Below are 70392 nucleotides of genomic sequence, written 5' to 3'. Positions count from 1 at the left end.
GTGGGGAGTAAAGAGCCAGGAGCTTGGTGGGCCATTGAGGATGTCCACTCTCCCGCTGAGTGACATGTTTTGAGCAGAGGAGCGGCCTAATCCAACTTGTATTTTTTTATTTTTTTTAAAGATTATTTATTTGCTTATTTGCTTATTTATTTATTTATTTATTTATACAAGCACTGGGGTACAGGCCAGAGGTGCGGGAGGGTGAGAGGCAGGAGAGGTCTGCTGCGCCATGTGGATATCTCCCTGGCTGGCCAGGAATCGAATCCACGCTGCAGAGGCTGCGGACAGCTTCACGGCGCTGTGCTCCGCGCGCTGCGCCACGGGAAGGCCCGCAGCTCGTGTTTTATAGCTCCACTGGCCACAGAGAGTCTTTGCGGCATGGGGAGCCCAACGAGGAGGAGCTGGGGCCATAGGGCCCGCCCGTGAGAAACGACGGGGTCTGGAGTTACTGTGGTGGTCACGGAACTGGGAGGACAGGATTCTGAAAACGTTTTCAAGGTGGAGATGATTCCCTGGGGGGCTAGACAGGAGGTGTAGGGGAGGCCTCAAGAATGATTCTAAGGCTTTGGCCTCAGCAGCTGGAAGGAGGAGCCATCACTTACTGACCTGGGGGAGACTGGCGGTAAACAGGGTGCAGAGGGGGGAGCCGGGGTTTGATTGGAGCATGTTAGGGTCCTAGATGTCCAAGAGGGGTGGGCGTCTGCCTTCGAAGAGACAGGTGTGACCGAAGGGCTGCGTGTGGGGACCCCATCTTGCGTGATGACTGCAGCGCCACGCTGGCTGCGGCTGTGGAGTGAAGATGCAGGAGAGGCCATCCCGGGGGGCCGGCGAAGAGGCGGGGCAGGAGCACCTCCTTTCCCCTCCCGGCCTCCTCCTCCACCCACCCCTCCTTTGCCTGCGTGTTCTGGTCTGTCTCTACGTCTCTGAACCCCCCTTGGGCTCCTTTTTGGGAGCGCTCTCCACCCCTGTCTGCTCAGCCCCTGGCAGGAGTGGAGGCCCCTGGGGCGTGGGGATCTCCTGGCAGCCACGGGCACATGCCAATCTCCGGCTTCTCTGGGAACCAGCTCTCGGCCCGGTGCCGCGCCTCCTGCCCGCGTAATGCGCTCTAATATTTATTTACATGCCTTTCAGGCTATTATTTATTAAGGTATCGCTGCCAACTGCGCGCGGGCTAATTGCTTTTAATGTGCCCCCTCCCGTTCCCACGCGATGCTTCGAGGCAGCGGAGAAAATACTGCTGGGAGTGGGGAGCGGGAGCCCAGCGCGAGGGGGTGCGCGGTGACCACGCGGGCGGGAGCCCTGGAGGGGCCGGTGCAGGCCCCGAGGCTGCTGGGAGCGCGGGAGAGCTGGGGAGGCCGGAGCCCAGGTGGAGGTGGCTGAGCTGGGGCCAGCCGGGCAGTGGCTGGAGCGCCATTTGGAGGCTTGGGCTGGATGGGGCCCCTGAGCGTAAGGGGAGGTGCAGGGAAGCCTGGCGAAGGTCTTGGAGCCTGTGAGGGACCTCAGGACGGAGGAGGTGGTGCAGGGGGGTACAGGAGCTGCGGGGCTTGGGGCAGGCAGGGCACCAGGCCGCGAGGCCATGTAGGAGTGAGGTTCAGACCCACAGGTCTTGACTCCTGTACCCCTTGCTTGCCTGCCTGTAGGGGGACAGATGCATGAACGGGAGGGGGCTAGGGCCCTCAAGGGGGCTGGTGCCTCCCCCAACGGCCACGCCACCCACGTAGGCTGAGGCCTGCCTCTCTCCTGGTTTTCCTGACGTCAGCAGCAGCTGCTGGAGCCTGAGGGAGCGGTTTAATTGGCAGGATTTTGAGTTAAGGACAGATGTGCCTTTGCTGGGTTTGGAGGCAGGGCTAGCAGGGGAGGGGGGAGGCCCCATGGGGCATTGGGGAGGGAGACTGATAGACCCTGGAGAGAGGAGACAAGACAAGGCAGGGGTGCAGGACCACTGGGGTGAGGGTAGTGGGGAACATATAGGTGGCGTGAATGAGTGAATGAATGAATGAATGAATGAGTGAATGATTGTCTTGCTCAGTAAAGAGACCTGACCCTAGAGATGGGTAGACCTGGGTTCAAATCCTGCCCCCACCAGTTTTTAGCTGAGCAACCTTGGGCAGATTACTTAATGTCTCTGAACTTTGGTTTCCTCACCTAAACTAACCTAAAACTAAAATGACACTGCACAGAGTGATATGGGACAAATACAGTGAATCAATGGAAAGATCTAGATGCATGTCTGAGATTTAGGACTCTCCAAATTATAGCTCTGATTATTTTCACCAGAAACAGACTGGTTGGGTCCCCTCTCTAACCTTGCTCATTACTGGGCTTCCAACGTTCTGGACACTGCAGAAGGCCTGGAGACAGCTGAGCCCCGGTGTCTGTTCTGACCTTGCTTATAGTCTGATGGGGACACGCGTGGCCACAGAGCCTGGGTAATACCATTGAGAAGTGCTTGTAAAGCTGTACCTGGAGGACAGACAAAGGGCTGTGGGAGAGGGCCACTGACCTGGGGATGCAGGTCAGGGAAGGCTTCCTGGAAGAGGAGGGTTTCCCACTGAACTTGGGAGGAATTTGCCTTTGGTAAACATCCAGCATGGGCAGAGAAAACATGACAGAGACATGAACAGCTTGCTTAGGGAGCACTGGGAACCCGGTCTCTGCTCCTATGTCCTTTTGGCGTTTCTTTTCCACTGTGACTTCTGTCCCCAGCACTGCTTCACTGCTCTGCCCTGTTGCCTTTTGCTCTAAAAGATATTTATTGACTTTGCATTTTTTGTCAGTCTCTTCTAGACCATCAGCCCCATGGGAATAGTATTGTGTTAAATTTTGTCCCCCAAAATCCTTAAGTTGAAGTTCTAACCTCTACCGCTTCAGAATGTGACCATGTTTGGAGAGATCTTTACCTCAAGTTCACATGAAGTCCTTATGGGGCCGGCGTCTTTACAAAAAAGGGGAGTTTGTAGACACGCAGGGAGTAGGCATGTGAAGACTACAGGCCACAGGACCACCTGAAGCTGGGAGACAGAGCCTTCCCTCATGAACCCGCAGAAGGAGCCAACCTTCGCAACACCACGGCCTTGGCCTTCGAATCGCTGGGGCTGTGAGATGATAGATTTCTGTCGCTTAAACTCTTGGTTGGTGCTACTTTGTTATTGTAGCTTAGCAAGTGGATATGGGCAGAGACATTGCTTTCTCCTTCATCTAGAATGGGGCCTGCCATTGAGTGGGTAAACCAGTTCATAGTTCTTGAGTGAATGGACCTGGCTTATAACAGGCAGCAAAAGAAATGAGACCAAAATGAGGGGCCTTGAAGGTCAGGTCAAGTGCGTGGACTCTGCTTCCAGAAGTAATGGGAGCCACCAAGGATATTTTGGGTGTTTCCCCTGATTTTATTGTAGAAGCTGGACTTCAAGGGGCCACACTGAGGCAGGAGAATAGGGCATGGTGGTGATAAACAGTACAAGTAAGCAGTGACGATGGCCGCTTCTTGGGTGACAGTGGAGACAGACAGGAGGATCCACAGAGTCAGGGCAAAGGCAAGCTGCATATGGTAGGGGGTGGGGTGGTTCTGCTGTCCCCAACCACTTTAAAGTCTCATTTGCCCTTTTCCTATGCTTTCTTCCCAAAGTGGTGATTATTAATTTATTTATTTTTACCTGACCAAATCCATCTCTCTCTTGCCCCATGAGCAAAACTCACGGACTTGGGTCTTGTCAGGTAGCCCCTTGGGGAGTGGAGGAGAGACTTGTTCTCAACTGATCACTGTCTGTAGACAGAGTCTTAAAACAGGGCTACTGGGGCTGCATGGGGCTGTCTGAAAAAGTGCAGAGAAAACCCCTTATCTGGTGGAGGAGTATAATCTGAGCCCTTAAAGAGCCTCTGGTTTGATGAGGGTATGAAGGCCCTCCCCTGGGGAACCCTCCAAATATGACCGTGAGCTGCGGATCTGAGGGAGGAGACAGAACACACATGCATTATACTTATGAAATATGCCATAGAGGGCCTCCCCGGTGGCGCAGCGGTTGAGCGCTGGGTTGCAAAGCTGCCCGCGGCCTCTGCGGCACCGGTTCGATCCCCGGCTGCTCCCCGGCCACCGGAGGAGGATCCCACATGGTGCGCAGACCTCTCCTGCCACCCGCTGCTCCCCTCAGCAGTGTGCTTCAGTCCTTCTGCCTGCTCTGCTCCCCACTCTGGCTCTGGTGAATTCTCTCACCCTCCCGCGCTTCTGACTGTACCCGGTGCATGTATAAACAAAACAAACAAACAAACAAACAAACATAATAAATAAATAAATAAATAAACAAAACAAAAAAAAAACAAAAAAAAAGAAATATGCCATAGAAAGCTGTAGCTGAGAGGACACCTGGGAGGGCTTCCTGGAAGAAGTGGTTCTTGCACAGCATTTGGAAGAGGAGGAGATATGAATATGGTGGAGAGGAGCAGGAGGAAGCAGAGCAGGGAGGGGCTGAGTTGTTACCTTTCTAGTTCCAGGTGAGCTAGCCTGGTGTCTGGACACATGGGTGAATCCGTGACCAGCACAGTCTTTCAGTGGGCTTCCTTGTCATCACGAATCTCCCATTTTTAGCAGAGAAAAAGGCTGTTGACAGGGGACAGGAATAGCTTCTAAAGCCTCCTTTCATCCCTACTGCTCCTCTCTTCCCAAATGTTGTATCAGCTGGCCCTGGGCCTGGTAGGCAGTGCATACCCACCGCGCCCTCTGCTGGGCAGTGCCAGGACAGCACTGCAAGTCAGTGCCAAGGCAATTCGTGCCATCAGTCCCTCATATCCTGCTTTGGGGAAGCCACAGATTTATAAGCCAGGAAAGGAAAGACAGAGCTGAGTCAGTGCCTGGGAGGGTCCATGTTTCAACCTGGAGGATCTTGGAACTTGGGAGTAGTGTAGGGAGTGGTTAGTTCTGCTTGGAGTGGCTGAGGCCACCATCATAGACAACCCCCAGCCCCCAATTCTTCTCAGTGGCTTAGGAGCTGGGGTGACCAACAGCCTGAGTATCCAGGGCTGCTTCCCCCCAGCCTAGTAGGACCCCCTCCGGCATATTACCTACGTTTCCTTATATCATAGAAAAACTGTTCCTTTCTTCCTCCAAGGACCTGCATCAGGGGTTGTTGCACTTTGGGTAAGTGATCTGGAAGGGTCCAGAAGGAATTCAAGATTGGAAGACTCTAGGTGATGCTCAAATGGGGCTGAGGCAGCTGCTGTTAGATGGGAGAATAAAATAACTTGACTGGGACTCAATATTCTTTCCCCGTTTCACACCAGGATAAAGATTAAGGGGGCCCAGGGGAGCTCAGGTTTCCCAGGAGCCAGCAGTGCCTCGTAGGGGACCCAACAATCATGGGTCAGAGCACCCATGAAATAGACATCGGGCTCACGTCATTTTCTCCTTCTATAGTCGCTGTTTTCCTGAACATGTTCTTCTCAGTTGGGGGCTGGGGGGCCTTACTGCCATCCGGAGGACACACGCACAGACTTTTACAGAGTGCCCAGCAGGCGAAGGGAACAGAGAAGCAACTTCCTTAGGAAGGTGGAGGGAGCTCCGAGCTCATGTAAGTCAGCGAGGTATTAGAGGGACTTCAGGGCCCCTGGCTGCCCAGAGCTGTATTTGGGGCAAAGGGCTGTCAGAGAAAGGGATTGTCTAGCCCAGGGGCAGCCCCTCATGCAGGGGAAATCACGCTTGTGAACAGTTTCCGTGGACCTTTACGTCTCAGCCTGCGGGCTCCTTGAATTGTCCCTATGAGGGGCTGTTAGCACCTCCTGACAATGTCTCTGGCCTCTTGGGAATTCCTACAGCTCTCCTTGAGAATTGTAAAGGGGCGATTGATTTTGAGGGTACAAGGCAAGCTTTCCACGGGAGCCCTGTTAGACTTTGGGGTCGGTGTGTGTGGGTTCCGAGACAGCATGGTGGCTGGTGACAATTTTCATGTAAGAGCATTTCACGATGACGGAGTGCTTCTGAGTAAAACCTGAAATGTGGAAAGCAATTCTGGAGAGATGTCAGAGCAGGTGCTAGGGTGGGAGGAGGTGCTGGGGTGCCTCACTGTCCCCCTCAGCCCATGTCAGGTCTGTGGACATGGACTGCACATCTGCAGGTGCCCACATGTCCCGGCCCAGAGCTTGGCTCTCAGCACTGGCTCAGCCGGGCCAGTGCACGGTGGCCTGGGCTGGTGCACAGTGGCAGGCCACAACCACCAAGGACTTCCTGGGAGTGGTGGCCCTCCCCCTGTGACCGAGTGGAGCCGTCGTACCTCATTGCTCCAGCAAGCCTGCAGGTGTGTGCTTGCTCTGACTCCAGGGTCCCCCCCGCCCCAGACCAAGGTCCTCACCCAATACGGTAAACTGCCAGCTGACCGTCCCTTCATAGGTATCCTGATTCACTTCCTCACTTACCTGAGGATGTTTCCTGGGCTCCCCTATATGCACTATTTGCACCGAATCCTTATCTCAGGCTCTGCTTCTAGGGAAATACCATGACCACCTCATCCTCATTGCCCAGGGGTAAAACTTTCACTTTTCAAACTGAAAGTCCCATAATCCCACCTCCTCAGTCCAAGGCAAACTGGGCCAGTGGGTGCCCCTTGAGGGGCCACATGCCAAGACAGACGTGCCCACACTAGGGAGGCAAGCAGATGACCCAGCCACCAGCTTGAAAGTCAGGTATTGGCTTTGAGAACAAAAGCGCAGACGCGAGAGTAATTTTGTCCCAGCGTCCAGGTTAGACAGCTTTTATGAGCTAAAGCCTAGAACAGTGTCCACATGGACAAAGAAGCCGTTCCTTTCGGAGCAGACACCCGACAGAGGCCAGCGTAGGATTTGCTCACTGTTGGTGGCGATCAGGTGGCCAAAATGGACTTTCACGACAGCCGCACAGCTGGCGATGTGTGTTCTGAGAACAGGACGCGTCGCCGGCGCTGTGGGGACATGACGGGGGAGCAGCCAGGGCGGCGGTGGGGGGCACACTGCAGGCACTTGCGGCTCGGGGGACAAGCACCAGCCATGCCACTTGAGTCAAAGCCACTTGGGCGAACAGTGGAAAGACACCACGTGCAGGTCGCCACATTGGGCCACATTGAGCTGAGGTGCTTTGCCTTGGAAGCGGCTGTAAGCTCAGGGCGGCTGGTCCCAGCCAGGAGATGTGCAGCATCGACAGGAGAATTCCCATGCTCTCAGGGACCCTGGGCAGCGGCGCCCTCGAGAGGAGGAAGTCCACACACGGCTGGGCTGGGGCCGCGCAAACACGTGGGTCAGGAGCTCCGCTGTGGGGGGCTGTGGCCTGGCCAGGAGATGCTGCTGAGCCCCCGACCTGAGGACAGATCTCTGTGGATCAGATCATCCAGCTGCAAAATGCCACACACGCCCCTGCCCTGGTTATTTTTACCCCACACTGCGGAGTGTGCTATGTCACAGCTGAGGAATGTGCTGGAGTTTTTGTTTGTTTCCTGTTGATTTCTCTGGTTCCTGTTAAATTGGTGGGGGAAGAAAGGTCCGCTATGGTCCATGCAGAGGTAGCAAGGCCCTCTCCCCCCCTTCCCAGGGCGCTGGGGAAGTGTCTGGGAACCACGTGGGGTGTTCCAATGCCCAGGCAGTGGGAGGCAGCATTTAGACCCCCCATCCCCCACAGCAGGTTCCCACCTGGATAGGCCTTAGGCTGTCACCCAGGCAGATGAATGGGGGGCAAACTGTACACAGGTGGGAGACCTGCTTTCTTACTTCCCTCTCACGGGCACTTCCTACCACGGGAAAGAGAAGGGGCACAGTGGCAAGAAAGGGAGAAACAGCTTATAATAAGGGTAGATAGGGAGCCCTGGGGGTAAGTCAGGATTTAGAGGAAACTTCTAGAAGCCTTCTCTGACAGCTGTTCCAGGTGGACCAGCTTCTGGGGGAGGCGGGGGAGGTAAGCTTGCTTTCTCAAATGCCACCTGCAGCTGATCTTGGAAGCAGCTAGTCCATCATCCAGTCAGGACATGGAGGACAGAGGGTGTCTGTCCCTTGTTCTAGGGGGCAGGGGACAGCTTGGGAAAACACAGGTGCAGCTGGAAACCCATGCTGCTGAGTCACAAGTCCAAGGTCGGTCTGTCTGAGATTGGGGCTAGTTTTCCTGGCATCTGGAGCTGGTGTCCACAGCTGAGGGGCCGAGAGGGGCTCTGCCTCTGTGCACAGTGGCTGTTTGACTCTCCTGGGCCCTGGGGGGCAGGGACGCCCCTGTGCCTTTACAGCAGGAGCACCTGCCAGGAGTGCCCCCTGCTGCCTCCACGCTGGCAGCACCTTACCATGGGGTTAGCTTTCCCCAGGCCATGCCACAAGTGATGTCAAAACACTCGGGACGAGGACCTGGACAGGCCTCAGGCTACACCCACAGATGGCAGGACAGCAGATGGGGATTGGCCAGTCAAGACACACCCACCTGGAAGGCCAGGGGGCCAGGGAAATGGTTCCTGGCGCATATATTCATTCTTCAAGTATGTCTCACCAAGCTCCAAGAAGGACAGGACCACCAATTGACGTGTTCACTCAGGTACCCCGGCATGCCTGGCACACACTAGGCTCTCAATAAAGGCTTTTTGAATGTCAATGCCCACAAGCCCATTGGCTAGATGTCTAGACTAGCATTTCCCCAACAACAACAAAAACCAGGGCCAGCGCTGCTGAATCACCTCATTGGAGAATGGCAATGCACATGGACCTATTAATGGGACTGAGTGGTCCTGACCTAAAGAAATGTGTTTTCCTGGTGTTTCCTCAGCACATTTGCCCACAGGAGAGTTTCTTATGAATTGCTTATTCATATCTCGTCTAAGGAAGCTGTGGAAAGGATGGTCTGGTGTAACCTTATTCTACAAAAGATAAACAGGAGCCCAGAGAGAGTAAGCCACTTGCCAGAGGTCACTCAGCACATTGGTGGTGGTGGTTAGACTAACACTTAAATCCCCCAGCTTTCAGCAAAGTGTTCTCCCCACTAAAAGCTGAGCTCTGTGGAGTCACTGGGCAGCCATACTCTGCCAATTCTTCAGACAGGCCGAGCAGAGACATCCCTTCGCGTGACCTAGCAAGCCAGGCTGCTCGGTAAATGCATTCAGGTTAATCCAAATTAAACCCGATTGCAGGGGCAACGATTCACCTACTTGAGAACATTTGGGTCCAAGTTATTTTCAAGGCATGTGCTAATTACAGAAGGTTCTTACGATTTCTTTAAAGCGATTCTCCTCGGTCCCATTCAGTGATCCTGAGAACACACTCCTGAAATCGCCTGTCCTCTCAATACCCCGCAGCTCTTTAAAAAATATCTTATCCAGTTTCCCCAAAGCCTTGAGTTATTTGAAATCCATGGGGATTTGTCCCTCTGTGCCTCTGGGGCCGGGTGAGGGGAGCCGGGAAGGGATGAGGTGGGCTATTTGTTTGAGCATCCACGTTGTCACAGGGCTTCGGCAGCTGCTGCTGGAGCAAGGCCTGGGGGGGGGGGTTTCCTGGAGAAGAGGGTGCTGGGTTTCTGGGCTACTCCTTCCGGGCATGCAGCGCTAGTTCTATATCCGCTAGGTACTGGGCTACCCTGGGTCCCGCACTGAGCTTGGAGGCCCAGAAGCACACCTTCAGGAGTCTGGATAGCCCAGTCGCATCTGCTTGGTGAAGGAGAGGGGCCAGGAGACAAGGCCACTTGTTCAAGGTCACACAGGCAATTTGAGCCGGTCCATGCTCGTTAAGAGGACCCGGGAATGATGTCAGAGGAGAGAGAGCCACCCAGCTCCAGGGCATTCTGAGCGGGGAAGCCAATTTCCCAAACTAGTGTGGGGTGTTCCAACTCTGATAGTGTTTCTATTAGTGGGGGGCCAAGATGGGGATGCCACACCTCCATTTTCATCCTGATGCTGGGCTGCTCGCTGCAAAGCTACAGAGGTGTTATCTGGGGGAGGCAGCCTGCAGGGAGATGGCAAGGTTGCTTGAGATCTCCAGCGAGAGAGCCTGAAGCCCTTCTCTCTCTCAGCAGCACTGCCTTAGAGTCAGCATGGCATGTGGCCCCAACTGGGGTTGGGGTGGCCATGGTGCCGATGACTATGCAGCCGAGTCCCCACCCAGGGGTAGTCTGGAGCCAGCAGTCAGCAGAACAGCAGAGGGGATGTTGTCTGAAGTCTCCAGCCCTTCTCCCCCCGCCCCCTGCCCCGGTGGCCATTTGGGGAGGGCCTCAGACAGCTTATGAGGGGCGCCCCCATCGTGAGACAGGTGGCAGCAGAGTGGAGGGCAGGGCTCTGTATGGAGGGCCAGGTGTGGGGATGGGGCACCATGCCTCATTGGGCTGCCTTTCTGGGTACCTGGTGGGTGTTCAGCTGGAGCACCCCCTCCCCCTTGGCACTGCTGGAGGCATTTCTTGAGTTTTCATGAAGCCGGGACTTGTGCCAGAGCCCACAAAGCCCTCCAGGACAGTTTGATCCATGGGGTCCTTCAAATGTCCCTGAAGAGGACACCCCCTGGGGGCCCTCATGCCAGAGTCACGGGCTTGGAAGGGACCGTTCGGTTGGGAGAGATGAAGTCCTATGAGACGTCCATAGAGGGGTGTTCGGGGTGTGTGAATTCGGCCTGGTGTTCCAGGCTGGTGGGGTTCCTCAGTGATGTCCAGGCCCACCTCCAGAGGGGTCCTCAGGGCAGAGGTGACTGGGCAGCAGCCACAAGGGACTCTGGGTGCAACATAGGGGCCACTACATGTCGCAGGGTGGGGTGGGCAGAGCTGGGGAGAAGCCTCCAGGTTCTCCCTGCTTTGAAGCTTCAAATTCTGCCTCCTGGCTGACTCGCCATCTCCAGATGCCCTCCTTCTCTGTTGCAAAGAAAGCCCCTCTCCCGTGATGGCTAGAGAGGACCCTCACTATCCCAGAATGCAGCTGACACGGAAGCCTCTCTAGCCCCTCAGCACGTGTGAATCCCTGCAAGTGTCCTCTGGTTTCTCTGACTCCTGCAGCCGTGTCTTCTTTTGGGACTATCTTTTTTGCACACACTGAACTGAACTTTGGCTCCTGGGGTGTCTCCCTTGCCATGACTGCCTCCTCTCCCCAGATTGGAGGTCACTAATAACCTCCCCACTGATGCTAAAATACACTCAGAGTGCTTCCAAGTCCAAAGAATAGACCTGAGCGACTGCTGTGGAGCGTGGGGAAGGGCGGTTCTCCAATCGGCTCATATGGGGGTTTAGGGGTTCTGACCTATCAGCATGGGGACAGGGCCTGTCCACAATGCCTCAGGCAGAAGTGGGCTCCTCACGCGTAGATGCCTGCCTGCAGGTCTGGGCTTTTGCATTTTGCATATGTGGGTTGGCCCATCCACCCTTGCGGGGAGCACTGCCCTTCTCCAGAGAGAGCTGAGGCTTGAGTTCTCGCTCTGCACCTCACAGTGGGAGTAAACCACAGATGCCTGGGCAGAAAGGAACCTCAGAACCGGCTAAAGATTCAGTACAACTTCCTCACCTCACCCACTTATTTCACAGATGGGGAAACTGAACCCCAGACAGGGGCAGGGCTGGCCTAAAGTTGCACAGCGAGGTGGCAGCCAAGTTGGAACTCAGCTCAGACTTCCTGATTGCCAGTCCAGGCCACTATATTGGCTGCAGCTTCAAAAGGTCCCCACCAGGTCCAAATGGCCCCCTCCGCCCCACCCTCCCCGGCCCTGCCTCCCTTCCCGCCCCACTACATATAATTTGGGTTATAACAGAGCATATTGAACTCCAGGGTCTCATCCCAGTGCCGCAGGAGCACAAAGAGCTGGCGGGCGGATGACTTGAGTGTGGCCTGCGAGCGGCCCTCGGGCACCTCCTGCTGCTCCAGCCACGAGTTGGCCTTGGCGGCTACCAGCTCCCACTCGACGAAGTAGGGTGCTGAGCTGTGCTCCAGCCAGGCTAGGGCCACCACGGTGGCCCACAGCTTCCCCGTGTGCTCTGCGGCGGCCCTGGCCTCCCAGTCTGGCCTGCCCTCAGCCAGAGGCTCTGAAGAGTAGCTGTCGTAGAAGGGGTGCCGAGGTGAGTGGCTGCTGTACAGCTGGGGACTCGCCGTCTTGGGCTCAGCCTGGCGGGTGGTGAGGGACACTCGGTGGCAGGTGAAGGGCGAGGTCCATTTGAGTTTCTCCATGGGGATCTGGATGGCCTCGCAGAAGGCTTGGTTGAGCTGGAAGGCTCCAGAGGCCAGCTGCAGACAGACCTGTGTGGGGGAGCCCCTCAGTGGCCCTCAACTTTAGCCTGTGGAGCCCCAGGCCATCCCGAAGTCAGGCCCCACTGAAGCCACCATTCGCCTCCCCCAGCTTGGCTTGCCTTGCTACGGGGGAGCACTTCCGGGACACCCAGGCTCACTGAGCGCCTCCGTGCTGCGGCCCACAGCTGCAAGCTCACCGCTGTCTAAGCCAGCTCCACGACTTCACTCCCTGCCTCCCTGGGGTCCTGGCCACGGGGCCCAGCTCAGCCACGGGGCCCAGCTCAGCCACGGGGACGGGCCACGGCTTTGCAGCAGACCCTGGGCCACTCACCTCGGCCTCCCTCCCTCCCACACCAGCTCCCCAGTCCCAACAGGTCTATTTTCCAAACAGCTCTGTCACCCACCATTTCCTGCCCCATTTCAGTGTCCACTTTCGTCCCCTCCCCCACCCTCTCCACATTCCCGCACCCCAGGGGCCTTTTAAAGCCCAGAACACAGTCACTCTTCAGAGGTCATCTGTGCTGTGGCTTCAATTTCCTCTCGCAATGGTCTAAACTATGCTTTTCAGGGCGCTGGTTTGTTCTGGACGCTCCCCCATCAAACCCCATTCTCCAGGCGCCCGGCTCCTGCCTGTTTCCCGCAGCCTTCTGGTCTGGACTTAACCAAGACCTGGTTCAAGAGGCCATGCGGACTCCTCACTGACCTCCACTGGGACTGATGTCTCGCCGCCCCACCTCCCATTGTCTGTAACAAGCCAGCTTCTCCCATCACAGCTCCCAAGGGCCAGAAGGCCTGTTTGTGTTCCAGGTGGACACTTTAGTGCCGTGAACTCAGGCACCACGTCTGTTCAGCTCAAGGCAGTCTCCCAGGGCTGGCACCGCCTGGCTCAGCACACGCCGAGTGAGCTCGCGGACAGTGCTCAGTGCCCAGGGCAGGTGGGAGTTCAAAGCACACTACTCACGTGGGTGTGCTGGGCCTGCAGCTGAGCAGGGGCGCTCAAACGTGCCCCCTCCCTGTGCCCTCTGAACCCCTGGTCCTGCTGGGCCCCAGACACACGCAGCAGGGCGAGGCCCCTGGGCGCCTGCATTCAGAGACATCCGTTGCAGACCCGGGCTTCTGCCCTGCCCTGCACGCTGGGGTGTCTGCAGAGCCTTTTACTAGACAAGGTGCACGTCCCTGGGGTGTCAGTTCTACTCATGTGAGTCACTTCAAGGCTTATTTTTGTCTTGAAACGACACACACATGAGTACAAGGCAAGTCCCGTGAATTTTTGAAGTGAAGACAGCAGATTGCAAAGAATTTTTGTGGTGCTGGCGCTGGCATCTAGCCACCCCCAGGCCCGGGTGGGTGGGGAAGGGGAGCAGGTGGGCCGCTGGCTGCTTGTGTGGGAAGGGCTAGTCCGTCCCCCTTTGTGGAGGAGGAGGGGCAGGTGGGGGCTGCCTGGAAGGCTCCCCTGCCCAGGGTAGCGGACTGAGCTCTGGGGTCTGGGGCACTCACCAATGGGATGTAGTCAAAGCTCTGACTCCCCTGGGTGGACTCGGGGGCCTTGGCGGGCGGCTTGCCCAGGAAGCCCTTGGTTGCTCGCGTCAGCAGCCTCGATGTTTTGACGTTCAGCCTGTGTGGTTGGAGGGGGACAGAGTGGTCACGTCTGCCCCAGTAGTCCCTGGTCATCCCACCCCCAGGGCCCACTCAGCAGCCTCTGAAAGTCAGGGCCAAGGGATCTGACACATGGCCTCCACCAACCTCTTCATTTGACAGCTGGGGAAACTGAGGCTGGGGGGGTCACTCAGTGAGTTAGCAGTGGCTTGGACACGGAACATGCTGTGTTCTTTGGATGGCATGTCCTGGTCCAGGCCAGAGGGCGATGGTCTGTCCCAGGAGGCCTGGCATTTGCAAGGACCATGGACATGAGGGATGTAGAACACTAAGAACAGGGTGGACATGAACATGCCAAGGGGAATTGCCACTTGTGATACTGGAAGACAGTGGAATTTCTGGGTGAAGGGGGCGGGGTTTCTGGGCACCTTTCATGTTGTTCATCTTGTCTAAATGGCAGACCAGATCTGGCTTTGGCCTTCAGGTCAGGCTTAGCCCCAGGGAAGCAGGCTTGGTAGACTGTCCTCCAAGGCAAATCCCACCTACCTGGATCCAAAAAGTGAGTCTGCGGCCTTCAGTGAAGAAAGGGTATTGGTGGCCAGACTGCGCAGGGGACCTGGGGAGCCACAGAATGACAGCTGGGGTCTGCGGGGTGACCCTGTCCAACTGCTCCCGGCACAACTGGGGAAACAGAGGCCCAGAGAGGGACAGGGACTCCCCTATGTCTCTGGGGATCCAAGCTAATCATTAGGCTTTGTGCCATTCCTGACCCAGTGGGTATGGGTGGGCTGCAATGTGGGGGGCCACGTGTAAGAGTCTGGCCTCCAAGTTTCCTTGGAGGGGTCCTGAGCAATTCGGGAAGGTTACCTTGGGGACAGTGACAGCTTCCCACCAACCCCTCTCACTGAGTTTCTGGCACATGCCGGAGAATTCTAGCAGAGCGAGGTGGCAGAATGGCTGGACCTCAGCAGGAAATGAGAGATCTGATCCCGGCTTAGCTCTGCAAGACCTCGGGTCAATCCCCTCACCCCTCTGAGTCTCAGCTCCCTTATCTTTAAATCGCGGGTACCCTGCTTATGTCCCCCAGGGATGTTTTTAGGAATGATGAACCGCTGAAGACTCGCGGGACTAGCACGCTCTCCTGCCCACCAGGCAACCACTCCCTTCATCTTACTTAGGGGAAAGCGCCGACTGCCCGCTCACCTTCGGCGGTGGAGTACTTCTCGCGGCCCAGGGCTGTGGGCTCGCTGGGGCTTTGCTCCACATCTACAACAGAGGAAGCCAGTGAGGTCTGAGCTCCTGGACCCCCTCTCTCTCCTCCCAGACCCCCATGAGAGAGAAGGTCTGAAATCACAGTTCCTGGGGGTGGGCCGGGGGAGCAAGCCAGGGTCTCCACGGCTGCTCAGATGGGTCTCGTCTTCCAACAGTGTCGCCGCTGCTCCGCCACGGGAGGTCACGTCACCTCCCTGAGCCTCGGATTCTGTACCTCTTGACGGGGAAAGTCAACTCTCTCAATGGGTTGAGGAGCTGGGCCCCAGCACCTAAGAGTCTCTCAGTGCGTGTCAGTCAGTGTCATCCTTGGGGGCAGGAAGGACCTGGGGTTCAGTAAGAGTTTAGAAGTCGTAGACGGGATGTGAACCAGGGGACAGTGGGAAGGAAGGGGTCTGTGACAAGGACGCTTGCTGAGCTATGGAACACGAAAGGGAAGATCAGAGATCTCCAGACTGGATGCCCAGCTTGGCCCAGGCTGGGGGAGAAGCTTTCCCCCAGTTTCAGAGGCTGAGGGACCAAGGTGTTGGCAGAACTTAATTTGAAGGGATCCTCTGGGCTTCCTCCTGCTTGAACCCCTTTTCCTTCTTGGTCCGTCATAATCTGTGAGCACTTCTCATCCCCCAGGTAAGAAGCAATTCCCATATCTGGTGGCTGGGCTAGTGGCCCATGCGTGGAAGAAAGCAGGAGATCCTCATTGTATGCCGAGGGCATGAGGGAAGGGGTTGGGACTAGTAGAGCAATTAGGCTGTCTTTAGGGCAGAAAGACAGGCTGACATTCAGGACTCAGAGGGTTAAAGGGGGTTGCAATTGTATGGGGAATATAAAAATAAAATTTATTTAAAAAAATAAAGAACATTTAAAAAATAAATAAATAAAGCCATCCTGTGAACTAGTGCAAGGTCACAACAATCTCACACGTGGCTCTTCAAGGACCTAAGCTGTAGGCACAAGGAAATCAGGCTGAAAGGAAGATGTTGGGAATTCTGAAAGAAGCAGATGGTGGGAACCAGACAGATGGAACTGCCTCTTAGCTTCTTTCCTCACTTATTAGGTTTCCTGGCATTCAGGCCTGGGAGGACTCAGAGGTCGGAGCAAGGAACAGCCACGGGGGCTGGCGGACCTTGAGAGGGGAGAGGTGGGGGGTGGTCAGGCACACGGGCACTCTGCTATCTGGCTCCTGCAAAGCTGGGTTAACAGTGGCATGCCCGGTCAGCTGAGCGCCTCTGTGCATCTCAGGCCTCAGAGAGCCCCGGAGTCCTGGCCATGCCCTGGCCCTGCCAGGCTCAGAGTGCAGATTCAGAGAGGCCTGGGGGGTGGGGAGGCTCAGTCAGGAGGTGCTGTCACTCAGGGGCCCAGACTTCAGAACACGCCGAGGAGGCTCTTACTTAGGTTCTGACATTTGTCATCTCCTGCTGCCAAGTCTTCCCCGAGCAAGGTCTGTGACCGTCCGAAGCCAGGGCAGGTGCTCCTCCACCCTCGGGTCAGGCCTTGACAGCCGAACGTCCGCAGCGCAGGGCCTGCACCAGGGCAAGAAGAAGGGGTCACAGGGCACCAATGTGAGGTCCTTCCCTTGGCTGGCAAGACCCATTCTGGCTTCAGTCTGTCCATCATCCAAAGGCAGGAGGGCATGCGCAGGTGAGGCCAGGAGCTCTGCAGTCAGGATGCCCTGGGTTTGAGCCCAGGCCCCTCTCTTCCTAGCTTGGTGGGGTGCCAAGCACTCTGAGCCTCAGTTACCTTACCTGGAAAATGGGCATAATAATACCTACTATGCTATTCTGAGATAATGTTCAGAAAGCAGTGACAGGAGAGCCCCCTGAAGTCCCAGGGCATCACCAATGGGGGATGCATGGGACAGAGCTGAGGCCACAGCACCCTGAAGTGTGTCCCGGGAGCCCCACACTACTACGGTCCTACTAGTCTGTTAATTATTCTTTAAAAATGGAGTGCGCTGGAGGACCTGCTGACTGTGGTTCATTCTCTGGGCCTTTTGATAGACAGTCACCTACCAACCATTCTTAGCAGTTCTGCAGTAAAGAAAGCTTTGAGTTTATTTAACCTAGTAGTTCTGAAATGTATTTCCTAATCTGATATTTTCTAGTTTTATACTGAATGGTCACTGACAAGACAGGGAACTGGCTTCCAGTTTCCTGGAGCACACGCTGGGAAGTGCTAGCCAGGACTTAGGGGTCTGGGGAATCGGGTTAAAACAGGGACCAGTTTCCAGAACCTCCAGACTGCACTGCAGGAGGTCAGCAGGATGGTTCAAGATAGGTGGGCAGGAGAGAGCCTGAATGAGGATGTCATTCAGGATGGCAGAGCCCCATGGGGCAGACACAGGGCAGGCGAGCATGCCCAGTGGAGCCACAGTCCGGGCTGCTGGCCAGAGTCTGAAATGAGAGCAATGGAGGGAGGCAGGCAGGGAGAGGGGAGAGGCATCCTTGATTATTTTGGTATGACAGATTAGGAAAAAAAGAGGAGGAGGGAGCTAGCAAGAGGGATGAGGAAAGGAAAAGAGGAAAACATTTTGTTTCCAAATACAATTCTTTAAGGAGGTCTGCTAAAAACAAACAACAGAATTGCAAAGGAAGGAACACGGAATTCTGGAAAGAGAAAGCACATAAGGTTTATAAACACATGATGAAAGAGGTTTCCTAAGGAAAGCTAAAGAAGTTCCTCCAAAGAGAGATTCTTCACCTATCAGATTGTCAGGTTCAGAAATCTATGGAACAGCACATGTTAGTGAGGGTCTACATGGCAGTGACCCTCGGGAGGGCAGGTTTGGTAACACACATCACAATTTTAAATAGGCGGCCCCGTATCCACGCAATCCTACTTTTGAGAGTTAAATAACACAGAGGAGACAACCAGATGTTGTCTGGTGCACAAAGAGGTTCTGTGCAGCAAGATGTTCTCTGCAGTGTCACTTGCAATGATCCAGAGGGGAACTAGTGGAGGACCCAGTTCTAGGGGGCTGGTTAACTAGGTTCTGAGAAACCTTCAGAGGTAGTGGAGAGGGTTGGGAAAGACACAGACTCTGGACCCACTGGGATTTCAAACCTGGCTCTGCCCGTTGCTGCTGTGACACCCTGGGCAAGTCACTTAACCCCTCTGCCTCTGTTTCTCCCTCTGTAAAATGGGACTGATGGCATCTACTTTGCAGAACTGTCTTGAGGATGAAATGATTACCCGTATGTGTATGTATATATAGAGCTTTGGAACACCGTCTCATTGGCTATGATGATGGTGACGATGACAGTTTTCTGCAGTGAAGTATACTGCAGCTATTAAAATGATGATATAGATTCATCTTCAAAGAAACATATTTTTTACTCCTATATTTTAAATATAGCACATATCGGTATGACCCAATTCATGCAAAATTATCTGTCTTTTGGCTTCTGTACATGTAGATATCCAAAGTCTGGAAGGATGATCACACCAGGAGGTAATTAGTGCTCATTTCCCGAAGACTGTCAGTTCCAGTTTCTTCTATCTTTCTATATTTTGGAATTTTTCTACAGTGAGCTCATATCGTTGTTCTAATTGGAGTACAACACAGCCATATTCATCTGGTGGGGAAAGGGCATAACTTTCTGCAGAGCAGTGGGTGGGGGCTCATAGGTACCCCACTCCTGCAGCAGCCAGAATATTTGGGGGGTGTCTTTCTGCTCCCCAACCCTTCCCTGTACTCCTCCCTGCAGGTCTGTGCTGCTTTGAATGCCAGCCCCCCCTTCTCCAGTTCACTGGGGCTGTTTGGTGCTGGGCTCCCCACTATCTTACCAGAGCTGGGGAACCCCACCACAGTGGGCAGGTATCTGCGCTTGCTCACGTCCACAGGCACAAAGGCCGTGTACTTGCTGATGATGTTGCAGGCCTTGCTGGTGTGCATGGCGCTCACCTGGTAGCGGCGGCTGGAGCCTGTGGAGGGAGAAGGTGGGGGTCACTGTGTGGCTCCTGAGGCTGCCCAGATGTAGAGGCTCTGGGAGCTAAAAGGAGGGTGTGGCACCTCTGGGATTAACAACGCCGATTTGCTAATTAAGGACATTAAAAAAACCCTACATTATTAACTTCTATCATCATTTCATCAGGACATTTTCATGTAAAAGAGGTAAGACACCTACGAATAAAACAGTTCCTTCCTTTAAATAACTTTAGTGTTATTTAAAATAAGCACAAACCCTCAGTATTTTCTACTTTCATGTGGTAGGTAGGTGTCTGATGAGAACCTTGCTGCAGAGTTAATTTCAGTCTCCTAGCTGGTGCTTGGGGACCATCCACCTGACTCATTGGAACAATCTTTTTTTTTTTTTTAATGAAAAATTATAACAAGCACTTTCTGCATTTACTTTAGCTATTTCATAAACATTGGAAGAGAACTGGACAGTTGGTGATGAAACTTAAAAAATGTATTTTTCCATAAAGGAAATTTGTAAATTTGCTCCTTCTAATCCACCTTCGGGGTGTTGGAGAGCTATCAGGTTCTTTCAGATTTTCGGGTAGGTGGGTGGTTTCCTCACTGGCTGGACTCCTCAGCTAGGTGGTACCTGCACAGGGCTTTCCAGCCGCTGGGTCTATGACTTGTCCAACTTTGAAAATGACCCCAGCCAGTTCATGTTTCATATGCTTCATGCGTGGAACAGGCAAAGCCTTGAGAAGCACAATATCCCCAATTGTGCACTGCTGAAGAGCGTCGTGAGCAAAGTAGGTTTTTTGCTTATTAAAATACTTTAATAGATGGGGATCCAGAACAAGGCTAGGAACTCTCTTTAGCTGTTTTTTTGCATAGTTGTCCATTGGGACAATCTTGCAGAGAAAATTGAAAACCAGAGGAGGGGAGTGATGAGCACAGGGTCACACAGTGAGTTAGTAAAGGCCTGAGATCAGGTCCCAGGGGTGCGAGAGCCCAGGCTCCCTCCACAGAGCAGGTGAACAGAACCTGAAACAGAACAGAACCTGTGGCCTTCACCTGATCAGCAAGGGAGTGACAGGTGGAGGTGAACTCAAATGAGGTCTGCTCATGGGAAGGAAAAAACCCACATATTGCACAAAAATACTACAAAATACAATATATAACCCTATACCTAATAATACAAATATTCTCTATTTTGATTGGTATCTGTCTCCCAATGTGCTCCATCAAGATCCCAGGAGTCACTTTATTATTTTTTTTTGCAAAGTTTGTCCCGATTCCTGAACTAAATTAGCTGTCTCGCCGTGGCTGTTAAACAATCTCTGAATCCCTACATTTCTTCTAACTAGCACTTAGGACAAATGCACTCAATTAATTACGTGTATAATTATTTGATTAATAGCTGCTTCCTGCTAGCCTGTGTCAAGCGCTCCCTGCGAGTAAGGTCTGGGGGGCTGTGGCATCTCTGCGGGGCGCTCAGCTGCTCCGCCACCGCCACCGATGGACTGAGCCATTGGGGTCGGGGTCCGGGCCTTGCGCGGGGTGGGGCGGCCCAGGGGAGTGGGGCAGGTGCAATGGGCGCGTCCACACCACCCGCTCCTAGCCCTACCCGAAGTCTGCCGGGAGAAGTGGGGGGCAGTGAGGAGAGGGGACTGGTAGCCAGGGGGGAAGCAAAGGGCGGGGAAAGCTCTCCAGGCAGGGGCGGAGTTTGGGGAGCAGGAGAGAAGGGCCCAGAGCCAAGGGGTGGGGTCGGGAGGCACGGTGGGGGAGGGGAGTTGGCCCTGGGGGCCGTGGCAGGGCCGTGGGAGACGGTGGGGGCTGGAGCCCGCCTGGGGAGGGGGCTGGAGAAGCGGGGGGGGGGGGCAAGCTGACCACCCATCCATCCTTCCTGCGGGATAAGGCGTGGGGCGCGGGGTGGGGGCGCTGCGAGGCGGGGCTGGGCGGGGTGGGGCAGGAGGGCGGATCGTGGGGCGCGGGGTGCGGGAGGACAGCGCCCGGGGCCCAGGAGGGCTGCCGGCCCCTGGCATTCACCTTGCTCGATCTCGCCCTGGCGCTCGGCCAGCTGCTCGAAGTCGCGGATGATGGCGCGGGCCGCCAGGTGGTGGAAGGTCTCGCTCCACAGGTCCAAGGGGCGCGCGCCCCCGGGCTCGGGGCCAGGGAGCCCCAGCTCAAAGCTCACCTCCCACTGCAGGCGTTGGCTGTCGCGCAGGCCCGTGACCACGGCCTTGCCCAGCACCGGGCTTGGGGTGGAGGGCCGGCTGGGGCTGCCCTGCGGGGCGCACTCTGCTGGGGGCTCCCAGTCTGCTATCACCTTCTCCAGCGAGGAGGGGTGATGGGGTGGCTCTGCGGGCGGAGGAACAGCAACGGAGCAGACACCTCAGCCAGTACAGTCTCGGTCACCCCCCAGGGACAGACAGCACCTTGCCTAGGTCAGGTGGGGGGTGGCGAGGGCTTGTCACCAGCGTGGGGCAGAGCCACCTCCCAGGAGGCAGTGCTGGTGGGGGGCACATAGGGTGGGATGGGGACTCTCAGAGCAAGAATGCAGCTGGGAGAGGACCTCTGGGAGCCAAAGGGGCAGCCAAGGCCAGGTTGCCTGGAAAGAGTGAGACTAGTGAAGTCTTCAGGGAGGGATGAGTCCCAGCAGCCCCCACCCAGGGGCACAGACACAGGCATCTGCCGCCTGGTAGCCCGGCATTCCCCCAAGTCCCCAGCAGGATCCTGCACCTCTCCCACATTTACCAGCATCCCCAGGGCTGTGGCTGTCTGAGGCAGGCTTCCCTTGGGACCCCAGAGTCTGTTCTTTCGTGGTGTTCAAGGCCTGTGGCTCCTGGCTTGAGGGTGGGATGGGCTGGCAGCCTTGGGGCAGCAGAGAGGGCCTGCGAGCCCCTGGACCTCGGAGCTTGGGGCCCTGGCTCAGGTCATGGCCGCTGTCCAGCAAAGGCTAGAAATGTAAGAGGAAGAGGGGCAGCTGAGCTCCTGGGGTGTTGGCCCCCCCAGCCTCCACCCCCCAGCATAGCTGTCCTTGGGGCCCACTGTTCCTGCAGAACCCCAGCAAACACCCCCACGGATAATCTGAAGCCACGGGGGAAGCCAAACCACGGGAAAGCACTATGATGAATACTTGTGAACTCATTTTTTTTTGTTATAGTTTAAAACTTTGCATGTGATGAAATGATCAATCCTTTATCCTTATGTCTTCTCATAAGCTTTGCTTAAAAAGCCTCTCTCGCTCAAAAAGAGTGAGAATTTTTGTGATTTTATTTTTGATTGTTTAAATCTTTGATTCATATGAAATTTATGTTGGTGTAAGGAAATAGGAACCAGTCTCTTCCTGGATTTTTCTGAATACCCCACAAATCTCATTTTTTAAATACAACTCATTCATTGAGCTTATCAATTCACTACCTCTCTTTCTACAAAGCTCTCGGGTACATCTGGCTTCATTTCTGAACTTTCTGTTCTATTTTATGGATCTCATCTGTCTATTCTTGGGCTTGTACAAAAAACATCAGAAAGCAAGGAATAAACTGGGAAATGTATTTATAATAGGCACAACAAAGATCATTTTCAAGAAAATGTTCTTATAAATCACTGCAGAGAGGTGGTGGATGAACTCAATAGACTCGTGGGTTGAAGGCAGTTCATGAAGAGTATCGAATAAACCCATGAAAAATTGCTCAGCCCAGTGAAAAATTAGAGCAATTTAAATTAAAATAAGTTATGATTTTTTTTTAATCTTCCAGACTGGCAAATATTTAAATGTTTGGTGGTACCTAGTGTAGTCATGTGGGAGGGGGGCAAAGCTGCTCATGGAGTGTTGGGGGGCCTGTGCACTGATACATGCTTGCAGGAGAACAACTTAGCAATGCACTGTCAACACTGAAAGCATGCAAGCGCCTTTGACCCAGCAGTTGCTCTTTTAGGAACTCAATGCTGTGGAAAGACAGAGGAAGCAACTGTGTGTGAGTACTGGGTATTTGTTGCAGTACTGATTATAAAAGTGAAAGTCTGGAAACTACCTAGATGCCCATCCTCAGGGGTTGCCAAGTCAGTGTGGGTACGTCCATGCAATGGTGCACAGCAGAGCATTGAAATGAAAAGCAGATTTCTTCATACGAATATGGAAGATGGCCAAGATAAAACATTTTAAGAAAGTAAATTGCAACTGTTCTGTTCTCTGCGTGTGCATTGCTTTTTGTAATTAAAGAATACTGAGTTAATTTAAAATGAGTGTATGCCTCTGGGAACATGTAGCTCTGCCTGAAAAGGGGAGGAGATAGGGGAGCAAAGGTACTTAATAGGGGTAACAGTCTTTTAGGCCAACAGTTAACTATGGGGGCTTTATCATCTCTGTCGAGTATTTTTTGGGAAGGGGACTGTGCCTCCCCATTAGATGGGGGCTCTTTGGGCCAGGGGCTGGGGACTTCTTTCCTATTTCCTTGGGGCCTAAGGTCCTGGGGATGGAACAAGGGTGTGGGAAATAAAAGGGACTAGCCACTTTCAGGATGACCAGTGCGAACTGTTGTCCAGCCAGGGCTGTGGGCTCCCAGGGAATCCCTGAGACCCCTGGCTCCTCAGATGGGAATTCCCACTGCCCCTGCCTCACCATCACCACCACACTGAGATACAGACGCTACTGAGTTTCCATGGCAACAGATAAGTCTAAGATGGAGTCCTTCACCCAGCCAGAGTCTGCAGTGAGTGTGTGCACGGTGTGTGTGCACACGAGCTCAGGAGTGCCTGTGCATCTGCACAAGTGTGTTGGTGAAAGATTTGCTTGGGAAAGAAGCCAAGCAGGGGGAGGGGGAGAGATGAGCAGTCTGTGGTTAAAGGAGATACAGCTCTTCCTTGCCTATGGCCTGTCCCCACTCCAACCTGCCCTGAGGGTACCTGCAAGTCAATCTGCCACCGAGGGGAATCCGGGCTGGGCTGGTTGGTGAGGTCCTGCAGCTTGGCTTTTCTTAGCGGGTATCTCCTGGCAGCCATTGTGGGGTCACTGGTCGTGGGGGCCCTTGGGAAGGGCTTGTGGTTGGTGATCTGGTTGGTGCTATATGCCCGCCGTCGCTGGGAAAGTTCCAGACCTGGGCAGGGATGGGGACATGGGAGCTGTCAGGGGAGGCGCCAGCAGGGAACGTGGGCCTTGCATGTATCCCTCCTGCTTGGAGACTTCTTGAGTTTTCCCCTGCTTGCCTACCAGAACAGGTGCAGATGCCTCAAAGCCTTGTCAAGCCTGGCCCTCAGTAGTCTTCCCAGCTACTCCTTTCTGCACCTTTTCCAAGTGACCACACGGTTTAAGCACACTTTAGATGAGTAAACAATTGTGTATGTGTTTCTAGGCCTCACATCTCTGAATCTTTGCTCAGGCAATTTGGCAATTTCTCTTGCCTGAGATCTTCCCTAACTTTGCAGCTGGAAGAACAATGCCCTTTGTTATGTCTTTGTGGAGATCTTTTACCAGATGCTACTTTGCCCAGGATACCTGCAGTTTATTAACGCCCCTCCCCCCCATCTTCTCTTATGCTGGTTCTTGGTACTTAGTCTTAGTAGATGATTGGTAACTACTCTCCAAATGGCAACTAACACTGTAAAGAGGCTTGGGAGGCAGCTAGGTCTGGACCCTTTATCCGCACACCACCTCTTTCATGGACTTCGTCAAATTGCTTAAATTCTTCAAGTCTGTTTTCTCATCTGTCAAATAGGCTTAACAGTTCTCATTTCTGCAGTTGCTATTTAATGAGATTTTGAAATAGAAAGAGCTCACCACATATTAAGTCTATCAATAAAATGTAGCAATTATGTCTCCCTGGAGGAGCGCGTGGGGCACAGAGGGCAGCAGACTAACCACAATTCGAGGTAGAGTCTCCACTGGATGGCCTGGCACCTTTGGCGTGCTTCAGGCTTAAGGGAGCCCCCAAGCGCCCTTCTCCAGCACAGTCTCCACTGTCTGGGCTGGGCCCCTCGTCTTGTGAATGGTAGAACACAGAGCTGCTGGACTCCTGGGAGTGCAGCATGCGGTATCGGTGCTTCTTGTCCTGGAGGGAGGGAGAGAGAGGAAAGAAAAGAGGCCAGGAGTCAGGCATGTCAGGAAGGAGGCCCCAGGGCAGAAAGGGTGTGGAATGAAGTGGTAGAAGGTCCATCTTTGAAGAACCGCAATAATAGGAAAAATAAATTTAGACTTCTGTGTAAGAGACGGTGATAGAATTGACTTTTCATATCACTTATGTTGTTTATATTTTTACTTATATTTAAACATTTAAAAATGTAATTCTATAGGTCACTCCTGCCTCTAAATAAATAAACAAAGTTAATCATCTGTTCCTTTTGTACCATTATTCAGGATATGAAAACACACACACACACACACACAGCATAAGGACATTTTGCTGTTATAACATTAGCTAATCTAGAAATTTCACGTAAAATTCTCACTTCTCTTGAAAGATTGGAAACACATAGACACCAGGCCTGGGTGGGGCTGAGTAGGAGGCTATGTTCCATCCAGTTTGCCATGTTCTTCACCACTTCTACTGCCTCTTTAACACTGAACCCAGTGATGATGACATACCTCACTTCTAGTTCCCCCTTCTACTTTTGCAAGTCCATTTCACTCATTTTATACACACCCAAGCCCTCTAGACATTGGCTCTTGCTTAAAAACAAAACAAGCCTATAAGGGGGAGTGAAGAGGGAAAATAGGTGCATAAGCAATTTTGTAGGCAATCTCTCACATTTTAGCAAGAATTCCATTTCCCTTTGAATAAGTTCTCACTTTTATCCCACTTCTGCTATCACATACAAGAGAATTATCCCCATAAACAAAAAAAAAAAAAAACTCATCTAACTAGAGTTTATGAGAAAAGAAACCTGAGTGCAGTTGTTCTGAATGGAATCACTCATCAAATTCATTGTGGGGGCAGATCATGTAAAATGCAGGCTCCTGAACTTCACCCTCAGAGATTTTTATTCAGTAGACCTGAGTTGGAGCTAGGAGTCTGCATTTTAAGCGTGTTCCCCAAACTCTTCTGTGCTCCAGAGGATCTTGAGAACCACGTATTGAGATAGTAGCACCACCCAAGTAGTGTCACAAACACCCATGACCTGCAGCTGTACCCCACAACTGTGAATCCAGATCCAACTCATTCTCAGCTGCCATGAAGAGTCTTTCCAGCTTAAGAAAGCTGCACATGGGTTATGAGCTCCGTTGACCTGGAATTTCCAAAGTACTTACAGATTTGGAGTTGGAGATGTATAAGGAGGCATCACACACAATGCCGTACCCCACCAGTCGCTCTCCAGGAAAGAGGGAACTGGTGCTCACGGGTGAGATCAGGACCTCGGTGGTCTCTGGGAAGATCCAATCCACAGTCACATCACTCAGGACTGGCGCCATGGCTTTCTTTAGGGACTTCACCATCTGTTGGAGGGGAGGCCAGAACACAGGCTGGGGGGATGTGTGAGCAGGGGGTATATACAGATGAGGTGCACATTTGTGGGTATGAGCATGAGAAGGTGTGAGCAGAGAAGGGAAAACAGGCCCTGGGGTGACTTGCCGAGCAGTGAACTGTGAGCTGCTTAGATTCCTAGAATGTCAGATTTGGACCAGATCTTCTCTAAGTTTAGTCTTTCATAATGGAAAATTCAAGACTCAAGGCGGGGCTGTGACTACCTGGGGCACGCAGAAAGTTTTTGTCGAAGCATGGACTGGATAGTGATCTTGTGCAAGTAACTTTGTTTCCTGGGTCAGCTTCCCCTTCTATTAAAGTGAATTTGTCATCCTTGGCTTTTGATGTAGTTGGGAGGATTATCTGAAATACTGGATTTGAAGTATCTACTGTGTAATGGGTGTTCGGTAGAAACCAGCGCTGGTTTAGTGTCTAAACTAGTGTCACCGAGGCTGATGCCCTTTGATGGACTCTGAAGCTGGAGAAAAATGATTTGGGAATTGTGGCAGTCATGGAGGTGTCCTCTCAAATCGCTTTCAAGGAAGACACAAAAGCTGGTCCCTGTGTCTAGAAGTCTCTAGACTTGTCACCGTTTGCAGCAAGGAATACATTTGGGTGACAAGACTCCAGACGCAATGCCTCAGCTTTTGAGCCAAAGCCACACCTCTCCCTGGATGCCCGCAGGCTGTGACTGGGCCTGGTGGAGACAGCACTACCCCAGCTCCAAATGGCCTGCCGAGAGGTGGCCTTTGCTCCAGAAACCCCAGGGGATGGGCCAAGACCTTGCAGACTTGCACTGCAGTCTGAGGCCTGTGTGACCAACCTCGCTTTCCTCCTCTGCTCACAAGGTGATGGCATCTATATCGCAAACTGAAGAGTTTTTACTCCTGCTTCCTCTTTACTTTTTTATAAATCAGTACCCCCCAATAAACCTCCTGTCCTCTTTACCCCAGCTCTGCCTCTGGTCGTTGGAGGACCTGGATGGACATATAAGTTTTCTAAGAGCTGCAGTAATTGTGCAGGAAATAGAGGACTGTAGCCTCTTTGATTGGGGGGGTCCTTTACATTCTCCTGAGCCATCACCATTTGACCTCATTAGTAATGTGGCCAGAAATGGCCCAAAACACAAACCCACATCCACAGAGGCCTTTAGGGTCTCCGGTGTTGCCTGCCAGTGGGTGAACCCCAGATCTAGGAGCCGCCTGCTTTGTGACTTTCAGCTCTCTGGTCCTCTCTGGGATGCAGTGTGGCCAGTGGACAGCTGGCCACACTGATTTGGGGTGAATTGCCAGATTTGGGGTGAATTGCCAGATCCACCACTGAGTTGCTGTACAAGTGGTCTGGGCTTCAGAGGTCCCAGCACCAGCAGGGAAGCGGGCCCTTGGCCTACCTTGGGTTGCAGCCGCTCCCCCTCCACAAGGAACTCAGCGCTGCCCTTGGACACAGTGGCCAGCCCTTTCACCAGTCTGCGGCAGACGCTGGGTCCGATTCCAAAGCTATAGCACCTGTGGGAGGGGAGGAGAGAGGCTGCCATCTTTGCCCTGACAGGAAAAGGGACGGAGCGTGATCCAGCTGGGCTATCTCAGAGCCAGCCCTAGCTTGAGGCAGGGGCGAGGGAGAAGGAAGGGGGCCCAGGGGCGCTCACACTCACACATCGACAGCCCCTAAACTCCCACCCAGCGTGGAGTCAAAGGGGCAGAAGGATTTCCTCTCTCTGGGCTACTCTCTAGAATCTCTGAATTTGGGGAGGAAAAGGCCAACTTTGAAGTCGGCCACGCAGTCCAGGAGCAAAGCACTAGAGGGTCCTTTTTTCCCAGGCTTCCACGGCTCTGGCAGCGCCAGCGGAGGGCAGCCTGGAGAGCTGAGTCCGAGACCTCCAGCCTGTGCCCACCTGGTGGAGAAGGCGTGGTTCCGCACCAGCTCCAGCACCTTCCCCGTGTTGTTGACGGCGCCGTCGGTGATCAGGAACAGAAGCCGCGGGTGGCCCGGGTGCACTGGCTGCCGGATGATCCACTTGAGTGGGGAGAGGATGTTGGTGCCACCCATGTCAGCTCGCATCCTCTGGATGTTATCACAGGCCAGCGCCAAGCTCTCCTGCAGAGAAGGTCCACGGGGAGGGAACACAGTCCCCCTGGTCACCAGAGGGCGCAGGCTCAAGTCCCCTGGAAGATGAGTCCTCCCTTTCCCCAGGTCTTAGTCTGGCCTCGCTGGAATCTACTCATGTTCCCCACCTCATCTCTTCCCCAGACACAGGAAGAACAGGTGGCCATTTTGTCGCGTGCCCAGGAACTCCCCCTACCAATGCCTGAAACGCCACTATCCTTGGTGCATTAAATCACCGTTGTCCTTCCTGGTTCCTACATAAAAGGCCTGGAAAAAGTAACCCACTCCGCTCCTAATTACCTGCACAAATGCGGTTTCTCTTTCTGATGAGGGAGGCAGGTGGTGTGGTGGAAAACACTAGACCACTAGTCTGGAAATCTCGGCCTGACTGGGGCACTGATTCCCTAGGATGCTTGGAGGAAATCACCCCCTGTCTGGGCATCAGGTCTCTCCCTCCTGGACCAGTGTGGTGGAGCCCACCGGCCAGGATTTCTAGCCCTGGATGGATGTCTCGAGGCCAGGACAGATTCTCACTGGACGTCAGCTGTCTGCTTGGGCCTGTCTCAGGAAGGTGCTCTTGCAACCCCACGCTTGGGGTAACAGCATAGATCAAAAGTCTTAAAATGTAATGCCCCCTTAGAGCCACAAGACGAGGAATTTATCCCCAGGGAATCATTAAGGCTAGAAGCAAAGTCTTTGCTACAAAGATGACTAGAGAAAAAATGGAAACAACAGAAATAGCCGGCTGTGGGGGTTGAGTTGAATAAGTTGCAGCCCATCTGTATATAAAGCACTGGGCTGCTATTAACATCGTGTCATAGATAAATACTCACTAGCACGCACATACATTCACGACAGACTGTTGTGCAAGAAAAATAGGTCACAGCAGAGCCCGGGAGATCTAATCCTACCTTTATTGAAAATGTGTGTAAATGCTTAGAATAAGGTCTAGATGGATTTATGCTAAGCTCCTAACAGTGGTTTTTCTTCTCTCGCTTTTCAAATAATGTGATCAAGGGAGAATTTTTTTAAAATTCTTTTCGATTACTGGATTTAAAAATTGTGGGACAATCAGTATATTTGGTTTTTGCGTTTTAAAAAGCCCCATAGAGTTATTTTTAATGCAGTGTCCCTAGGTCCTCTCCTCACTGCCCCTCATCTTTGCTGTCCTCCCTCGCCCCCTCCTCCCCATTCCTAGGCTGGGGCAGGAGACCTGCTTTTGAACACGCTGCTCAGGTGACAGTCTCCTTGTTCCAAATTGTAGCTTGAGCCTTGAGAGTTTCCCTCTTGCCCCCTCCCCATGCCCACTCTGCCACCCCTTTAGCTCAGCCTTGCACCTATTTATCATCCTTACAGCACAGGGACCAAATGGCGGGTCTGGGTCTACCCTCCCTCTATCCCTTCGTTGTACCCCCTTTCTCTGTGCACAACCATATTTTGCCCAACATAATTTAAAAGGGAGGGAAGTCAATAGGCTGAGATGTCACACGGCTGCCTGGGAAGACACAGGCTCGCTTCGTTCTCCGCTCCCGGCATCCTCTAGGTCTCCACGGGTGGACAGCTTCTGACGCAGGCCTTTGGGTGGCCTCCTTTTTATTTCCCCTGCTTTCCTCTGCTGTCGCCCCACCCCCTCCTTGCCCCAGAGCTGGTCCCTTCTTACCTCACTGTAGGTCTGACTGGAAGGGAAGAGGGCCTTGAACGTGGATCCAAACCCGATGATGTTGAAGAGACAGACTGGCATGAGGCTCTTGAGAGCTACCAACATGGCATCCTAAAGGCAGGAAAGGGGCGTCCAGGACTTGGGAGGAGCTGGGACTCCCCTGTGCCCATGTGCTTGCTCGAGCAGCCTCCAGGCAGGGCTTTCACCCCTCTGTCTGCACCCAACATCGCCTTGCCCCCCAGGACCAAGTAACTGCCCCCCAGGACCAAGTAACTCGCTGATGCTGATCAGAAGCTGGACCAAAGCCATGGGCATAAATCTCATCTGTGTGGCAAGGCTGCCGGTTCCGCCTCACCTCCCACCGACCCCGGGGGGTAGGGAGAGCAGGGAGCACCCACTCCCTTCTGCCGAGACAGGATTGACGTCTAAGGGAGACAGGCGGCCTGGCCCCAGTCACGCGGGGTTGAACGGGCTCCTGGCTCTCATCCAGGGGCTTCTGCGTCAGACTCGACATAACTGTTACGAACTAGGGGCAGATCTCTCAGGACCAGAGAGCTCGTGTCTGTTGAATGCCCAGGATGAGCTCTGCTCCCTTGACCTCACGTGATCGTCACAATAGCCCTCTGAGGTGGGCATCATAAGATCCCGTTTTATACCAGAGAAAATGGAGGCCCAGGGGGTGAGCACAGGCCTGTGATGGGCATCCAGGTAGTGAATGGAGGAGCCGGGTCTCAGACACATTTTGCTTTGCCTCCAGAGTCTGTGAACATCAAAGAGCCTTAACCGCTTTACTGTCAACAAGAGGAGACCTTGGAAAAGGTCTACTGAAAAAAATCAGAGGGAGAGAAGGTAGAGGAGATGACAGGAGGGATGATATTGATGAGGAGGAGAGGGACATAATGCAATGATAAATATCAAGCAATTACTATGTGCCAGATGTTGTGCTAAGCATGTTATATTAATTATCTCATTTTGGCTCTGTAACATATTATTGCATAGTGGTTAAGAAGATACACTTGGAATTTGAACATACCTGGGTTGAAATCTCACCTTGGTATGACTAACTTAACCTTGGGCTACTTAGATCACCCCTCTGAGGCTCAGCTTGGCACGTAGTAAACATCCAGTGAGAGGTTATCATTACCAATCCAGTGAGATCAGTAATATTAACACCTCTGCTTTACAGACAAGGAGACTGAGGTCAGCCTGTTAAGCAGTTACACTGGATCACAAAACCCAAGAATAGGAGGCTTTCAAAATATTGCTCTGAGACCTGTCCACATTGATTCTACCTTGGAAATGAAGATCTGAGCTCGGAAATGAAGATCTCTCCCTGCACCCCATTTACTGATGGCACCCCGGGGATCTCAGCATGCCTTCAGGGAAACAAACTGCTAAACTCCAGAATCTAGAAGAACACAGCTGCAAACGGATCCTGATAACTTTCACACCATATGGACTACCAGTCTCCCACCTGCAGCCCCCTCCCAACCCCCTCGGTCAACACTAAGCATGAATGTTCTCAGTCTCTTTGTTGCTTGTGTCAATACATGTTGTTTCTCTACAAAACAAGTCAATATCTGGTATTTTTCATTAGCCGCTAATGTATATTCTGCTGGCAGACGCTGCTTATCCGTACAGATTGCCTCTGCTTACACCTATTAGAATTTTTAGAACCATGGCTTTGGCCGCTGGTGGCAGCTCAAGAATGAGACCGGCTGCAGGAAATTAAATTGGCTGAACTTTCCTGTTTGGTATGACTGTTTGGGTTTCTATTCTCTCCTACCTCCCCATGCCTAGTTTTTCCTAAAATATCAACCTAATGGGCCACAATTAATGACCCAAGCAATCCCCTAATGGCCTCATCGTCAGTAGGGAAAGGAGTGTGTGGCCTGAGTAATTTCGGTGTCTTTCTCTAAAAGGGGTGTGTGTGTTTAGCAGGATGGCTTATGCCAATGAAAAGCCATTTGTGAAGAGATGACCTTGAGCTCAGTTCAGGGGGCTGAACTGGAAAAGCCAGTGAGAGTCTCCAAGAGGAAAGGGATGGAGAGCAGAGAAATTTATTGTCAGAGAATCTGGAACCTAAAGGTAGGAAAGACTTTTAGTTCAGGAAATGTATTTCCACTGGTAGCAACTGCTCAGCATCCCAAGATTAGGAAGATACAGACTCTGAGTCCAGATTCAGCATGAAAAGAAACCGTGACGGTGAATTATTGATGGCTGCCTGGCCTTGGGAGGGGGGAACAGAGGAGTGTGTGACATAGGCGTTCCCGCCCTCAATTAATCCTCCTTCTCACTTTACAAAAAGGGCAAATGAAGCCCAGAGTTGAGAATCAATTCATCCAAAGTCAGATAGCAAATCGGTGGCAGAACTGATCCTGGAACAAGGCAGTGCTCATTCCATGAAGCCACACGTCAGAAATGACATACTCGGACAAGAGAATTTTTATTGGTGGGAGAGTGTTATGGTTCCCTCGCGGAAGCATAGTGGAAAGGAGCACTACACACTGAGCCAAGATAAGGAAAACTCAAGCCTCTTTACGAGCCCTGTGATGCTGGAAAAACATTGAGCCTCTAAGGGATGCAGTTTTCTTAGCTAGCGAGTGGCAGGAAAAAGAGAGTAAATGTCCTCTAATAGATATCTTAGGTTTGCGGTCCCATGATACCTTAGAATAACTGAACAGACGTTGTACAAATTGGTGCAGCTGGAGAAGGGAGTCCACACGGCCACAGAGGCCTGGACCTCTGCTTCAGCACGCCAGCATTGTGGACAGCTCCCCACGCCAGGGCTTGCTTTGGATGGTGGGCAGGGCTGGGAGAAGGTATCAGCCAGTCCGTGTCACTCAAACAGGAACTCGGGTTTCATGGACCACTGCTCTGTCAAACTTCACGACAAAGCTCAGTCTTTAACAAGCATGAGGGTTTAGCTGGTATCACAGATCCCACCTTGCCCCTCCCTCTCCTTGCTGCTCCTGTTGTCCTGGAAACAAGAGTTTGCTCCAGGGACAAACTGGGGGGAGAGAGGAAATTTCAGGTGACAGCAGAACCTTCTGTTCCCTCGTCCCTTGTGCTTCTGAACTCTGGTCCTTTACCCAGCACAATAAACAGCGACTGAAGGCCTTTTATGCACAAATACAGAGCTAGGCCCCACGGGGAGACATAGATGAGAAAGATCGGGTCCTGTCCTTAATGAGTTCAGAACTTCAGAGGGGGAACAGACAGCTGCACAACTAAAAATACGAGGGAGGGTTGGAAAATGCTATAATCGGGGTGAATAATCTCCTGAGGGAGATGAGACGCTTCTGGATATGGGGGGGAGGGCATCGTCACACTTTCTCTGCCCTCCTTCAGAAGTCTCAGTGACACTAGGTCCCAGGCGTGATTGGTCAGCGGGGCTGTCTGCTGAACTTGAACTTGAATTCCCTGAGGGCAGGAACTGCGTTTACAATCTGTTGTCTTCCTAGCTGGCCGAGACAGGGTGTGTTTTTTTTAAAGATTTATTTTTATTTATTTATGATACAAGAAGTGGGGTGTAGGCCAGAGGTGCAGGGGGTGAGAGGATTCCACCAGAGACAGAGAGGGGAGCAGAATCGGTGGATCCAGTGAAGTGCACTGCAGAGGGGAGCAGCGGGCGAGACAGGAGAGGTCTGCTGCGCCATGCGGGTCAGCTCCCTGGCTGGGGATTGAACTCAGGCCACAGTGGCTGGTGATAGCTTGATAGCACCGAGACTTTAACCAACCCCTGTGCCACCAGGGAGGCCCCAAGACAGGGTTTTAAAAATATTAGGCATTCAAAGAAAAGATGAATCAAATCTTTTCTTCTGAATTCTACACCTCTGCTCACACTGTGTAAGACACTCTCTGGCCCCTCTTGGCTGTGAGCTCAGTTTCCCTACTCAGTCTTCAAATGGTTCCTCTTTGGAAAGCCTGCCCCATCTTCCAGCGGGACTTAATGACTTCACTCCCCCCCCCCCCCCAGAAGCGAGGACAAGGGTATCCACCTCGCGGTTGGATGGATTAAATGCGGCCCCTGCAGAGAGGTGTAGAATTCTATTCTGATGGCAAGGGCCACGTCTAAAGAATGTCTGATGCCAGGTATTAGGAACAGTCGACAAAGGTTTACTCTTAGACCACACTAGCTGCCTGACCTTGGGTGGATTACTCAAACTCTCAGGATCAGGTTTCCCACTGGGAAATGGTGATGCCCTCATAGGATTGCTGTCTGGATTAAACATCCTGGCAGTTTGCACAGGATCTGACCCACAATAGTCCCTCAGCAGATCTGTCTCCTTCCTCTCCTCTCTGTCCCTCTCTCTTCCTCCACTAGCGAGGTGTTTTAGCCAGAACAGCCACGTCACAGAGCTTTGTAGAATCCCAGGGAACACTGCATGCCTGCGTCCCTCGTAAATAGGCCGCAGTTCTATCGCGGCTCATCACAGGGGCTTCTTTTGGGAGCGAGTTGAGTTTGGGGGTCTCTGTGCAAACTGATTTTAAAAAAGTGGTCGTGGGCCTCCCCGGTGGCACAGCAGTTGAGCGCTGGGTTGCGAAGCTGCCGGCGACCTCTGCGGCGCCGGTTCGATCCCCGGCTGCTCCCCGGCCACCAGAGGAGGATCCCACATGGCGCGCAGACCTCTCCTGCCGCCCGCTGCTCCCCTCAGCAGTGTACTTCGGTCCTTCTGCCTGCTCTGCTCCCTGCTCTGGCTCTGGTGAATTCTCTCACCCTCCCGTGCTTCTGACTGTACCCAGTGCTTGTATAAACAAAAACAAACAAACAAACAAACAAACAAACAAACAAATAAATAAATAAATAAAACATGCCTCTAAAAATAAAAAAATAAAAATAAAAAAGTGGTCGTTGTTTCTCTTAGCCACGGGCAGTGATTTAGGAAAGGGCTTCAGGTGTGGAAGGAGGGCTGCTTGGAACAGAAGTGCTGAAGAGGTCAAATTGGGGAGCACAGCTGATCCACCCCGGAGCTCTGGTCCTGGAGCAGGGGTCCCCGTATAGGTACCTTGACATGGTGGATGTTGGTCCCGTTCATGCTGCTGCTCCTGTCGATGAGGAAGATGAACTCCCCCTGGGTCTTCCTCAGGTTTGGTTGCAGCGACTGAAGGTCGGGGCAGAAGTTGAGCATGATGACAGAGTGGTGGGGGATGTCCTTGTGCAGGCGCTTCCGGATGATTTCTGTCTGGAGGAGAAAGGATCACACTCTCATTTGGGCATTCAAGGGCTCCAAAGCTACTCCTGGGGGTCTACACTGTCCCCCCCTCTACTTACCAAGCACTGCCCAATCCCACTTACACCCTGCATGAAAGACCCCTTGCATGGCTGTGCCCAGCTCCTCCGCTTGCCAGGTTTTCGCAGGGGAAGAGCAAGCGTAGACTTTGGAGGCAGAAAGACCTGGGTTTGCGTCCCAGCTCTCACCATCCAGCTGTGTCCTCTTGGGCAAGTCTCTCTTCTCCCGGTCTACTTCCTCATTTTTTTTTTTAAAGATTTATTTTTATTTATTTATTTTTTATTATTTATTTATACAAGCACTGGGTACAGTCAGAAGCGCGGGAGGGTGAGAGAATTCACCAGAGCCAGAGCAGGGAGCAGAGCAGACAGAAGGACTGAAGTACACTGCTGAGGGGAGCAGCGGGCGGCAGGAGAGGTCTGCGCACCATGTGGGACCCTCCTGCGGTGGCTGGGGAGCAGCCGGGGATCGAACTGGCACTGCAGAGGCTGCGGGCAGCCTCGCAACCCAGCGCTCAACCACTGCGCCACCGGGGAGGCCCTACTTCCTCATTTGTAAAGTGGGCAAGTGTCCCCGGCTTCTCAGGGTGGGTATAGGATGAGCTGAGCGGGCACGTGGACGGGAGCCCTAGCCTGCGTCTGTGCCAGTCCTCGGTGGGCTTTTGCTCACACTGTGTCTAAGACACTCTCTGGCCCCTCTTGGCTGTGAGCTCAGTTTCCCTACTCAGTCTTCAGATGGTTCCTCTTTGGAAAGCCTGCCCCATCTTCCAGCGGGACTTCATGACTTCACTTCCTCCCCCGGGAAGCGAGGACGAGGGTACACACCTCGCAGTGGGATGGATTAAACGCAGCCCCTGCAGAGTGGTCGTCTCCAAAGGCAGCTGTCATGGGTGTTTGGGGTGGGGGTTCCAGGCCTTCTCTGCTTCCCCTCTAGCTTGCATGCTGCCCGAGGGCAAGAGCTGCCTGAGTGTCTTTGCATCTCTAGGACTTAACCTAGTGCCTGGCACAGACATGGACTCGCACGCATGAAGCAGGCCAGCGCTATAGATCTTTCTTTACCTTTTCATGAGACCTCCCGTTCCCTCGCCCCACAGGCTGCAGCTGAGCTTCCTGGCGCTCCCACCCACTCTGCACCACCTCCCTTCTCCTCGTCACTCTGCCTTTCTCTCTCTCCACCCCGAAGTTTTCTGTCTCTTTGCCTGACTGCCTTTGCATGCACTTGTCTCTGGGTCTCTACCCGGGTTATTTGTCTCTCTATTTGAGTCTGTCCTTTGGGGCCCTTCCCCAACTCAGTAGGTGACATTATCACCTGCCCAGGTGCTTAAAGACCTAGGAGGTGTTCTTGCTTCCTCTTCCCCACCCTACCCCCGCCCACATATCTACTCTTTCAGCAAAGGATTAGCAACTCTGCAACTAAAATACACCCTGAACTTGTCCTCTTGTCTACCTTCATAGCTACCACCAGGCTCAGGCTGCTATGGTCTCTTGCCTCCTAGAGCTTTGCCATCACCTCTTGTTGGCCTCTGTCTGTCTCCTGCATCTCCCTGTGCTCCATCCTACACAGAGCAGCTAGAGGGGTGGTTCTGGTCACGCTCCCCTACCCAGTAGCCTCCTCTCATAACAACACCATGGTTTTATGAAGCCCCCGGTGGCCTGGCCCCCACCTACCTGTTCATCTCACCTTTTCCCACTCTGCTCCCCACATTTCAGCCACACTGCCCACCTTTCTATTTCCAGACATGTCACCATCATTCTGCTTCCCGGTCTCTGCACGTTCTGCCACTTACTTCGTCATCATCCACCAAGTCGCATTCTCAGACATTCTATGAACATCTGGTTCCCCAGCACCCAGGGCTCACCGCCCGTCACCATATCCTCCTTTTTTCTTTCCAGTTCTCAGCCCTCTCCAAACTGATCTGGATCATTGGTTCACTTCTTGGCTCTCTCCCTGTGTGAGGATGTAAACTATGAGGACAAGAATGTGTTATTTCCAGTGCTGTCTCCCCAGGCACTGACATCTGTCGGGCACTTAGTGTTTATTGAACGAATAAACAATGAATCTGTGTGGGTCCTTTTGTCTATCGCTGATGGCTGTTGTAACTTTTGGGGCGTTTTTTCTCTCTTTGTCTCTGCTTCTCTCTGCATTCTTTTCTCTTGTACATAGTGTCTCCCTTGGTGTCACTTGCCCCCTCTTTGCTAAATCACAGTTTTTGACAGCTTGTCCTACCCACTCTTCCTGATTGATGTTCGCCCTCTGGATGCCCGCCTCCCTCCCTGAAAAGGAATCGGCCTCTCCTTCCCACATGGAGCTCCTTGCCAACAGCCGCTGCCCAGCCTGCTCTCTTGACAGCCAACCCAAGCAGCAACACCTGCATCTGCCAGTGAGAGGAGCCACCTCTGGGAGCCTGGATTCTCTTCTCTCAGAAGGATGGATGGCTCAGGATTCTCCAAAGTCTCCTGGAGCTGCCATTATCTGATTACAATGAACTCATCTCTGCTTAGCAGCTTGGGGCTGACGGCTGTCATCCTTGGAGCTCGTGAGAATGCAGCATATTTGCATAACCAGCACAAGGTGATAAGTTAATTCTCATTGGCTTTAGCGGTCCTAGAGTTAATGGATTTAAGGCTTGGCAGGAGGGGAGCCAGCCGCATGTCCAGGACACTCCTTGTGCCCTCCCCTTGCCTGCATGCTTGCAGTTCTCAGACCTCAGTGGCACCCTTGGTGCTGACACCCCCAACTCAGCCTCTTCTCCCAACTGACTCATCGGGGTGGGGAGCCCCTCTGGGACAGCAGGTGTTTCCCGTGGGGTTTCTAACATGGGGTTGATGTGATGGGCATTGAGCCATCTACCTTTCCCGGCACCCTCCTCGCAAACAGGTGCTTCCAGTGGGTACTTTAACAATGAGGATGATGTGAGTGATAAGCCATGTACATGTTCCCCTACACCCTCTGCCCCCTGCCTCTCATCATCACCCTCTGCCAATCAGTCCAGCAGGAAATGGGGGGGGGGGTCGAGCTATTAAATCTAACTTAACTGTCTTGCATGACTGAGTCCAACTCCTTGGACTCATTGTCATGAAAACTGACTCCCAAGATTACAGTCTTCTCTGTACGTCCGCTCGCCATTCTAACCTCAGTTTTCCCATCTATGGAGGAGGTGGGAGGGTAAAAAGAAGGGCACCATCATTCTTCAAACTATCTTGGCATCAGGACGCGGCTTGGTGTGCAGGCCGTAAATAGGAGAGGCTGCTGTCAGCTCAGCCTCCCACCAGTCCCCCCCCACACCCCCGTCCCTCTGCCAGGACCTCCTTTTCCTTTAGGGTCATGGGAGAGGTGGAGGGCAAAGGAAAGGGTCTTTATAAAATAACAAGCAAGGAAAAGCCATCGTAGGAGGAAGACCAAGAGACCCCACTCAGCTGAGGGAAAAGCCCAGGAGGTAAAGAAGGAGCTGGAAGGGCACCCATCTAGGGTCCTGGGGGCCAGGGAGGGCGGAGTAGCCTGGCAAAGGTCAAGGTTATTTCTGCCACCAGCCTAGATTTTGCCTGGCTCAGGCACCTTGAGGCACTAGGAGGAGGCTGGCAGGAGGGCTGGCAGGTGCTGCAGCATTTGGTGGTCCATTTCCCCTCTGCTCCAGAGTGCCCTGGCCCATGGGAAGCAAGGACAAGCAGCACTTCATGTCAAGGATCTGCTTTTGCTCTATCCAAGAGGCAGAAAACAACTGTGCCGGTGAAAGTATGGAGAAAAAGTAACTCTTATTCACTTGGTGGGAATGTAAATGGTGCAGTATCTGTGGAAAATGATATGGAGATTCCTTCAATAACAAAAGATGGCAATACCATAGGACCAGCAAAACTACTTGAGGTATTTATTTAAAGAGCATGGAAACACTAATACTAAAAGATAGGGCAGCATTATTCACCAAAGCCAAGACCCAGAAACAACCTAAATGACCATCAATCGGTGACTGAATAAAAAAGTTGTGGAATTTGTACACAATGGAATATTACTCAGCTATGAAAAATGATGAACGTGTGCCTTCTGTGACGATGTGGATGAAACATGAGAGGATTATGCTCCATGAAATGTCAGAGAGGGAAAGACAGTTACTGGATGGTCTTACTTTTTGTGGAACATAAATAACCATAGAAAACAAACTGGTAAAACACAATAAAAATAACTTTGGGACTCTGTGAAGATGGCGGTGGTTCCAAGCAGGCACGGGGAAGGGGCAGGAAGGAAGAGGCTAGAGGGAGTCCCTGTGATAGTGTGACACTAGAACTTTGGTGACGAGTGAGTGATTGAGGTGGGAAGCTGTGTTCCTGAAATGATATCATTTTGTAAATGAATGGTAAATCACTAAAACTTTATTTGGATGAATTGAAAGCATTTAAAAGAAATAGAGAATCCATGCTATTCATTAAAGAAATAAAGATCTGCTGTCAGCTCACTGTGTGACCTCAGGCAAATCACTGCCCTGCCTCGGGCTCAGTGTCCTAACTGGACGGTGAAGACCAAGTCCCCGGGGCCACCCAGGGCTGCCAACACCAGCTCCTCACCTTTCGCTCCGCACTGCTGTCCTTCCTCATCCCTTTAATGAAATCTGCTCTTCCCTTCAAGTGTTGCTCAAACTCTCCCAAGGTCATGTCCCCCTTCTCCATCAGCACGTGTGGCATGTGGGGCTCTGCAGAGAAGAGCAATTCTTGACTTGTGTGAGGGTGATGCCAGGGTCCTTGGGGGTTGGTGGACTCTGGGGGTGGGGGGGGTAGAACCTCTGGCTGCCTGAGGCTGCGTGGGCCATGGGCAGGCTCCTTGGCCCAGAGGCAGGAGAGCCAAGTGGCTCTGGGCCTCAGTTTACCCATCTGTGAATGGAACTGGGCTCTTTGATCTTTTCAGATTCTGACTCTCTGAATTCTTAAAGAAACAAGAGTTGCTCCCGAGGGTTCTGAGCTGCCAGAGTCTCACTGAGCTTAGGGCTTCAAGGATCCCCTACTGGCGGCAAAGTGCCCCACAGGGTGGATGAGGCCTCAGGGCCTCTGGAGCTAAAATGGAGACAGGAACCACTTGATGCCACCAGCAAGAACCCAGCTATCCAGGTGGCCAGTCCTTGGATTCCTCACCTCTCTATGACACCTGCCCTGTCTAAACACTGGCTGAGGGCATCTGTGTCCCACAGGATTGACGCCTCCTCCCTCCCACAGGCCTCCAGGGCCCCTGCTGTACCGCTGGGGTGGATGAGGATTTCCACTGGTCGGTCGAAGGTGTGCTTGTTGGCCAAAGTGATGATGATGCTCTTGGCTGAGGGCGCCGAGGGGGAGGCGTCAGCTCGGATCTCGTGAGTGGGACTCTCCACCCCTGGGTGGCACAGGAAGGTAGGATAGGCTTAGGGGGCCAGACAGTCAGGGGCTGGAGACCCAGACTGGAGATGACTGGCACTCCAGCCCCCAGAGCTGCCAACCTGCTGTCTAACCGCGGCCAGGCCTCCTCAATATCCCCCTCTGCAAGATGGGAGCTTGACAGCTGGTGCTAAGGAGCCCCCCTGCTCTAACCTCAGACTCTAGAGGGGTTCAAAGGAGCTGCTTCCTCACAGGGCAAAGAAGCACCCAGCAGATGAATTCAGAGCTTGGGTGGGTACCCCGTGAACGCCTCTTGCAACAGAATGGTGAGGTGCTCTGGGAGAACACTCATTGACAAGAAGCCAGGCCCTGTGGCCCTCTAAGGCCCTGACTGGGCTGGGGAGGTGAAGCAGCAGGATAGCAGTTCTCTACTGGGCTGCCTGTTAGAGTAGACAGTGAGCTTGAAATATTCCAACCCAGGACACACCCAGCCCCCAGGACAAGACCCAGTCCCCAGGACACACCAGTCCCCAGTACACACCCGCCCCCAGGCCACCCCAGGCCACCTTCATCAGATGCTCTGGGGTGGGACCCAGCAGGGTTTTGAAATCCTAGGTGAAAACCAGGAAGCAGGGTGTGGCCGTGACCTTAGGGAGAGCCTCAGGAACTACCTTGCCCCCAAGGGTATTCTCCAAGGAAGTCACTGAGCATGGGCTCATCTTGGGGCTGCATGTGGGGGAACAGAAGTGGGGGACCCTAGAAATCTGTGTGCTCAGGTTGTCTTCCATGGGGACAGTGGGCCTCTGCCCTCCCCTGCCCCTCCACCTCTGACAACTTCAGGCCCGAAGCCCTTCCCTACCTGGGGCCTTTCTCCGGGCCCTACCCTCTCACCTGCCAGCAGGCAAGGCCCACGGATTTCCAACTGGAAGTTGAACTCGTATTCCATGGGGTTGGACACATCCGTGTCCAGGAAGGTCGCCAGGCACAACTTGTTCCAGGAGTCCAGGGCCCGGGGGCCGAAGCAGTGCTTGTCTTTGCTGGGAAGGGGGCCGAGCAGGCGGTAGGCAGCCAGGGACAAGGCAGGGGGCCGGCGTGAAGACATGGAGAGGACAAGGAGTGCCAGGCAGCCCTGGCACCTCTTCTGCCCCCAGAAAGCTTACTAAGGAGCTCCTCCCACCCCAGGCCCACCCACCTGACCCAGGGAGAGCCTGAATGCAGACGCAAGGCACAGCCATAGACAAATGAGGGCCTCTGGGAGGCAAAGCATGAACTCACATGGCCGTGCCACCACCCCAGAAGAGGGCATCAGGGTCCTTACCCCAGGCTTTCAGATCCTGTAGCACTGACTCCCTCCACTTCTCAACTCTCTCCTTCGCTCTCCTAACATGTTATAGCCTAACTACTCCTACGCACACCCAGCCCTTTGCTGCCTCAGGGCCTTTGCACTTACTGCTCCTTCTGTCCAGAATGTTCTTCCTTCAGAATATGACTTGTGTCCCTCATCCAGGCTTCAAACGTTGCCCGAGCCCTGTCTAGTCCAGCTAAAATGACACCCAACCACATTATCTTCATGTCTATGGGCTATTTCTTTGGTGTCAGTCTCCCCGATTAAAATGTCAGCCCGTGAGGGAAGGGACCTGTGTACCAGTTTGCTCTGTACTACCAGCACGCAGAAAACCACCTGGCATACAGTAGGCATTTAATTACTATTCGTGGGCTACAGTCCCCTCCAACTGGGCCTGAAGTCAGCACCTGGACAGGTGGTGTCTGGAGTTTGCTGACACTGTCCTGTGTGTCCCTAGCTCTTCCTCCTTGTGGGGACACACTCCCAGCTGTTCCAGAGGCCTTCCAGGGTGCATGTGAAGCTCCTGGGTATAATTAACACATCCTCCCAGATTCCAAGCTGGCTCAAAGATTTGGGGTGGGGGGCGTTAAATAGTTTAACTGGTAATGCATTTCAAGTGTTATTTTTATACTAAATGGTGTTAAAATAGTGTAGAATACGTTTTTAAAATTCATATGGAATTGAATCACATGAAGTATTTCAAAAGTCATCTCTGCTTAGCAGGCTACTTAAAAATGGGGTTCTCTCTCCTTGCAGAGAAAATGCTCTTCCTCCTCAGTCCTGGGGATGCATAGGAGGAGCCCTGACCTCAGGTGCAGGTGTGATAGGCTGCCCCCCACCTCCTTTCCCCTCCTACCAACCAAAGGAGTACAGAGAAGCTGTCCTGGTGTGGGGTGTATCATGCCCCAACCCCACCCTGCTGAGACCCTGTGGTAATCATTCTTGCTTGCTTTGGGAAGAAGTTCAAAGGTGACCAGAGTCACACGTGTCCCCTCTCTGCAGCCTCATCTCATGCCACCCATGTTTCAGTTCTTCTCTGGCACCCTGTCCTTACTACCCCAGGACCTTTGCCCCTGCTGTGCTCACTACAGGACTGCTCTTGTCTGTGCCTCCATCCCTCTCACCGATTAGCTCTCAGATGACGAGTCAGAGCAGCCTGGCCCCAGGACCCCCAGCTGGCTCCCTCTTCACACTCTCAGTCCATGGACACCTTCTCCTTCACTGCACTTCTCACATAATTAATTATGCACGCAAGGAAATAGCCCATAAGTTCCACATTAGTGGTGGGGTTAGTTGGAGGATGATTTCCACCAAGCTCCCTAAAGGCAGGGACTGTGTAGGTCTTGTGCCCCCAGCACCCCTAACTCCTGCTCAGTGTCTCAGACCCAGTAGCTCTCAGAAAACTCCACTGGAGTGCCCTAAGAACAAAGCCTGGGGATTCTGGTGCAAGCTGCCCAAATCCCAGAACTTCTGGCCAGGACTGGTGCAGGCCTGCCAGCAGGTGCTTAAGTGTTCTGTACGTGAGCAGGGAGGAGGGCTGACTCAGGGGAGCAACTACTGAGCCTCACCTCGCCCTTGCTCCCCATTTCTCTCCTCTCCCTGACTCCACCCTCCCAACTCCTGCTCCCTTCCGAGACTCTGACCCTCGCCTGGGCTGGGGCTTCTTACCCTTGGGTCTGTTGACCGGAGGTGCCAGCATGTTTGGTAAGGAAGTGGGGCACAATCGGGGCGCAGACAGCAGGCAGCAGGACACGCACAGCCCCGCTGGGCAGCGTGGGCAGCTCCGAGGAGGTGCTGACGAAGACGGTGACGTTCTCCATGGGGGCAATGGTCCCCAGGTTGACCACGAACAGGATCCGCTCCAGATCCTCATCCAAAGCCACCTTTCCTGGGGTGCAGGAGTGAGTGGCGACGGCAGCCCCCTCTGGCAAAACGTTTCCTAAATACCAAACTTGCACTCAGGTGTGCCTGCATCATCTTTAGTCCTTCCAAGTGGTGGGAGGAAGGAGTCTGTTTTGCTGATGGGAGAGCAGGCTCAGCGTGGGGGTGTGCCTTGTCCATGGGACTCAGCCAATAACCCACTTGGTGAACTAGGATGTGAACCCACATCAGTCTGTCTTTTCATTGCACTCTCATAAAAGCGGTGGACTTGGACACTCCACACCCCATCAGAGGGTCACGTTTCCACCCCCAGACTACTTCTCACCAAGAACCTCCGCACCCTTGGGATCATGCTTTGGGTCATTCTCTCTCCTTCTGTCCAAGAGGCCAGTTCCCTCTTTCCTGCTGAGCCATTCTTAGCCACCATGCCGCCTTCCCTGAAAACCTCCCTGGTCTCAGCCTGAACCCCCTTCCTTCCTCTGACATCATCCAGGCCACTCATTATGGTTACTCCAAAGCAGGTCCTGGCTATTCTTTCAGCCTAGGAGAATTCCTTAAAACTTAAGGGCAGCTTAGCATCTCACATATTAGTAAGTTGTAACATGTAAGACATGGAAAGATTTTCAAACATCTTAATGATCAGATGAACAAACTTCACCTCGATCCTAGAGCCAGTGGTAAGACTCGCTTACATCCCATGATACTTGGTCTGGATTCAAGCTCTGGCTCTGCCGCGCACATGCTGTGTGACTTTGGGCTAGTCACTTGCCCTCTCTGAGCCTCAGTCACCTCAACAGCAGGTATCAGTGGCTACATTTTAAGTACTTTGTACTTACCAGGGACGGCATGCATGCTCTCTGTTGAGTTTTGGATGTGTATAACTTCTCGTTCTATTTTATAGGTGAGGTTTAATTTCTTATCGTAGCTTAAACCACTTGCAAACAATAGGATAAGGAGTCCAAACCCTGGTATTACTGATTCCACAGGCCCTGAGTTTAAATGGCATGCTCCGTAGAGATAGCGTAAAAACACTTTTGTTGCTTCCTTGGGTCCTTACTACACTTTTGAGATGAGAAGTGATTTCTTTTATTTTGCAGACTGTAGGGCAAGGTTCAGAGAGGTTAATTATTGGCCCAAGGTCACACAGCATTCCACCTGGGGATTCCTGACTCCTGTTCAGTGCTCCTTCTGCCCTATCCCATTGCCACCCTTGCAGTCTGCCTGGCCTGCCCAGGCCCCGCCACCATCCTTACCTGTGACAGTGGTGGCTCGAGCGCGGCTGGTGTTGGCGTGACCGCTCTCCAACTTGGCTTTGTCCTTGATCTGCACCGTCACGACACGGTTGGCAATGACTGCCTCAAAGCCGATCACCGTGGTGTATTCATCCAGGGGGTACACAAAGAGGCCTGCCAGAACAGGCCCAGCATCTATGGGATGCCCAGCCCCCTGCATGCCCCTGCCCTGGGAAGGGACTGAGCCTTGGGCCCTTCAGCTAGAGGGACTGTACTCATGACCAGCTAAAGGAAGTCAAGGAGGACCTCCTGGCTTGGGGTGGTGGGGTGTGTTTGGTGGCACCATGAGAACAGGGGCGCAATAGAGGGGGCAGCTGCCCCTGCCCCAGCCAACTCTTACTCTGCGAGGCCCACGTGGCCTGAGCTTCTGATTTTTCAGGAGACTGGTAATCTGGATTTTTCATCTGACCTGTGTGGGCCTGACAAGTGTATCTCAGTGCCCAGGAGCTGGGGCTCTGGAGTAAGTAGACCAGGCTTCTAATCCCACCTCTGCCACCTTCCCCAGTCAAATCATTCTAGACAAATCATTCAATGTCTCTAAGCCCTGTCTGTAAGATGGGAATAACAAGAGTCCAAGTCACATGTCATTGTGAAAATGGAAAAAATGGCCACTGCCAGTGAGCCCTGAGCCCCACATTTTAATGCTCTGGTGCTCCTCAAACTTGAGGAGCACACATATCACCGGGGATCTTGTTAAGATGTGGCTTCTGATTCAGTAGTTCTGGGGTGGGGCCTGAGACTCTGCATTTCCACCCAGCTCCTGAGTGAGGCTGAGAGTTCAGGGGTCACCTTTGGAGGATCAGGGTCATATCTCATTTAACCTGCCCACTAACAGTGGGGAGCTTGATGGCTGCCCTGGGGGAGCCCTCCACAAGCCCTGGCTTCCCACCTTCTCAGCCTCATCTGTAAAATGGGGTTGGGGGACTGGCTCTTTCTGTGTGTGAAAAGTCAAAGGATTGACCAGTAGTTACCCCATAATTTGGACTCCTGGACTCCCTGATGAGTCTGTTTTAAGATGCCCCCCTCAGAGCAACTAGGTCATTTGTTCTGCCCAGGAGGTTTCTGAAGGGAAGAGTTTCCCCATAGGCTTCTTTTGGAAACTGAAATGGTTTCGGAAACTGATCAGGCTGAAGGGAGGGACCCAGATACACGAGGCTTTGATGGGGGTGGTGGTAGGAGCCCTCATCCCTGGGGTTGGCGGGGAGGAATCCTAATCAGAACAGGCCTTTACACAGACCCCTCCCCTACCAGAGGAGCCTTCCTGTAACTCCCCTCCTTAAGGGGAAAGAGGTGTCTGGTTTACAAAGACTAGCCCGCAAATGTGCCTGCGCCCTGGGGCCCATCCTGATGATTCATATGCGTGCACTAGTTTGCGCTCTCCCTGTCCTTCCCCGGCATTAGCTCATCTGCTCCTCTCGCAGCCCTGGCGTCCAGACAGACAGCGGAGCATCCTGATTTTGAGAACAGTGGTTTCCCCAAGGTCACGGGGACAGTCACCCAAGACTGGGAGCTCCTCCTTTCCCCTGAGCTTGAAACCCCTCCTGTTGTGAGGCTCCCTGGAGAAAACCCCAGACTGTGCCGGTGGCCAATGCTGGGCGAACCGGCTCTGCTAGCCCAAAACTGGGGTCCCATCTTGGGGTCCCATCCTTCCCTGACTTGAGCCTGCTGGGCAGAAATGGTCTTATTTTATAGATAAGGGAACTGAGACTCAGAGAGGCTGGTGATTTGCCCAATGTCAACGGCTAGTAAAGGCAGGACAGGCTTCCAAGTAGAGAACGCGAGGGTGGCCCTGAGCGGCCCCAACCGGGGTCCTTACCCTGGAAGGGCTGGACTTCTAGGTTGCCATAGGTCAGGGAGGCCGTGAGACCAAGGGCATAACCACTGACAAAGGAGGTGACGTCAGATGCGGTGAGGGGCAGGGCGGCCCCCGTGATCTGGTTCAGCAAACCTGGCATCCCGCTGGCTACTCAGTCTTCAGGGCCTGCAGGAGACAAGAGGGCAGGATGTGGGCAGAGCACCTGCCTCCCCAGCCCAGTGCCCCCACCTCAGACCCCGCGGGCATCAGAGCATCGTGATTTCCATTTCCCGCAGCAGTTTCCAGGAGTGACCCGGCATTGCCCTCACCCCGCCAAGATGAATATTTTCCATTTCACAGTAGTGACACTGAGGCCCAGAGACCTGTGGCCCGCCTGGATTCACTCCGTGGTGGGGAACAGAGTCAGGGCCGGGGCCCAAGTGGGGTCACTTCCGGCTGGGATTCTCCTCCACCTAAGGTGCTCTCTCTCTTAACTCTGGAGGGGAGCAGAGACATGGGCTCTGGCCTGATCCCATGGTCAGCCACTTTGCCTCTTGCCAAGTGACAGGCCTGAGTCCCTTCTACAGTGAATCTGCCCCTCCACTCAACACTGGGCTCCTAGAGGGGATGCAAACTACCCCAAAGATGCCAAAGTGAAGGGAGTCACCCTCCTTCCAGGTTATTGAAAATTCTGGGAGTCCAAATGTCTGGGAGTCACTCCTGGCACACCTTCTCCACCCCCCACCAGTTGATGGACAAGACCTATGACTAATCTCTGGAGAAGGCCTGGCGTCCATCCTGCCTTCCCCTTACACCACCAGTATCCTCGTCCAAGGTGTTGTCAACTCTGCCCACCATCCTGCCACAGCCCTAACTGGCCTCCCTCCACCACCAGGCCCACTCCCTGCCCTGAACAAGCTGCCCACATGCAAAGTGGACACAATTCCACCACTGCCACTGGGGGTCTTTTTGCTCCCAGGAGGCAGCGCAAACCCTTAAGAGGGCCTGGGCCCTGGGTGGGCTGGCCCTGGCGGCCTCTCCAACTCAGTCATCTCCATATCCCCCCAAACACACTGGCTAGTCTCCCGACGGCCCACCCCATTCCTCAGATGTGTCCTGCTCTCTCCCCTCTTTGCCCTTTGCTACCTGGAAGGCTCCACCCACAAGCCACTTACACTGGTCACCGCCTGCCGGTTCCTTCAGTGAATTCAGGCTCCCCCAGGCTGCCGCAGAGCTCAAACCTCCCTAGCCCTGGGCCAGAATCCTTCCTCAGCCTCTCACCCAGCCTGTCTCTGCCCTCCACTACTTCTGCCAGCTGGGGAAGCCATCTGTAGTTTCTGGGATGTTATTTTGTCACTGTCTCTAGCCCCTCTAGAGGGCTGGCTCCCCAAGGCAGGGCCCATGGCTGGTTTTGCTTCCCATGGGAATCCTCAGTGCTGATTAAATTCAGAATGAAGCCTGCTGTGAGCTCCCCATCCCCCCAAATATCCACAGCCTTTTTAGAGCCATGTATTCATGACCGGGTGGCTCCCCCAAGACACTCCAGGTCATCACCTGCCTTTGAGACGTGGGTGGGACTGGGGAAAGAAGCTCCAAAGGAGGGTGTGGCATGCAAATTGAGGTCCATTTGCCCTGGGCTTCTCCTGTGGCCATTTATTTGCCAGGCTGTTCTGACAGGTGCGCCCACCTCTCTGGCGGCCAGCAGTGCCTTTTTAATTAGGTTCTCCCTGTGGCTCAGGCCCAGATAGCAATCATCCCAGGCTTATCTCGGTGGCTGATTGACAGTAGGAGGCAGATAAGTTGCCAGGAGGGAGATGTTGTACCCCAGCTGCCTCCACTGGGGAGTCTGCCCTGGCGGCCCCAGCATAGCCAGGCCCCTGGTGATGGGCGGAGTAAAGCAAGATGGCGGCGGTCATTTCCTGATGGAACTTCTCCTGCCACCCACGGTCCTCCCGCCTCCCCCCCTTGTCCCTCCAGCCAGAACGCTGATGGAGAATGCGACCTCAGAGGACTCACATCTGGACTGGTGGTGACCTTGAACTTCAGCTCCAGTCCATCTGGGGGTGGAACTTTGCCAAGGGCATCTCATCCAATCCAGTCTTCCACTCGGGCCCTGGTGCCCACCCCAGGCTTCTTGGAGAAGCCCTTTGCCCAGGGAATGGACTTGGACAAGCAATATTGATATACAGGTGACTGAGAACGTGAACAATGTCAGCCTCTGAGGAAGAGGCAATAATTCTGTGGGACCCTAATGAATGTATATTTTTCATCCATTTACCCAGCACTTGTAAGCACCTATTGTGCTTATCACACAGTAGGTGTGATCCTTACCCGGGCCATTCTCACCAGCCTACCATCTAGCAGAGAGAAGGCTGTGGGCGGTGGGAGATCAGAGTGACACACTGGGGCTTATGGGACATTGAACTTGTGCCAGGCCCATAGGTCATTCCATTTGCTCCTCAGCGCAACCTTCAGGGGTGCATTAGGTGAGGACAGTGAAGCCTCAAGAGACATGTTTTGCAGGTGAGTTTAGGGTGCCCAAAGGACACACAATGGGGACTTGTGTAGGATTTTCTCCTGGGAGGGGCCTGGGAGAGATGGGGCCAGAGCAAGATATGCTGAGTGCCCCCAGCAGATGGGGCCATGGTAGGCAGCAGGTGGCGGGGGCCACTGGGAGACATGACAGTGCTCCAGGACAGGGTGAGTTCCTGGGATCAGCCTCAGGATCAGGGTGCAGGGCTCAGCAGTTTTCAGGCTGATTTAGGATGCCGGGATCACCACCTACAATGCATGTCCCTTCCCCACCTCCTTCCCTGATCTGTCAGTCTTTGCCAAGTCTTTGCTTGACTTTTGGGGTGCTGAATCTGGAAAATGGGCTGGGAAGGTGGGGGAAAACAGAAAGGGGATTGAATGGTCTGGGGCTGGGAGCAGGGTGAGGATTGTACAGAGAACTTAAAGATACCACGGGGAGAATTTCGAGGTGGGGGGCGCATCTTACAAAGGGGGGTATCCTGAGTTACACACTGGGTCCCCTTAGATAGTCTTTCAGAGGCACAAACAAACTGGGAGTTGTGTCGGGTGTCAGGCTGTTTGTTGGAATAGTATGTCATGCTGAACTTGAACCCTGACAAGTCTCAGGTTCTAGGAGGTTCTGACATGACAGTTTCTTGCTGGTCTAGAAATTGTAAGTCCCAACTGATTGCTGTCTTCTTCGGAGCCAGATAATCTAGGTTTGAATCCCACTGGGTAACTTATGGCTTCACTCTCCTCCCCAAGTGAGTCACTTGATCCTCAAATGCTAGTTCCCTCATATATGAAGCTGGCCGAGCGCACAGACCTATGGTAGCTCCTTGCTGGTGCTTGAAGGATAAATTGATACAGTCACCTCTTGGTATCCTTGGCTCCAGCACCCTTCACGTACCAAAATCCAGGATGCCCAAGTCTCTTGTAGAAAATGGCACCTTATTTGAGTATAACCTATACACACCCCCTCTCTACTTCACACCCTCTCTAGTCACTTACCACACCGAATAGAGAGTAAAAGCTGTGTAACGAGCAGTTACCCTGTACTGAGTGGGAAATGGTGACATGAAAAAGAAGTCTGCCCTTGCTCAGTATGGATGAAACTGTCGTAGGCCTCGTGGTTGACTGTAGGGGGCTGTAATAAATAAAAGTGCCCAGTACAGTGACTGGCACACATGGTGCTCAAAAAGGACTCATCAAGGGCCTCCCCTGGTGGCACAGCGGTTGAGCTGGGCTGCGAAGCTGCCTGCAGCCTCTGCAGTGCCGGTTTGATCCCCGGCCACTGGCGAGGGTCCCACATGGCGCGCAGACCTCTCCTGCCTCGCCCGCTGCTCCCCTCAGCAGTGTACTGCGTCAGTCTGCCTGTTCTGTTCCCTGCTCTGGCTCTGGTGAATTCTCTCACCCTCCCTCGCTTCTGACTGTACCCAGTGCTTGTATAAATAAATAAATCTTCAAAAAAAAAAGGACTCATCAAGTGAAATGAATGAATGTCAGCCACTTGCCAAGGAAACTCACCTTTAGTGCTCACCCAGGTGCAGGTGAGAATAAACGAATGGAAGAGGCAGGTATCAAATGAGACTGCATACCTAGAGATTCAATTCTGACCCCTTCTTGTTGCTTGCCTCCACTGCTGCCCCCTCTCGCAGTGGGGCCAGAGCCATCCTTTGTAGAGGCAGCTCCAGTCATGTGACTCTGAGGCTCAAAACCCTCAATGGTTCCCCACATTCCTCAAAGACCTCCCTGACTTGGGCCCGTGCCTGCTTCCTCTCTGGTCTCTCCTGTGGTGACTCTATTCCAACCCTTCTTCTGCCTTAGATCTTTTGCTCAGGCTGTTCCAGCTCCAGGGATGCTTTTCCCTTAGGGAGTCACAAGGCTTGCGCTTTCCTCCTGCAGGTCTTTGCTCAAATGGCACCTTCTCGTGGAGGCCCCCCTGACACCGAATAAAAACTTGCAAGTTGTTCCCCGTCTTCACCGCCATCCCTCCCGCTGCTCTGCTTCCCCGAAGCATGCACCATTGACGTGACATCTGCATGAAACATTTATGATGCTGAAGCTTATCTTGTGCCTCCCCTCGGTGGGGCAAGGATTTGGAGACTGTTTTTCTCAGGGACATGTCCCCAGAGCCTTGAATTGTGCTTGTGCTATTAGCATAGGTGGTGAATAAATATTTGGTGAATGAATCAACCAATATGTAAGCACAATGCAGAGTTGCCATTTCTGGATTTCTCTTTGGTCCAGCAGAGGGAGAGAGGCCCTCTGGCCACCCGGCACAGGGCAGCTCCTCAGAGATGTTGACGCTAAATCCATGGCTTAGGCACTCATCCTGGTGTTTATCAGTCAGGGCCCCAAATATACCCCCTCTGCCCTCCCTGCCAGCGTTTCGGTTTCACCCATCTCTGATAGACCATCTGTGCCTAGGGGGTGCTCTGTTATTCTTCCCCCCGAGCCAGCCCCTGGCTTCTCCCAACAACACAAACTTCACTCGGTGCCTTCCTCTCCCATGGTGCCCCGCGTCCTTGCTGTGACCTATGCCCACTGCAGGAGGGGCTTCATCCCCAGGATTGGCTGCTTGCTCCTGTCTCAGAGTCCAAAGGTGAGCTCCCTGTGGGCATCAAAACCTCTCCAAGGGCATCACCCTTCTGTCCTCCCCCAAGAGCCCTTCTCCTGGGGGTCTGGTGCCTATTGGCTGAGCGCCCTGCCCCCACCACTTGCCAACTCCAAGGTCCTGATCACACTCTCTGTTGGGCAGGTGCTCCGTGCCTGGATCCTGGCTTCCTCTGCAACCCAGCCCTGCCTCTCCCGCAACTCCAGCATCCATGGGAATCATCTTGTCTTCCCTTTGTCCCCCACCTCAATGACCTTTGTTTCCCCCAACTCAGCATCCCAGTTCCACTCGCATGCCTTGACCTTGAAATGCCCACGTCTTCGGGCCTTCTCCCAAACTCCCCCCTTAGGCACATGAGGTCACGCTTTAACCTCACGGACTCCTGCTCCTTCTTGCGTTCTTGCTTGCTAATTCTTTAGCATGTATCACCCTCAGACATACATATAGTCTGCTTTTCTATCCTTTTGAAATCATCCTCCCAGATCCCTAGAGCGCACCTGCAGTGAGGACAAGGATTTTGTGTTAGTTTGCTCACCACTGTGTTCATTACCCACAGAATAATGCCAGGGGATAGTAGATGCTCAATAAATATCGAATGGATGAAACATCATTTCCAGCGCTTTACATACCCAAGCTGGTAACACTCCTATGATCTCTGTTTTATGGATGACAACATCAAAACTCAGAGAGGTGCGGAAACTTGTCTAAGGCCACACAGCCAGTGGGTAGTAGGGCTGGGAGTTGAACCCAGGGCGAAAGACCACTGAATCTGTCTGCTTAGCCATGTGACTGCACTGCCCCAGGCATGAAGAGCTGCTGAGAAACTCCTCTCCAACCCATGCAGGTGCTTATTCTGGGCCATCTCCACCGTCTTCTACCTGGTTCTTCAACCTCCACGCTGCCTCCTTTCTAGTGCTTCTTGCTTTTTTTGCCCAACGAGGCAGGTTAAATCCCTTGCCTGGCCTACAAGGCCCTCCCCATCCAACCCCCATCTCTGCCCAGTGTCGTTCCAGCCGTGTCCTGTATGTTCACTTTGCTCCAAACACACTGAGCTGCTCACCTGCTCTGAACAGATCAGGTTTGTTCCCATTTTTCCTCTCTTCTCTGCCTTCCAAAGCCTGTTCACCATTCAAGACCCGTTTCCAGTCACCTCCTCCAGGAAGCCTCCCTGACACCCAGTGCATCAGACACACCTTCCTGGGGATCCCATAGCCTTTGGGTACTGTTTGTCCCACTCCACACCACAAAGCTTGTCTACACAGCTTGCTTCCATCAGGGCTGTGAATTGTGCAGGAACACCTTCTGTGGGGCTTCCCCCCTTCTTTGGTTGGGTCCTAGCTTCCTGCCTAGGGCTCAGGGCACATGAGAAATTCAAGTTGGGCATATATATACTAGGTTCTAGAGCTTTGTGGTTGTTGCTAATGCCCATCCTTACTTTACAGGCAGAGAAACTGAGGCATGGAGGAGGAAGTCTGGCGCCCAGCATCACACAGCTAGTGAGGGGCCAGGCTGAATGGGGTAGGAAGCAACTGTTCTTTCAGAGCCTGTCCTTTCTTGTCTCCAGCACCTTCCCTGCCCATGCTGAGCCCAGAAGTGTGACAAGGGAGGGCCAGAGGGAGGGCCAGGAGGCTGGTGCACTGGGGCTGTGGCCTTTGGAACACAGCCTCCCCCTCACCTTGTGAGCTCAGCCAGGTCCTGCCTGCCCTCAGCCCCAGAGAGGCCTCTGAAGAGGCCTCCTGTCTGGGCCCCGGTTTGTCCTGGAACATCCTGGGGTGCAGTGTTCTTGGCTGAAGACAGAGACTGGCCGACAGACAGGTCAGGCACAGCGTGACTTGATTTAGATGCCACATGAGAAGGGCGTGCAGGGGACAGGGTAAGAGGAGCGCTGGGGCCCTGCTTGTCTCCAGTCCTTGGGCAAGGGTGGGGAGCCTGCCCCAGGGGTCCAGCGGTCAAGGAGAGGGTCCTCATGCCTCTCTGGCCAGGGGCTATTTGCTTTTCAGAGAGAGTGTGCAAAGGGGGAACTGGCTTGAGGGGAGTGGCCAGGTCCCGGTGTCCAGGGGCCTGCCTGGCTCAGGGGCCCGCCAATGGGGCCACTTCTTGGGTGATCTCGGCGCATTCCTCAGCTGGGTGCCGCCATTTACACGCTGTGTGTGTTGGGCATTTACTCAACGTTTTCATGCCTCAGCTTCTGCGTCTGGAAAGTGGGCCTGTGGCCGTGCCCGCCTCCTAGGAAGCTGGGAGCCTGAAGGAGAGAATGCCTGGTAGGTGAGTGGCAGGACACAGGTGGGGCCTGGTGGCGTGGGGCTTCTCTGCTCTGCCTTCTCCCCCAGGCCCTCCCCGAAAGGGCTGTTTCCTGGGCTGGTTGAGCCCCCACGCAGGCTGCCAAGATCCTGGGGTCTCTGCCAAAGCGCCCGTCTCAGTCAGTCTCTGATTCTACCTTGGAGGTGAAACCTGCCCCATCTCTTTCACCCCCAGCTCGTACTTGTCCCGGAGACAGTGCAGCAGGCCTCCTCCCTCCTCCTGGAAAGCCAACCCAGAGGCCTCGAACCTCTCCCTGGTCAGGTTTCCCCAGAGAGTGTGCAGAGTTGGGGGCTCCAGCCAAACGGGCTCAGCTCAGCCTAGATCAGACGCAGGCTGTGAGCCCGCCAAGCAAGCCTAGGCTTGCCACCCTGCCCCCTTACCTTGGGCTGGGGGTCCTCATCGTTTTCCCCCTCACCCCCTCTAGGAAGTCCATGCTCTCCTGCCCCCACTGGGAGCCAGTCCCCCTCCTATAGGCTATCGCCCTCCTACAGATTGACACCAACATTCTTATCAAAGTGAGGGCAGAATTATAAATCATCTGTATCTGGTCTGATTGTTCTAAGCTTCTAGAATTCTGGAGTTCTCACATTCTGGTCTTCCTCTAAACCTCCTTATCTTGGGTTTACTTCACTGCCACTGCCTCCAGGAAGCCTTCTTGGAATTCTTTGCTGGATAAGCTTAACCCCCACTAGCATAGTAGGCACCTCTCTCATTAGCCACGTGGTGTGTGTCCACTCAGCAAATGCAGTAGCGAACCTACTCTGTGCCACAGTGCTTAGGCCTGGGCCAAGGAAGTGAACAAGAGGGACAAGGACCCTGCCCTGAGGTCCCCAACCACCCCACCCAGGAGTCTGTCAGCTCCTAGAACTTGAACAAGAACTCTGTCTCCTCCTGGAGTCAGACCCAAAGCTGACACTGAGCCGAGCTGGGCTGGCTGGCGCGCGCTCTGCGTGTTGGCTGAATGAATAGTACGGATGTGAAGGGGACAGGAATAGGCCTTGGCAATAGGTTTATTTAAAGAATCAAAAAAGGGGGACTCCCTCTATTTTAGCCCAAAGCCCGTAAGATTCCATCCCCGCGAGAGCTGCCGTCTCCTTTTGGCGGGGTGTGGGGCGGATGATCAGAAATGTGGGTTCCGGGCTGGGTGTGCCCGCGCTGCCTGGGTGCCCTGACACATGGCCTGTCCCGACGTCCAGCAAGGACGGCCCAGATGTGGCAGAGACCCAGTCTCCTGCGGCCGCTGGGGCTTCTAGGCAAGAGGCTGCACCTGGACCTGCTGTTGCAGGAGGGAAAAGGAGCTTCCCCAAGTTGGAAAGGGGCAGATAAGTGGGGGTTTGTGAAGGGTCACTGTGGTGTGATGTGAAGCAGGGGTGGTCTGGTGCCTGCGAAGTTGGGGGGCTGGTGCAGGGCCGTGGGCCTAGTGAGCCCCAGTCTTGCAGGCTCAGCACCCTGAGAGTCGCTCAGAAAGGACCCCGATGTGCTGGTGGGTGGGGCATGACGGGTGGGCTTCTGGCTTGGCGTCTGTCTTTGCCCAACACCCCTGGAGGGACCCATCCCCGGGGAAGACTGAAGCTATTTTGTTCCTTGCAATATTCCCCAGCACCCCAACAGGCCCTGGGTCACCCTCAAGAGATGTTAGCCAGGGCTGGATGATGAAGGCGCTGCAGGCCGCCACCTGAGACCTTGGCGATGCTCCGGCGACCTGTCGGGCTCAGTCCCCGTGTGCGCACGTGTGGTGCGCACATCACCCCCACACAAGCACACCCCCGCTCTTTAATCCCTGCACACCAGCAGACCCAGGGCACCCCAGGCAGTCCCGCAAACATGTAAGCACATTTTCACATGGGCCAACTCCATACACGGCTCTCCTGGGGGGGACACGCCCCTACACACTCCCCACACACCTTTCCAGCGCACCCCCCACCATGTGTCCCACGTAACCAATAGAACCTCCACGCCCTCCACCTGCCAGGCCTGAGCGGGAGGTGGGAGCTCACCCAGGGCCCCTAAGAGCCCAGTTCCTGGGACCTGGCAGGGTTCAGGGAGGTGAGCCTGGACAGCAGGCATTCAGGGCAGCAGAGCAGAAAAGGAAGAGCCATGACCAGCTCTTAAGCTTCTGGGAAGGAAGGAGGGAGGGAGGGAGGGGGGGGAGAGAGAGAGAGAGAGAGAGAGAGAGAGAGAGAGAGAGAGAGAGAGAGAGAGAGAAGAAGGGAAGCAAGCAAGAGAAAAGAAGGGCCCGGGATCAGGATAGGAAGATGCCTGTTGCTCTTCGCGGAGGAGGTGGGGGAAGGTCTAGCTCCCCCCACCCCGCCCCCCTCCCCTCTGCAGGCTGGTTCGGCGGCGGGAGCAGAGGAAGCGCAGCAGGAACTGTTGGGGCTGCCGCAGGAGATGTTATGACAGGACTCCCAGTGGGGGCTTGGCATGGAAGCAGACGCCCCTGCTACAGACAGGTGCCGAGCTCCCCGCCCCCCAGCTCCACCGCCCAGGACCCTCTCTGCCCTGGCGCTCGGCTTACCTGGCAGGAGTGAGGTCAGGGTACGGAGAAGGGCACGCGCGCTCTGCCTGTGGATGGCACGCCCGGCACCCGGGGGCAGCGGCCAGACTCCAGCAGCCAGGGGTGGACGCTGCAGAGCTCCGGGCCGCCTGGGCCCTGGGGGACCTGCGGGTGCTGCTGGGGGACTGGGGTGGAAGGGATACAGGTGGCAGGAATGGGGGGAGGCAGAGAGGGAAGGACAGGGACAGAGACAGAGAGGAGAGAGGCACGGGGAGGAGAGGCAGAGGGGATGGCACAAGGGTGAAAGGGGGGAGCCTTCAGAAAGGGGGGAAGAGGAGTGGAGAGCTGGTGAGCAGCAACATGTGGTGCTGTCTCTCACTTCTCATGCTGGAGCATCCCAGCCCTCTCCGGTCAGCGCCCCTCCCCACTAGTACGAGCACTCAGTGTGCACACACACACACACACACACACAGGGCACAGGAGCACACAGCTTCTCCGTGCGCATGCACACCCTCTGGACAGCCAGGCTGTACCAGCCCTTACCTTGCCCAGAAAGCAACACGTGTCTGAGTAAACACTCCCTCTGTCCACGGGCCCCTTGGCCACCTCCCTGCGCTGAGAGCTGCTGGAGGGGCGCCCGGGGCCAGGCTCCAGTGCCCGAGCCCTGTGCCCAAGCCCAGTGCCCGCTGCCCTGGCAGCCGGCTTGATGGATGCCCACATTGCGAAGGCTGTTTAGGTGGCCTGCAGGAAGCAGAGCCATTTGTTTTGTCAGAGCGTAACCATGACAATCACCCCATGCGCAGCACACCGCTGGTGCTGGCCCCCCTCACCCCGCCCCTCCCCCTCTCCAAGCACAGGAGAAAGCAGGAGGCCACTTAGCAGCTGCCGCTAATTCCTGTGGAGGCTGCAGGAAAAGGCCAGGCCAGTGGTAAAAGGCCTTAAGGCAGCCCCCCTGGGGGAGCTGAGCTCTCAACAAGGTTCTTCTGGCTCTGGGGCCAAGCTCCTTGGGACTGGAGCTCGGCCTCTACTTCCCCCCACCTCCCAGTCCATTTTGGAGTCAAGTAATGAAGTTGGTGACCCACTCTGCCTGCTCCCCTACCTCCCCCCCCAGGTCATGATGGCTCTGGTCATGGGCAGACCCAACCCTAGAGTCCCTGCAATCACTTCCTGCCCCTGGTCATGCCAGAGCCACAAGGGAAACTTCTAGGTTTTTAGGTACACGTCTAGGAGGCATCAGACTGGAGGACTGGTCTCTGGGGTACAAGGCTGGACAGCCCAGATTGTTAGAGGCTTATTATGACCAAAGACAAGTAGATCTATAAGCTGAGAGGTGTGCCAGCTGTGACTGTGAAAGCTGAATTTGGAGTCCAGAATTAAAGGGTCTAAAGCTGAAAGAGAGGCCCCAGAGGCATCAGGTAGAGTCAATAGCCACGTGCCTACAGCCTCACTTACCCCTTATACATGCCCCTAGGAATGGGACCCTATCCCGGTTTTGACACTGGCTCAGAGGGGTGGAGTGACTTGCCTGGGTCACACAACGAGGTTTCAGGTGTCAGAACAGGGATCAGATCTGGGGAAGTTTCTATTATACCCAGGGGCCTGGAAAGCTGCCTGCAAGGCCTGGACAGGTGCGTGCTCACCTGCTCTGCACCAAACCCGGGACGCAGATGCCATGCTCTTCATTTCAAAAATGAGCTCAGAGAGGTGACACAACTTGCTCAGGGCCACCCAGCAAGTGGGCGAGACAGAGTTTGAGTCCGGGTCTGTCCAACGCCCTCCCTCCTCCTGCCTCTCTCAGCTCCTGATGCTATACCAGGACAGGTGACCTGACTCTTCCCTGGAGTTCTGAGGATGGAATGGGGGCAGTGGTGGATGCAGTGGGCTAAGAAGGGTGTGAAGGAAACATGATATGGGGGGGGGGGATGCCCAGGGCCTCCCTGCCAGTGTCACTGAGGACAGTGATCTAAGCCAGGAGTCTAAGCAAATTGATGTTTCTACCATCACCGAGTCTCAGATGCAGTTTCCAAAGAGTTTTCAGTCCCCTGAGACCTTCATTAATTATCTCCCTGCAACCCTGGGTCTTTCCCATCTCGGCAGGTGAGAGCTGAGAGGGAAGATGCAGCAGGATGATTCTGGAAAAATCTTGAGGGAGGGACATGGGGGGCTGTGGGCAAGGGAGGGGGAGGCCGCGGGTGAAAGAAATGCTCTGCTTTGGTTGTTCAGCTGGGCTCGTCTCTGGTGGCTTATTGTAGCGCAGGATCAGCTAGAGATTGAATAGAAAATGTTCTGGGGGAATGAAATGCTGCATGATGGCGATTAACCAAGGTTCAAGGCCAAGTTCACTTCTGTTCAGTACTTATAGTTGCCCTCAATGAGCCCGGCTTTGGGTGCAGGGCTTGCAGAAAATGATAAGCCAGACACAGATTCCAGAAGCCTGACCAAGCAGAAGGAGGCACGCACCAGCTTGGGGTCCACGCATCGGTTCCCATAGCTTCTCCAGGTAGAGCCTTACCGGGTCCTCATGCTCGCCTGGTGCAGCAGGCAGGTAGCTCTGCTCTGGAGGAGGTGGGAGAATGAGGCTGAGAGCCAGAGTGATGGGCACCTGGGGTGGCTTTGAGCCACTTTCAGCTCCAGGTGCCCGGTTCCCCACAGGGAGAGGACTGGGGCTCGAGGGGCGTGAGTACGGAGAAGCCCAAGCCTCTCCCAGGCTCCCAAGCCCATTCTCGGCCCCCATGAAGTTCAAGGTCTCTGCTCCTCGTGAGCCCCTTATACAGGGCCATGGCCACTGCTCGCCATTTCTACTCAGCATCCCAAGCCCAGAGTTCGTATTTCAGGATGAACATTCTCTGGGAATCAAGGTCCTGGAGGAGACATGAGCGAGGCAGGCGACTGGGTCTGAGATACAACCTGTGTGGGAAGGGAAGGTTCTGGAATGGAGGCCTTTTCCAAAGCTGCTTTTGCGTGAGGCCGTTGAGATTCCTTTACCCACCGATTAGCTTCCCAGGGCTGGCGTGACAGGTGACCACAACCTGGGTGGCTTTAAAGAACAGGCATTTATGATCTCCAAGTGCTGGAGGCTGGAAGTCCACAAGCAAGGTGTTACCAGGGCGTGCTCCCTCTGAAGCCCTAGGGAGGACTCTTTCCTGGCCTCCCCTCTTCCGGCCGCTGCTAGTTGCCCCCATCCTTGGCTTGCGGCTGCCTCATTCAGTTTCTGCCTCCTATTTTGCTCAGATGTCTTCTCTGTGTCTCTGCGTCTTGGTGTGTCTGCCTCCAAATCCCCCTCTCCTTTCTCTTACCAAGACACTGACGAGGGGCCAGTCTAATCTAATCTGACCTCATCTTAACCTGATTACATCTGCAAAGACCTTATTTCCAAAGGTCACATTCATATACCAAGGGGGGAACTTTGGGGGGATACAATTCAACACCAGAACTTATCTGGAAGGACAGATCCATGGACATGAGTCCAAGAGGTCAATCCTTTGAACTTCTAGAAATTCACTGGGGCCTCCCCGGTGGTGCAGCGGTTGAGCGCTGGGCTGCGAAGCTGCCCGCAGCCTCTGCAGCACCGGTTCGATTCCTGGCCACCAGCGAGGGTCCCACATGGCGCGCAGACCTCTCCTGCCGCCCGCTGCTCCCCTCAGCAGTGTATTTCATCAGTCTGCCTGTTCTGCTCCCCGCTCTGTCTCTAGTGAATCCTCTCACCCTCCCGCGCTTCTGACTGTACCCAGTGCTTGTATAAATAAATAAATCTTTAAAAAAAAAATAGAAATTCAGTGAGGAGAGGAAAGCCAGTGACAGCATATTATGGTGAATAAATGTGGACTCCAGTGCTGGACTGCCTGGGTTCAAGTCCCAACTCTGTCACCTGGCTGTGTGCCCTTGGGGAAATTACTTAACCACTCTGTGCCTCTGCCTCCCTGCTGTAGAATGGGGATGACGTGTTATGATAATTAGTGTTTGCATAGCAGTTAATACAGCATGGCCCATACTGTGCCTCATGAGCATTTGTTAAAATAAACATTGACTGTCTCCTAGACCCACACTGCTGCTTTATAGGGATGAAAACTGAGATCCAGAAAGGGAGTGAGGACAGGTCACCATTTGTGCAGCCAGGGTCGAGGCCACTCTGCTTCCTTCCTCTGGGGCTGCCCCAGGGGGAGATTAAATCTTCTTCCCATTAATTCTCTAGGTGGAGGGATCAGGACGATGATCTGGAGGGGAGGCAAGAGAGGAGGTGTTTGCAGAGGGAAGAGGGGATCCCCACAGGATGGAAGCATTGGGTTCCTCCTGTTCCCCCACTTCTTTTCCCACCCGCCCCTCTGTTTGTAGGATTGGAAGCCTTTGTGCAACAGCTTCTGCCCACACAGAGGAAAACAAGTTTGGAAACGCGCAGTCAGCACAGCCGGAATTGGGGGAGGCCAGTCCTCCGGGGTGCAGGCTGGGGGCCCAGGGCAGGGCCGGCAGAGTCAGGGAAGGCCTGCGTGGCCACTGGACTGGGGTGGTTCTTTTCCCAGAACAGCCTGAGCGGGATGACCAGGCTGCACAGACATGGCCTCTGAGGTCACTCCTGGCTCAGGTTTAACTTCCGAAGGGCTGGACGCAGCGAGTATGGCTGTGGGGTGGAGGGGAAGAGGGCCGGGCTCTGGAGGCAGCTGGACGGACAGACATTCATGGCAAAAACTACCTAATGCGTGAACTCCCTGCTCTTTTCTTACCTTCTCCTTCCGAGCCCGCACCCGGAGCAGGAAATTTCATGAATGGCCCCAAGTCTCCCTTCGTCCCTTCACGCGAGCCCTGGGCCAGGTCCCGTGGCTGTTTGTCCTCAAGAAAGGGATGAGCTCCGGCCTCTTCGCCTTGGGGTCAGCCCCATGACCTCAGCCCTGTTGGTGGCCACGACATCCCAAAAGTCTGTACAGTAGCTGCCTCATTGAACTCATTCTCCTCTGCCTCTGTCCTCATGGGAAGTGTTTGCTGGCTTAGTCAGGATGTCGTGAGACTGGGTGTGACATCTTGCAGGCTCCACAGTGGCTGCTACGTAGAGAACGAACTAAAGGGTCCTGAGGAGAAACAGGGTGAGGAGGCTATTACGGCCATACCATGGGGTGCAGGGGGCAGTCTGGTAACCAGGGTGGCCTCCATGATGGAGAGAATGTCCAGGTGGCTGTTCTCACAGAGGGATGGACACAAGAATGAGCTGGGAATGGCCACTCATAGCTGAGAGGAGAGAATCAAACCCCAGAAAGGAGGAAGAGACCCCACAATCAGCAGTCAATGGGCTCAAGGCCATAGCTGATCACTGCACTCTGAGACTGGATCCCCCAGGGATCAGCGTCACCATCTTAACTAGAGGGTTGCTTGAGTGGCTGAGTGAACACAGGTCCTCAAGGCTGCCACTGTGCTGCCAAAGGTGACCCAGACAGTCTCCAGGCTGACCAGCCCATCCTCAGCAAATTCTGGGTCCTCAGTCCAAGCCCAGATGAAGACACTGATGGTCAGAGATGAAAGAACTTACCCAAGTCTCCTGCTTAGTGGCAGGGCCAGGCTGGAGCCCTAGTTCCTGGCTCACTAGGGAACTTGACCCCTACTTGCTGAGCTCACGTTCCGCCTCCAGCTCCAGCGCTTGCCCTCTGTACCCCACTGCCCCCCCCTCCCCCAGGAGGCGGGCTGCCTGGAGTCTGCAGATGGCTGCTGGCAGGGGTCAAGCCTGGCGGAGACAGCTGCTCTGCCACCAGGTGCCTGCTTCTCCCTCATGATCTGTTACCATCCATGGAGCTTTGGTGCAAACAAACAGTGACAGCTCCTGGCTTCAAAGCCATCCTGGGGGCAGGAACACAGCTCACCTGGCCGGGTAGGGAGGGGAGACACGGGGGAGGGGGCACCACGCAGCTCAGGGAGAGGTGGGGACCAGTGCAGATGCGGGATCTTAGAAACACCGGCTGGGAGGAGGCAGGGAGAGCTACTCGGGGGCAAAGGCAGGCTGAAGCTCCGCAGCTCTCCATCTGGTACCTGCCAGCTATTTAAAAAGAGCCACCTGCAAAGAATAGAGAGGGAAGGAAGAAAACAAAGAAGCCTGCATAGTCTTTCAAGTGCGGTCGGGGGCACATCTACAGGTTTCTTGCCGTCTGGTCTCGCACGCTCTCTTCCCTGGAGAAAGGATGATGCACTTCTAGTCCCTGGACCTCCAGGCGGCCTGGGATGCTGTGAGCGTGTGGAGGACCCCCGGGAAGTGGGCACTGTGCCAGGAGCTTTCGAGCACACTGCTGCATGCCACCCCCATCACAGCCTGGGAAGCTTCCGCAGTTGTTTTGTTTCAATAACTATCTGAGTGTCTCTGCTGTCAGCCACGCAGAGATGGACACCAGCCCTACCATCAAGGGCCCTACATTCTACAGCCGCAAGGCCATTATGAGCTGATAAATGCTACCAAAGGGGGGACTTGAGTGAAATGACACATTGACTGGGGCCAAAGGTGGTACACTGGGTGGAAAAGTCAGGGGAGGCTTCTCTGAGGAGGAGGCATCTGATAGGAAGCATGGAGGATGGGGGAGAATCCAGTTGTTCAAAGAATGGAGCGAGGGAGGGTCATTCAGAAGCCAAGAGAGCAGCAAGGTCTGGAACGGGAGCCGTGACCAGGGGAGAGAAGGAAGAGAAGTGGGCAGAGACTGGCTGGAGCAGGGGCAGAGCCCAGGGCAGAGGGGAGGGGTGGGCAGGGCCATGGGTCTGGTGCAGGTCACCATGGAGACGGGCTTTTACTCTGAGGGCGCCGGACAGTGTCTGAAAGGCTCTGTAAGCAAAGGCGAAAAGAGCTTTCGTTTACATGTTGTGAGATCACTGCCCCGTGTGCAGATGGGTCAGGGGAGAGGTGGCCGAGAGCAGGTTCGGGGAGAAGCCATTGTGGTTACTGACACAGCAGATGGCGGCGGTGGTGACGGTGGTGGTGGAGAAGCAGAAGGGCTGGAGGGAAAGGGAAGGATCCGGGCATGTGTAGGTTAGGGTTTGTGCAGTTACATGGGCGATGGTGCCATTCACAGAGGTAGAAAGGTTGGGGGCTGGACAGGCAGGTGATGGCATTGGGGGGAATCTAAAACTCTGGTTTTGGTATAATACATTTATGGAAAATCAGCGGTTGGCTATATGGAGCTCAGATGGCCCTGAAGTGAAGACAGCAAGGATGTAACTAGTTAGCCAGAGGACCCTCTGGGAATCAAGAGCTGGTTGTGAGTCAGTTATTCATTCCATGAGAGCAGAGACCCAGCCTTTTGTTTGCAAGATGCCCCCAGCACCTCATCTAGCAAACAGCACGAAACTGCTAGATCCCAGCTTATGTTATGTGAGGTTGCCTAGAAGGAATCAGCTTCAAAGACGTAGAACAAAATGGCTGGACAGCCAGTTTGGAATCCGGGGCCGTTCAGATGAGCCAGCGCTGACTTTGCCGAGCCTCAGAATCCACCTTGGTGGGTGGGCTTGATGAACAGGCTCCGTGAGGGGGCTTGAGCCCTCCCAGCCCTTGGGAACTACCGAGTGGTGCTACCACCGGGCACAGGCACGCAGAGGGGGCTTGCATTCCAGCTCTGCCTCCCTGCAGGCATGGTATCGCCTGGGCCGCCACACTTGTCACCTTGCACTGCAGGCTTTTACCTTGGGGGCGTCCATACAATCCTCCCCTCATACACCCCCTCCATCCACAAAACTACCATCCTTGTGAGATCAGAGGAATTTGTCTGATTTATCTTGACTCCAGAGCATGGCTGGGTGCTGGACATGTGACAGATAATGATGCCAGATGCCCGTACCAGGTAATGGAAGCTTGGTGGCTTGTTGAAGGAATTCTTAGCTATTTATTGAAATAAATTCTCTGGAGATCTCTGTTAGGTAATGTTTCTCAGAACTACCATATAGGGTCCAATAGCAATAAGACTACCTTTGGGATTGTAAATATGCACCACATGGTCCCTGTGTGAGCTGGAGTAAATCTCACAACCCCTCTGGGCTTCAGATTCTCCTACGCAGAGCCTGGGCATGGTCCACTGTGCCAGGGATCTTGCCATGTGTATCATGGATGAGCTGGTATGGTCACTTGGTGACCTGGTGCTCCTGGCCTGGCTGAGCTGAAGCTGATGAAGGCCACTGAGGTCAGTCTCGGCTTGAGGGAGAACTGTGTTCAGAAAGCTTTGGGTGGCAACACCTGGAGCCAAGGTGGAAATTCTATAAAGCGCCTGGTGGAGAAAGGCATAGAAACCAAGAGTGGGCGTTGTTTTTATATAAAAACTAATCAAGATGTCCCCCGCCTGTCCATCATCCAGCAGGTTAATTCTTCCTGTGACACCTCTCAGATCCACCGCCTCGCCTCTCACACCCCACCCTTCCCTGCCCACCCGCAGGCTACAGCAGCCGCCCTCCCCACTGCTCCCTCTGCTTCCCTTCTTGCTTCACCCCACAGAGTGACATTTTACAAACATAAATTAAATCACATCCCTGCCCTGATTAAAACACTTGGGGAATGACATCACACTCAAAATAAAATTCAAGCTCCTCACCTTGATCTTGAATGACTCGGCCCAGCTTCTCTTCCAACTATACCTCTCATCTCTCTCCACAACCCCTGACCAGTTCCTCGCCCCCTTCTTAGTCTTTCAAGCCCTCCTGCCCCCGCACTGTTCTCTTCCCCTTGGAATGCTCCGTCCTTCACTTTTGGCAGGATGACACTTAGGTCTCTGCATACACCGCACCTCCTCGGGGAAGCCCTCCCTGATTTCCTTATGCCAAAGCACACTCTCCTTATCAGTTTGTGTAAACAAACATCATCTTGTTCATTTCCTTAGCAGCTCTTCTCACCACCTTAAATTTCCGTTCATGTGCTTTTCATCTCTTCTGCCCACTAGACCACAACTCCTCAAAGAACAAGTGCCAGGTCCCACATGTTCTCCAGGGAAGCCAGGATCCAGCAGAGTGCCTGTCACACAGGAGAGGCCTGAGGAACACGAGCAATTCTCCTCTCCTGCATGGACCCTGGCGCGGCTCCGACACAGAGAATGAGGATGAAAGAGAGGAAAGAGCTATTTGGGCATCTTGAGACTTCACCTTGGGGAGCTCCAGATTACAGCGCCCCAGCCTAGGCAGTCACATGAACACCCACCAACAATGCACTCAGCCCTCCACAGCCAGCCACGAGGCTGCCTAGCACAGGTTTGCAGGAATGTATAGGACAGCCCCTTCCCCCGGACTTCCAGAGACAAAGGGGCATGATGGAGTCCTGGGGTCCTACCCAGTCTGTGGGAGTTCCACGCCGGTGGCTTGTGTGTGTGGATGCTAAGGACACTTGCTGATGCTCGCTCTCCTGCATCAGGCCCTTTGCTCAGTGAGTGGAAAATAAAAGTGGGTTTGGATTTTGTAGGACCCTGAGTTCCCTCCAGGGTCCGCAGGCAGGCAGACCCCAACAGCTTCTCCGTGTTGAGAAGGCAGAGGCCGAGCGAAGCCACAGGACTCAGCTCTGGGAAGTGCGTGAGTAGAGTCACCTCTCCAGCCTGTCCTCTGCTCCTCCTTTTGCAGATATTACATAGAAGGGTAACGTGGGAAAAAGCATAACCTTAAACTGGCTTCTAGAAGGAAGTGTCTGGACTGTGCTGAACCTCCTCTTTCAAGGTGGAAGAGGGGAGGGTGCTGAAGAAACAAGGATGCCTACTCATCTGCTGAACTCCCGATGCCCAGACACCCCAAGACTGGGGCTCGTCCACCCCAGTTTCTATCAACACATCACAGCAAATCAGAGGGAAAAGCATCCTCGGGCAGAGGTGCTCAGAGTCCAGCCAGGACCACGGTTGGGCAGATGCACTCAGGTGACCGTCCTAACCAGGACCATTTCTGTTTGGGTGGGAACGGACTGGGGAGGCGGAGGCTCAGGGCTGCAGGCTGGAGAAGACCCGGGTGGCACCAGCACGTGGTTGGCAGCTGCTGCTCCTCAGCCTGGCCCAGCAGACAGGGAATCATCCCGGCAGACCAAGGGCCAGTCCGTGAGCTCTCTGGGCTTGGAAAGTCCTTGAAGGTTGTTGTGAGGGCACGTAGGCCAAAGGCTCGGCCAGCGCCTGGCATGGACAGGTCACGCTCAGCAGGCTGCCCACCCAGTGGACCAGGGGTCCATGTCGGAGAGGACACCCTGCATCTTAGCATCATCCAGGTTGACGCTGATGAGAACAGGTGGGTGTGCGCTTTCCCCACTCCTGGGAATTCGCACCTGTGAACAGCTCTAGTGCTCACTGCAGCTCTGCCAGGCAAAGTCTTGTTACGACCCATGTCAGCGAGGATGCTGGGACGCAGAGGGGTAGAGGGATGAGGAGGCAGAGCCTGAACTGAACTCGGGGCCCCTACCTTTCTCCTCAGCACCTGCTGCCTCCACCCTGCAGTTTTCCATGCTTGCTTAATTGTGACTCCCCCTCCCCCTGAGCAACTTCAGCCTCTCCCCTACCCCCCGTGACAGTCACTGCAGATATGTGGACAGTCCCTCAGGGGATGGACCCAGATCTGGCCCCCACAGAATGCAAAAACCTGATTTGGCATCCCCAGGAGCATGTGGGGCCTCCCAGGAGCTTGGCTGTTGCCATGGTTCCACCTGAGCTTCCAGAGTCTGGGCCCAGCCTGCTCAGTCCAGATGAGCATCAGATCACGCCAGGCTGGCGGCCGCGTTGCCAGGGGGACGCCGGCCTCCAAGATGCTCTGGTGCTGTGAGTACCGGAGAGGAGACAGGAGGAGGCAGGGGCAGGGGTTTGGGAGGACACCGCCCCCTGTACCCGGGGCTGGCCCCCCACTCCTCAGGAGCCTGCCTGTGATGTCTCCCGCTGTGTCTGCTGCTGAGTACACGCTTAGTCACTCACGCCTTTGGCCGACTTAACTGAGCACACGAGTGGGCATTCAGGGGCGTGTGAGGACACCTTCATGGCGCTTCTAGTTTAGGGGGAGAAGCAGCCACCAATGCATGTGAAGCCCAAATAAATACCACCAAGAGAACTACAGGGACTTACTTGACAGGCAGGAGTTTGAATTAACCAGGAGGTCTACTTGGGTTGGGCTCTGAATGAGGAAGAAGCACAGAGTCAAAGGGAACAGCATGTGCAAAGGCCATGTGGTAGGGGGGCACATGGCCCAGGATGGGGGCCAGACCCTACGTGACCTTGCAGACTGTGTTAAGGAACCTGGCGTTACACTCTCCGGAGCATTATTTTAAAAATCTGAAAAGCAGGGGTGGTGTGATCAGCTCGATCCTGATGCGGTCACATGGCTGTCGAGTGAAAACACGGAGGGAGGACTCCAGTGGGTGGAGAAGTAAGAGGTGGTGGGGAAAGTGCCCAATGATATTTTAAAACTATTTTTCAAGTCTGTCCTCCATCTCCGTCCCCACTGCCATCACTGTGGCTCCGATATCCTTCTCTCATTCACAGTTTAACCCCCCCTCACTGGCCCTGTGATCTCTGCTATTTCCCATCTGTCACCCCCTGGCAATGGCTGCAGAGTGTCTTTGAAATCTCTGCGTCTGATCATGTGCTCCACGGATTTCAGGCCCTTGGTGTCCTTCCTGTTGTCTTTCCTTTGACCTGAAATGCAGGACACTCTCATTGTGTTACGTTCTCTCTCCTGCTCCCCTCCCCAGGCTCCGGGAGCATGGCGGAGAGCTCTCTTCCTAGACTTCATCTCAGTTCCAGCAACTCTGCTTCATCTTCCAGAGTCACCCCAGGGGGAGATCTCTGAGCGCCCACACAGCTCAGTGTCTTGGGCCCAGTTCTTGATTTATCCTTACACTGCCTCTTAGAATGGATGTCTTTTGGAGTATCTACCAGGCCCTTCAAAGTCCATAAATTCCAGAAAATTCTGCTATTTACACTTTAAAGAAGAGAAAAGGGAAGCTCTAGGAAAGAAATAAGTCATTCAAAGTTACACAACAAAAGTGGCAGAGTTGTTCCCTGAAAAAAGCCCTATTCTCACGCCTTGTCATTATTTGATCTGGCTCAGAGCTTGCTGCGTGCAAAACACTCTTCCCTTAGAGTGTTTGTCAAAAACACCAGCAGCTACCCAAGGAATGAGAAAAAGAAGATGAAACCAAAAGCCAGTGGAAGGAAGGGAATAATAAAAATTAGAGGGGAAATAAATGAAATAGAATTTTTAAAAGACAGTGCCAAAGATCAATGAACCCAAAAGCTGGTCCTGTGAAAAAATAAAGTAGATACACCTCTAGCTAGACTCTCTAACAAAAAGGGGAGAAAACTCGATGAACTAGAATCAGAATAAAAGAGAATTACTACAGGCACCTCAGAAAGGCAGAGGATCATAGGAGCTACTGTGATTGTTTTTATGCCAACAAATTGGAAAATTGGAGGAAAAGGACAAAGTCTTAGACTCATACTACCTTCCAACACTGGATCGGGAAGAAATAGAAAACCTGAACAGAACCAATCACAACCAAGGAACCTGAAATAGTAATCAAAAGTTTCCCAAAGGCAATAGCCCAGGGGCAGATGATTTCACTGGTGAGTTCTCTCACACTTTCAAAGAGGAGCTAATACCTCTCCTCCAGCTCTTTCAAAAAGGTGAGGAACAGGGGATGATTCCAAGCACATTTTGGGGGCTAACATTATTCTGATACCAAAAGCAGACGAGGGTATCACAGAAAAAGAAAAGGACAGACCAGCGTCCTTGAGGAATATAGGCACAAAAATCCTCAACAAAATCTTAGCAAACCAGATTTTCTCCTTCCCACCCCCCTCCCTTCTCTCCCTCTTTCCTTTCTCTCTTCCTTCCCTCCTCCCTTCCATCCAGCCAACAAACAATTATTAGTACCTACTATGTGCCAAGCCCTACTATGTGCTGGATCTATGCAGCATGACTCTCAAAGAACCACAGGCCACTGCTCTTCCCTGGCAGAGTTGTTGGTGCCAATGTAGAAACCTTCTGTCCCGTGACTCACTGAAGATTAGCAGCTCGAAGGAAAGCCCTCAAATTCCTGACTTTTTCCACCCTCAGGAAGGGCTGGGAGGATGCTTAAAATTGATGGGGAAAAGAATTAGCTCAGCCTTTGTTTATCCCTCGTGAACATCGACAATCAGGAAACAGCTCGCAGAGTCTGAGCAACATCGTCATGATTGGGTCTCCGTGGCTCATGCAGGTCCCTGAGATTCTTCTTGAGGCAGATGCCACAGCTCCCTGTCAGCATCAGCTCAGGAGGAATCTCACAACATCTTCCCCTTCCGATTGCCACTTTGGCCAGCAGGGTGGATGGAAGGCACGCCATGCCTTCCTGTAGAAGTGGCTGTAACCTCTGACTTATTCTCTGCCTCTGTGATCCGGGTGATGTGGCACCCCCACAGTGACCCTGGGGTGCAGGGTCCATGTCCATCTCACAGATGAAAACACCGAGTTTCCATGGTGGGGAGCACCTTGCC

The 70392-nt window shown here is 53.8% G+C and overlaps 1 protein-coding gene across 1 annotated transcript; it reads right to left on the bottom strand.

The window, feature by feature from the left end:
- Nucleotides 1–11678: 11678 nt before the first annotated feature.
- Nucleotides 11679–47199, bottom strand: VWA5B1 (von Willebrand factor A domain containing 5B1; the record flags this gene model as incomplete). The annotated part of the gene is made up of 21 exons (XM_084244098.1): nucleotides 11679–12185; nucleotides 13674–13791; nucleotides 14319–14388; nucleotides 14976–15038; nucleotides 16430–16561; nucleotides 18825–18962; nucleotides 20986–21297; nucleotides 21694–21895; nucleotides 23845–24035; nucleotides 24797–24986; nucleotides 26183–26368; nucleotides 27787–27901; nucleotides 28288–28490; nucleotides 30160–30270; nucleotides 35169–35345; nucleotides 39950–40074; nucleotides 40614–40745; nucleotides 41618–41763; nucleotides 43740–43959; nucleotides 45206–45358; nucleotides 47061–47199. 21 exons carry the CDS (start codon nucleotides 47197–47199, stop codon nucleotides 11679–11681), a joined length of 3630 nt encoding a protein of 1209 aa, XP_084100224.1.
- Nucleotides 47200–70392: the final 23193 nt, after the last annotated feature.

This window comes from Talpa europaea (assembly GCF_964194135.1).
Source record: "Talpa europaea genome assembly, chromosome: 9".
In the NCBI taxonomy this organism is placed as follows: domain Eukaryota; kingdom Metazoa; phylum Chordata; class Mammalia; order Eulipotyphla; family Talpidae; genus Talpa; species Talpa europaea.
This window is presented reverse-complemented; position numbering and strand designations above follow the sequence as displayed.